The 52,500-nt window shown below is 42.7% G+C and overlaps 1 protein-coding gene across 1 annotated transcript; it reads right to left on the reverse strand.

Moving 5' to 3' along the window:
* Positions 1-4,565: 4,565 nt before the first annotated feature.
* On the reverse strand, positions 4,566-40,508 carry frmd6 (FERM domain containing 6). The gene is made up of 14 exons (XM_083792291.1): positions 40,251-40,508; positions 26,351-26,662; positions 25,818-25,908; positions 23,478-23,557; positions 19,861-19,937; positions 19,316-19,502; positions 17,822-17,977; positions 17,443-17,508; positions 16,579-16,647; positions 11,759-11,933; positions 11,117-11,425; positions 10,840-10,977; positions 9,497-9,588; positions 4,566-9,226 (listed from the first exon to the last, which is right to left on the reverse strand). Exons 2-14 carry the CDS (start codon positions 26,447-26,449, stop codon positions 8,933-8,935), a joined length of 1,833 nt encoding a protein of 610 aa, XP_083648417.1. The 5' UTR covers positions 26,450-26,662; positions 40,251-40,508; the 3' UTR covers positions 4,566-8,932.
* Between the last annotated feature and the right edge of the window lie 11,992 nt (positions 40,509-52,500).

Genomic DNA, 52,500 nt, shown 5'->3' on the forward strand with positions numbered 1-52,500 from the left:
TATTGACAGAATTGATAAACGTTACATGACATTTTGGCTTCAAGATATTGACATATTTCATGGTTTGGACAAACTCTTGTCCATGTCCACAGATACAGCCCTGTTCCATGCATGCACACACACACACACACACACACACACGTAATTTGCGTGCGTGCGTGTGCATGCGACCGTGCGTGTGTCAAATGAATAGTGTTACTCATCTTCAGACTCACCGTTACATTTTCTGTGAATCATATTTTCCTCAGCTGCATTCATGCGGATGCTTCTTAAGCTTGAAGTTCCAGAGCGTACCACACACACACACACACAGACAAAATTATGACAGAGAATGCAAAAGAGTGTGAACAGAGAGAGGAGTGAGAGAGCTAATTTAGTGTGTGTATATAAAAGTCATCAGGGAGAGAAAACAGTTAGGATGGGTGAGAAAAACGGCGTGAACAAGAGGAGGAGAGAGTGGGTGGATTCGTACCCCCTCACCCTCAGAGTTAAATGAATGGATTTGTGAAGGGTTAAGAATTGGTGAGTCACAGTTCCAACAGAAGCAAACACAGCAAGGTTCCCGCAGCAGGACGCCACAGCTATTTCCTGGGTCTCACTAGCTCACTTATGGCTAACTTGGCTCGACTCTGCTCGCCAGGCGTGGGACAATGAGATGGATCAGAGAGATTTATTTTATTTAAATTGTAATCTGATTACTAGGTTTTATTATGGGCTCAGGAGATCATCTCTGAACCAGTGGACCTTCTTGTTGTGTCATTAAGGCTGTTTTAGTTAATAGGCTGGTTTACTGAGTGCTCTGTGTGTGTGTGTGTGTGTGTGTGTGTGTGTGTGTGTGTGTGTGTGTGTGTGTGTGTGTGTGTGTGTGTGTGTGTGTGTGTGTGTGTGTGTGTGTGTGTGTGTGTGTGTGTGTGTGTGTGTAATCTCTAACATACGGCTTTAGCCATGCTGTCTATAATATGTGCCGTTTCACCAGCTCCAGAAATATATAAATGTTATTTCCAAATATGTTTTTAACCCTGAAATTAATATTTTGCAAAACATTTATTTTGGCAAAGATATAGTGAAATATAGTTTTCTACATTTGTGAGTGACATTAGTACTTACTACTATTTGGTGTGTGTGTGTGTGTGTGTGTGTGTGTGTGTGTGTGTGTGTGTGTGTGTGTGTGTGTGTGTGTGTGTGTGTGTGCCTGCCTGGTATGAGGGATGGCAGAGAAAGATGTTGAGGGGGAGTGACCTACAGTATGGATTTCAGTTTTCTGAGATGTGACCATCTGGCCTGCTGCTGGCCTATGCCCCAATGTCCCATGGGATTACTAGGAGGTCACTGCTGTAAACGCTGTCAGCTAATACCCCTGCATGCACACACACACACACACACACACACACACACACACACACACACACACACACACACATTATCATCATCATCACTTCTCTCTTTGCGTGCCCACAAGACAATTGTCTCAAATGATGGACCACACAACCACATGCTGTACAATACAGCAGCATTTGGCCATAGATGGAGAGATAAGATAAGATGTGCAGATGGAGGGAATTGCACCCTGAGCTGGGACAGTGAATGGAACGAGGAAGTGGAGCATGTACATATACAGTATACATATACTATAGTGTGTGTGTGCTGTGTGATATACATATATACTGTGTGATTTATATATACTGTATCATCTTTGCTATTTTCAGTATTCTTTATATTAATAACAACTACTTAAGCCGTAAGTGGTTCATATTTCCAGTGAGCAGCAATAGATGACAGTTTGTTAGAACACACACACACACACACACACACACACACACACACACACACACACACACACACACACACACACACACAATGTGGACTCAAGTCAGCCTACACCTTATTCAACAAGACAAAAGAAAGGAGAGAGAGAGAGAGAGAGAGAGACGAGGAGAAATGTAGAGTGAGAGAGAATGGATTTCCCCTCTGTGTTGCCATGGCGACAGTAGTGGGTGATGGTGGATGACTGATTTCCTGTACAGCTGTGTAGCTTGGAGGGAAAACAGAGGGAGAGAGGGGGAGAGAGAGAGCAGTGGGACAGAGGGAGGGCGAGAGAGTTGGAGAGAGACAGAGAGAGAGAGAGGAAGAGAGGTAGAGGCATGATATAATGAAGAGAGAGATGGAGGTTTGAAGGGAGAGAGAGAGAAAGAGAGAGAGATATGCTGTATCTATGTCAGAGAATGGGGCGGGGCTTCTACTGTATGTTTGCTGTGTGATTACACATCAGTCCAAAAGCTAATTGTTCACCAGTATTGAGCTGCGACTGGAGATTATCAACACATCATTGATTGTTGACTCTTCATTGACGCAGATGTTCTGTTCTCTGCTCGGATCAATATTGACGTTTAATTTCAGAGAAATGGGAGCAAAGACACCAGTTGCATTGTTGTATTATATGATATATCTATGAACAAATGTAACAGAAAGATATTAATAGAACAGTAATATATCGCTGTGCTCAAAAGCACTTGTTCTGGAATGATTACACAATACAGACTATTGCATATACAGTAGGTTTACATGCTGCTTCCTGGACCACTGTTTCACAAACCTTTTTTTCGTTCCCTACATTTAAAAAAATCAGACCAGTCTGAAGCGAGTGGTGCAACAGCACCCCCTATTGGTACTATAAACATATTTAATTAGGGACATAGGTTAGGACATAGGATGGCACATAGGGACATTGTTGTTCTTTGGAGTGGTTGCTACACCACTCAAAAAAATATATAGGCCTATATCAGATCTGTAATTTTGCTATATGTATTGTTTTTGTTTTGTTTTTAATTAAAGTTCCTTGCAGGTCTATTAGTTTTTTCCCAGAGTAGAATGACCTGTAAAGTGCTTTACAGAGTCGAACGTAATCGACGCAGAAAGCGCTAAGCAACGGAGGGTGAGAGAAATGTGGATTGGAGTTTCCTCATGCAATGATCCCACCACCTTCTCAACACAGGAACAGGCCAGCTTCAAGGACTCCCAGGTGCTAGTCAGCACTCACCAGGCTGAGGAAAGCTTCAACCGAGCAAAACTTGCCAGATTGCCCACACCAAAGGTCAGGCTACATGCAGTCAACGCAGGTCCTGGGGCGCAGTCAGTCAAGCCCCGATGATGCCAGGGTCATGGCCAACATCTTACACGTGGCCAAGTCATACTCCGCCAAAATCTTTGGGTGGATGCGGGCTTGACCTCCATATATGAAGCGGCCTGGTTAGGGCCTGTTGAGAACTTTAGTTTTCGCCGGCTGCCGGGCGTGGCTGCACTAATAACTTTGGGGCAGGCCTGTCTAGAGTTTGAATGGACAGGTATCAATCAAAAGGGAGACATCGAAGAGGAAGAACGGGTGGGTAGGGGTCAACATATGGAATGTCAGAACAGGTCAGCTCCATATATGGAGATCTAAGGGTTTGAGGTCAGATGTAGAGTTGCTGGCCGGCTTCATATATGTAGATCTAGGTGATGATCCAGTCTTCTCCATGTATGGCTATCCAGTGTTTGATGAGGTCAGTGTCGTGATCTTCATATATGGAGACGGCCCTATATGGAGTGTGTCATGAGGTGTGACGGACTGGCGGCCATATATGGATTGTGTCACGAGGTGTGACGGACAGACGGACGGACTGACTGACAGGTTTTGTAGGTTTTCATAGCAATCAAATGTGATTCTTGGTCAGACGTTTCTAGTTTAGAACTCAAGCGTAATGGGGATGTGGGGGGGGGAAATATATGTAAATTGTTTTGAAAATACTTATTTGTACTTTAAAGAAAATCAATAAACATATGTTTAAAAAAAATAAAAAAGAACTCAAGCGTAAGTTATACTTGGTTGCATATTGTACAAGCTCAGTTTCGATTAAATCGAGTATGTCAACCACTCTCCCTGCTCTTAACCTGAACGCCAAGATCAAATACAATTCACACGTGTTTTCACACATGTAATGGTGATATAATATCATATGATCACAATAACAAAAAACGAAATAATTAGGATTATGATGATATGACCATTTTAGAAGAAGTCTAGCTTGAGGAACCGAATATTAATTCATCTAAATGGACGCGGACGCCATGTTCTTTTGGGTTTTCAATGGTTTTCTCGGGCTTGATAGTCAGTGTAAATAGCTAGTTTTAAGTGAAGGTGACGGCTCAGATGAGCCCTGCCAGCCAGGCTCTGCTGGGGAGAAGTGAAACAGGAGCCCATTCCATTGTGAGACAACACTGCCCCGACATGGCCAACTCATTCTAGTGCGTGAAAATAAAATAATGCTGTGCTGTTGGATGTTACTCCAGAGGGCAGCACATTCACATTATCAACATTCAAGTGTCCTTATAGGTGTATGATGCATTTTAATGATGCCATTACTTTAGAGGCATTATGTGTTTTGCTTTTGTTGTCGTCATGATGCTACTTTATTTAACCCACTAATTCTCTCTTTAAAAAAACCTGTACTAATCTTATTAATGAATGATTGAATGAACTTGCCACAATATGACATGCCACCAGACAAGTACAGTTCAACTTTGGCAAATAAATGTACCTTTTTATTGATTATTTGAGGGCATTAGTACCAAGAAGGCACGGACCAGACTTCATAATTACAAATCATAAATTTTCACTACAGGGTTTGACAAATAAAAATCATTCACTTTTTTTTCCTGAAGGGAGATCCTTTCACAGAAAGGATTATGGACACATAGTGCAGACATACAAACTCTTACATAGTGTAAATATGCATTGAGTATGTTAAGGACAGGAAAGTGGGTTGTGGCTGTATGGCTCTGTACCTTGACACTCACTCACTGCTTTAATACAGAAAAGACAGGATTTTAGAAAACACCCATTAGAGTATAAACAATTACACATAAGTGGAAAAAACAGTGAGTGGAACAACCTGAAATATAGAAATATAGAATGCTGTAGTTTTGTATCAAATCCATAAGTGTACGAATCTTTACACACTTACACCTTTTTAAGAATGCTTTATTGTCTCTGAGCCAGTTGTCTTTCTCTCGTTTTACCAGTCTCGAGGTATTAATATGGCATACTTTAAACATTTTAAGAAACCTTGTGTTAAGCAAACACGACTAACGGATAGATATTCATCTGTGCGCAGAAGGGGGACATGTCATAACTATTGATAGGCATCAACGCACACACTCACTCACACACACACACACACACACACACACACACACATACACACATACACACAAGTATGGAATAATAAGGTTCCTTCTGCTCTCAGAGCAGTTTTGAGACAGTACTTGCAACCCATAGCTGATAACAATTACAAGTCTAGATGAATTTCTTTGATATAACCTTTAAACAATAATTTAAAAACGTTTACCCACATGTAAACATTGAAAAGAGAAAATGTTAAACGAAATGTTGTATTCCCCCAGTCATGAGTTGATGTGTATATGGTACACTCCTTTCCAGATTTTTTAAACCAGAATGTACAATATCGTAATGTCTTCAGTGACATTTGGAGTAACAAGCTTACCGCAGAAATAGACCTGCTATTGTAAATATGTGCAGTTAGAGTGCACTACGTATGGCAATTGATATGAATCAAATATATTTAAAAAACATTGCTGTAGTATGACATGTTGCGATAGTCACAAGGACTGAAACGAATGTGTTGTACAAAGTTTTCATTGAAACACATATGTTACTTTCCCCTCCTTTCTAGAGCAGTGGTTCTCAAAGTGGGTGCCCTGACGCAAGTCCACAGAATACTTATATAATATTTGGAATTTATCAATATGACAGAGACAGACCACCAAATCTTCTCGCCAAAAATAGCGTTGTGTCGTGTGTGAGCTTGTAGATCAACTATTTTTGGTGAATGTTCCGCCCAGAATAGGGATGCTGTGGTTAAATGACCAGTATGAAGTTATTTTCAATCTGTTGTAATGGAAACTGCTATTATATTTTCCTTGTGACACATACTGTATCTTAGGGTGAAAGATTAACATACTTGCATACCATAATATGAAAGAAAGTGCCATCTATAATGTAACGATGTAATTCAGGGGTGCCTTGGATGAAAAGGTATTTACAGGGGTGACCTGAGACAAGAAAAAATGAGAAACACTGCTCTAGAGCAATATGACTCCATATGAGTGCCTGTTAAAATGATCTGCATCCTTTCAAAAAGTAATAATGTCCAAAACCGTTACTTCTCAGGAAATGGGAAAAATAACCTGTGATCCAATGGACCCAATGTAGTTATTATTTAGTCACAAGCTCTTGTTAATACTTTTCATTGGTTCAATATTTAAAAACCCAAAGACACACTTAACCACTTTCACTCAAAATTATTTTTCGAAAATAGAGAAAGTAGCCAATCTATATGAGGATTGGTTATTTTCTCTATTAAAATGGAAAATACACCAGCTTAGAGCCACCAGGGACTATATGGGGTTTAAATGGTTAAACTAAGATCTCTTTACAAGTTGATTGGTTTGTTCGGCTTCAGCTGCTGTAGTCTGTTGGATGCATGTGAGTGTTTTTGATAGACAAGGGATGGGGAGCCAGGGGAAGGTGCTTCAGAGGAGGTGGAGAGGTGTGAGTGTTTCAAAACACTACAGCTTGTTATGGCAATTCCTCTTCTTTATCGATTCCGGCAGAGCATCGCACAAATGCAGTTTTAAATCTCAGCTCTGTGTGATTTATGAGCAGAAATACCATGTGAAATTAAATTATCTGTTGTCAACGACACCCTTTTATTCCCAGTTACACCGTAAGTGGTGTAATTAAGCTCTGAGTGATTTATGGAGCAAAAACATAGTTGTGAAATATAATAAGCTGTTATTTGTTGTTAATTACAACAATATTTCATGTTCACTTATCACTTGTAACTGCTATTAGATAGTGATAAGTCTTTCTTGTTGTGTATAATGGGCTGCGATATTACAGGTGTGAATCTGCATCACAGGGTTATTATAATACTGTCGCATACATCGCTTATAATACTGTAAGACGTCCACTCCACACAGAATAACTTTTCAACATACACAGAGAGTCTGACGATCCATACAAAAACACATGTAAAAGATCTCAGCAAGGTAAAATGATTTAAATGAAAACTAAAAATGCAACACGTTCCAGTTTAAAAAGAATAGACAAAAAGAAAATTAGACTAACAAAAAGACAATTCTGCTGTAACAGTAACCAAGAGACAAGTGAGTGAAATGATAATAGTCATGCAGAACGAAGTCAACATGTAAGTTTTGTTTTTTTGGCCGACGGCCAACATGGCTCCATTTTGTGTGTGGATTACAGGGGAGCCTTCCTCAACTCGGCACAAGTAAGAACATGTAGGATTACTCACTCAGCCTCATTCTTACTAGGAAATTCAGTCTAGTCTGTGATGATCATGGGACCTTTTCATACTAAAGTTGTCAAGTAGCTAACATTGTTATGAAGACAACCCCCCACCAATGTTAAAGCAGGTTAGTCTGCTGAATATTATTTATGTACACCGTTTGAAATTGTGTCAGTGGTGAAAAGAAGACATCAAAGGGGGAAAATGAATTTACAAGAACTTGGGACTATAAAATTCTCCATGACTATGGTTAGGATGTGTGATTGTCAAGGCAAGGGTCAAGGGTTTGTGGTTTTTTCGGCATCCTGCATAGTGTAGTGAAGGCACATTGTGTGTGTGTGTGTGTGTGTGTGTGTGACGTGTGTGTGTGTGTGTGTGTGTGTGTGTGCACGTGCATTTGTTCACACTTGTGAACATTATTAAGAGACTGTGAGGGATAAATTGGCACACTGCACTTCCTGGTGAGGTAAAATTAAGTGTTAGAAGACACGTTGCTTAGGAGAAAAGAGAAAATAGACAGAGGGAGACACTGGTGCACAAATGGTTGACCACTTTCACCCTGGCTTCCCCATTTTGGGGCTTTTCATTATAGACAAAAGTTGTTCAAAGATGTTTGAAAATAGTGACGCAGAGTTGTATATAGGCTTAAGTGGTTAAAGGGTATCAACCCAAATATTCATAGTTTAAGACAGCAAAACGTTTAAAAAACAATGTCATATTGTCCTACTTAATCTTAACTCATTTCATTGGCCCGTTGAACATAATTAAAATTAGTTGAACACAAAAGGGGTTTGCCATTTCTGTTTTTACCGTCAGCTTTTCTTTGGTTCATAGCTCGTAATTCCATTTTTCTCCTTTTTGTGGGAGATCCGCAATTCTGGGATACTCTTGATATGAAACATTGATATGCTGTTTGTGTCTGTGTCCTTGCATGCCCAAGCCTGTGTGCAACTGTGCATGTCCACACACAGTCCAGTTTCATATAGGTTAGTCAATGTAGGCAGGCACACGCAAAATGTAGATCTTCAACAAGGTTGGAAATGACGTGTTTGTCAAAACATAGTCCAAATTTGTTCTGAGAGAAAATGAAGCTTCGTTCCCTTACGTTTCCTTTCACACTCCATTCCCAACCAGAGTGTCAAAATGGAGCAGCATGAATTAACTTGTAAAAACGCAGGTTCTCTTGAACCAATTAGTTCCATTATTGAAGTTCCCAAGATTCCTTCATCATGGGCTCTTATTGTCTGTTAATTTAATGTGTGTGTGTGTGTGTGTGTGTGTGTGTGTGTGTGTGTGTGTGTGTGTGTGTGTGTGTGTGTGTGTGTGTGTGTGTGTGTGTGTGTGTGTGTGTGTGTGTGTAGTGGTAAGAGGGATGAAGAAGGTCCGGGTTAAGACAATTCAGGGCCAGTTCACTCATTGAGTGCTGTTAATGGCCACATATGGAGACCGCCATCTATCATCATACCTCCAACGCTCCCCTCGCACCAGGAGTCTCCAGGTCTGACTAACATGGAAGAATAGGGTCACACTGAGGCCACCTATGTCCACTTCTCCCTTGCCCATCATCACACCACAAACTCTGGGACCTCATCGCTGGTCAGGTCCAGGGAGAAGTATTTGCTGGTCCTCTTGATGGGGAAGGGGTGCTGCTCCCCGCGGATCCCAGCACACTGCTCTGCCAGACCCTGCTGCTGGCCACAGCCGTTGCTCAGCTCCTCGCCGCAGCCGAACGTGTAGCTGTGGGCGGTGTCTTGGCATAGCTCCGCCCACTGCAAGCAGCTCTTCTGGTAGAGCCGGATGTCGTCCAGAGATTGGCTGTGTCGGTCCGTTGACGACTGAGGCTTCCTGCATGCAGATGTCTGTGGGAGATAGTCAACAAATATTTAGAAAAGGCAAACGAATAAGGCATATTATTATATTTGCTCATTTATTTCTTGTGTTCTCCATAGAGAATATGTTATTTCAGTTGAGTGCCTTGTCGCACATCACTTGTCACAGAAGCATGAATGAAGCTTTGTGACATCATGAAGCCATTGCATGGTGGGTAGGACTCAGTGTGTGGACTGTGAGTATGTGTTTTAAGTTTCCCTGCAGTGTGGTGGTGTTGTGTAACAATGCCGTCGGCCTACCTGAGGAAGAGACTCGATGCTCTGACCTCTCATCTTGACCACAGTCTCTGAGGAGCTGGAAGTGGAGGAGCTAACGTCCTTTACAATGAGTCCTGAGAAACACAGAGGATTAAGGCTTAGCTACAGCAGTGGATCCCCATCTGAAAATATTTTATGCCATGGGCCCCCATACAAGATTTGTGTACATTTCTTTGAAACTTGTTTGGCTATTTTCAAATAGCTGATCTATATAGGATTAAAGAAAGTGAGAGTTAGGTTAACCTCTTAAACGCCACGGGGGTCCGGGAGGGAAAATCTAAAATATCGGAGTTGGAACCTGAGACCTTGACCAGCCCCATTTACCCACCGGCGGGGGATTGGGGCTCAGGAGGTTACAGAGTTTGATGCTAAATTAACCTGATGCTGGGAAACCTGTGGAACGCCCTCAAGGAAGGGTCCCTGGGGGCCCACAGACCCCACCAACAGCTTCAGACGCTTGTCAGGAAAATATCAGCACAGAAACAGAATAAGGGGACGATGTGGAATGTGCACACGAGTGTACTATGTGCACCTCACCCCCTAGCACCCTTTATTTTCTATCGGTTGTATCATGCTAATTAAGTTATCCAGATGTATGCTGGTACTGGTAGCATGTTCACATATGATATGTTATTTTGAAACATGCATGCTATCTGCTTGTTCACAGATGCCATGTTTGTTACATTTAGATAAGTACTTTATTTATACAGATGCTAAGTTTAATGTCTACAGTACCTGGCCTGCTTAGTTACTTTGTAGCACTTTGTCTTCATACTGTTTCATGCAATTTGTAAGTCAATCTGAATGAGAGCAGCTGCGATATGCCTAAATTGTGATTGTGCCGATTCCTTTCATGGATTACACAAGAGTGCTAGACTGCCAGCATTTTAGAACAACACAAATAAAGCCTCAAACATATTTCCAATATGGTCTGTTAATGGACCTAGCTAGGAGGCGGTATGTGTTGCTTGTTACTTGACTTCTCAACGTGTCTCCCCACGGTACTGTGAAGTGCTTCTGATAAAAGCATTGAAGAAACAGAGTTATGTTCCTTTGTGACCCTGACAAAATGATTAACCCATTTTGGGCGGGAACCCCTTTAGGTGTTAGCATTATGTTATGCTTTAGCAGATCTCATACAAGCTCATAGCGCGCCACCGAGTGGCGCGCTACGAGTTTGTAGGTCTGCTATTTTTGAAAAATCGAAGAACGACTGACATAGAAACATAGCTTTTTCAGAAAACTGTCAGGAAGTAGAAGACATTTTTAGAATCTGATCTCAGGTCAAAATGATTAATCAAATAAGACAGCAAGCGAGGCACTACCTGAGTATCCATTAGTCTGGTCAGGAGACATGGTCAGCATGTCCTCAGTGATATGGATACACAGGTCCTGGTTGAGCTCCAGGGCCATCTCATGAAGCTCCTCGTAATCCTTGGGGTCGTCCACCAACATTTCAATCTCTGTAATGAACAAGTGGTGGCTGATTTAGACCTGTTCAAACATTATGAATAATGTATAATTATTTAATAACCAGTAGCTACTCTACTGGTAAAGGGTACTACCACTGGTATAGTCTTTATCTGCACGTTGCCGTCTTACCATCGTCATCTAGAATACGCTCTTTGCCGCTGCTCTCGATCCCAGAGGTGTGTGAACTTCCGTGGCTGGTTGTGCTGGAGCTGCAGGTGCGCAGGGGCCTGTGGGGCGGTTGGCCAGGGGCCCTAAAACTGTCCGTCTCGATGCCCGAGGTGTGGGAGCTGCCGTGGCTGGTGGTGGAGTGGCGAGATAGGCGTTTGTGGTGAGACATGCTCCCAGCGCTGCTGCCACTGGCCCGCGAGCGCTTGTCTAGATGCTCCATGTCCATGTCCAGAGCATCACTGATGTACGACTCCCTGTACTGCTTTTTCTCTGTGGGGTTACACAGGTGGACAAATAATTCAATGTAACTGAAAGCACAGGATCTGGATTCTCTATTCCAAATCATTAGAATTAGTCAAAGGCCATTTCTTTGACATTCGAAGATTCTGTCTGGTGTTGACGCTTTGAATTTCTTAAGTCATATTTTTGATGTCATCAGTTAGAATATAAAAACATATGTATAATGATAATAATAATAATAATACTCTCCCAATCTAATCTAATTTGATTCAAATAGTGATTGATCTTAATAAGTAAGTTAGTCTTTTAATTAAACATTATCATTCTCTAATATCTGATGATGTGAAATGCATGAGAACATACCCTCATTCTCCTCCAGTCGACGGACCTGTTTCAGGACCGGCTGCAGGTTCATGTAGAGGCGATGGCTGTTGCTAAGCAGCTGCAGGAGGTGGCGTGAGCGCATGGGGCAACCTGTGTAGTAGATCAGTTTACGGGCGGACGGGAGCCCGTCAGGGAGGATTTCAAACTTCTTTCCCTGAGAATATGAAGGAGAAGAAATGGGGGGGGGGGGGAAATGAATTGTCACAAAAAGAAAACAAAGCGTTCAAACAAGTTCTCTCATTGTTTCACAACAGTTCATAATGTAAGCTTATGAAAATGGAATGTGAATTTACAGTCTTGATTAAGTGCCTGGAAAGCCTAGAGGCAAACCACAGAGGCGTGATGAGGTCTCATCTTGAAAATCTATTTTGCAGCTAGCCGCTCTTACATGGAAATAGTGAGACAACAACCGGTTCAACATATCTGTTCAACATTTCTGCATGGAGGGAATGAACATTACTTTTTGATGATTTTCCAAAGCCCCATTCCCCCCACCTACACACACACACACACACACACACACACACACACACACTAGTAAAACGGTGGGCTTGTGTTTTTCTCTTGCAAGCCTTTGGAAGAGGCTTGACCCAATAACAGCTGTCTTCTGTGTCAGCAGCGCTGTTTTCAAGACAGCCCTATAAACAGGGGTTTGGATTTTCACATTCAATGGGTGGATTTAAGGTTCTTTGAAAAATGCACTGAACTCCACATTCCTGACTATAAAATGCCGCTTTCTACTTATTTATTTGAAACTTGAATGCAAGACTCCCCCAGTGTAGGGTTACTCATGCAAATAAACTGGTGAATTGACTCAAATCAGATTCCTACAATAAGGAAATGATTTAATAATAAATAATAAATTGGCAGTTGAATGACAATGACTTGTACGGATCCAAAGGATCCTCTACAAAACAAATTTGGAGCAGTGGTTGACCCAAAATATAGGTTGTTATTTGTAGCTGGAATGTCGCTGGTTCAAATCCTTGAGCTGGCTGGGAAAAATAAAACGATCAATATTCTCGCTTATCTCGTAACTATTTATCCCATGACCGGTGTCTCCTAAGGGTCCCATCTTTTTTACTTTCTTCTTTTTTCCCTCCTATAAACAGCTATAGTATAGATTGTTTGAACACAAACATTAAATGCCATTGACAATGAATGGAGAATTTACGTCATATGGGGCTCGCGAGACTTTGCAAGCCCCATGCAAGTGGATGGAGCTTGCGAAGTCTCGCGATAGACGAGAGTTCACGCTTTACGGCTGAAACACGGCAACGGCGTTACTATGAAGTAAAGTGTGACGCTTAACATAATGTTGACATTATGGAGAGAATATATACAGAACTAAACAACTGCAACTAAAGGTGAGAAAGCCTTCTAGCACGAAATTCTCCTTTAAACTGGGCCACTCCCGGGTGTGAATGTGTCTTAACTTTATACTGTAAATGCAAGGCGGAAAATAGAATTTCCAGGCAGCCTGGATAAAAATAGGTTTAAGTTCTGAACTATATACTAATAAGTCTCAACCATTCTCACTTTGACAAAACACAAAGTCCTTGGTCATAGCATGAGCAACTCCAACGGAGACGGACTTAGAACTGACAGGTCACCAATTGGCTGTGTCCCAAGTCCAGACCAAACACGTACACCGAAGTGGAGTACAGGCCGGTGTCGGATATCGGTCGGTGTTGGTTATTAAAGGGCGTTTGGCCACTCCTCAGAAAAGCTTCTCATTTTGTGCGGTACACATACTGTACACACAGTAAACTCAGTGTTATTTTAACTCTGGGAGTGTACAAATGTAACCAAATGGACTCTTACGGGTCTGTAACTCGGAGAACATACAAATGTAGCACTTATATTTGCTAATGTAAATGTTACATTTGTACATTATATTTCATTACAATTTCCTTACTACATTCTCTGAGGTAAATGAAGGCTCAGGATTTGACTGTGTGTAGTCAAACCATCTGACCTCTATGAGGAGGACAGCTGTGAGTCACGTCCTTCTCCAAGATGTCCCTAATGTGGCCCACACACATCGAAAGAAAACCCCTGCTCTGCCCAGGGCCCCTTTCCTTCTCGCGTTCCTCAATCAGACGCACATATCTGAAATTGTTCAATTTACACCCTCAAGAGTTAATCACTTGAACCCTAGCGTCCCTATTCTGGGGGAATATATGGCAAAGATCTACAAGCGTACGTGCTATACTGAAAGCAGGTGATGTCGTTTGGCTGTGGAACCGCCTCTTATGACTCTCTATTGTGCATTGTGAAAATGTGAACTTGTAGATTGGCTATTTTTGGTCTTCAGTACAAGACCAAGTATAGAGCCCCGGGGGAATCCCGTCAATGAAGTATATATGGTTTTAAGTTGTTACATGAACACTCCGGATTTAGCTGTGCATCAACCAGAGCAGCTACACATAAACACACTGGACGCCCATGAAGAGCAAGGGCTCAGTTCTGCCAGTGGCGTGAGCACAGAATCCCCCTCCCACTAAACCATCACAACATCTGGTGTTTATTGACACGCGCACAGGTCCCTCCACCCTCCTCCTTTGCTGCTCTGCTGGCTCGCTCACTTGGCCGTGGTTGCAGCAGCAGTGGATGATGACGTGCCCACGGGTGGAGCAAGGGCAGAAAGAAAGCCTGTTATTCAGGAGGGGAAGGGAGGGATGGAGCCATAAGAGGCCCTCTTCTCCACAGGGGAAAACCCACAGACACGCCATCTCCTACTTTCAGTCCACAGACACGCCATCTCCTACTTTCAGTCCACAGACACGCCATCTCCTACATGCAGTCCACAGACACACCATATCCTACATGCAGTCCACAGACACACCATCTCCTACATTCAGTCCACAGACACACCATCTCCTACATTCAGTCCACAGACACACCATCATCCGCTTGTATATTGTATGTTATATAATATACTTTTTATTTTATTTTTTCCAACTTACTGATGGTGTTTCCTTTACTGTGATGTCTCTCCATCTACTGCAATCTGTGACTTCTGTGTTTAACTGTTGTACTGTGTTTGGCACCTGAATTACCCCAGCGGGATAATATATATATATATCTTATCTTATCTTTCACTCCACAGACACAGCATCATCCACTTCCACTCCTCAGCCATGGCATGCCATCATAGCCTTTCACGCCACAACAACAACAACAGGTGAGTTCCCCCAATGCAGAAAAAGACAGAATGATGCTTAATTTATACTCAAAATGAACAGCTAACAATGCGCACAGGAAGACACACTCATGAAGACAATGAAGCTCTTATGTCCTCAAATGGTCGACCTTTTGGGAAAGTCACCAAAGATTGAAATGACTAGATTTCCCCCTGTGCAACAGCAGCCATAACACAAAGCTAATCCTAAATGTCATCCTCTGGGGAATGTGATTAATTGTCGAGTGGCAGGGAACGTTAAGTCGTCAAGAGAGAAACAGATATACAGTAGTGGTAAGCCTCTCTGCCTTTCCATGATAACAGACCCTATGGAGGTAAATTAACCCACTGCTCCGTTCAGCTTAACGACAAGGCTGACTCAGAAGAGAGATGAGAAGACTTATCAGGCCACAGGGATGATGTTTGGTGTAATAGAGATATTAGGACACACAAGCCCCTTTCTCATTTATACACTGGAAAATGTCCGGGGAATCAGGTCCAGTGTTGGCCTTTCACACATATAATGTGGGGACTGTCCATAATTCAGACATCCCATTATTCCAACTACGTGGCTTTGCTTGAGCCGGTTAGGGAAGGTTAGGGTTAATAATGTGACGAGTCGGACTAATGCAGCATCACTCCCAATCTTCCGCCGTAGCCTGAAAACCCACCTTTTCAGACTCCATCATGGCCCATAGCACTTACCCTAACCCCTTAGATAGCATGTCTGTTGACTTAGATAGCATTTGACACAGACTTATAGCATGTTATGTAGACAGCACTATAATTGTATTGTATATAGTCATAGCACGCCATAGTACATATGTATAGCATAGTAGTAAATATGTATAGTTTATATGTATAGTGTATGTATAGTTTCATTATATAGATATTCCACTGTTACTTTCTTAGCTTATGCATGTTTCATGATAAATGCTTTTATGTGATGTATTCCCATGCTTTTGTTCTTGCTTAAATGTAAATCGCTCTGGATTAAGAGCGTCTGTTAAATGCCTAAATTGTAAATTGTAAATTGTAATGCGCCGTCGGACTAATGACACAGCACCATAGAATCTAACAGGAGAATGCCCGTTTCAGCCGTTCACACATGAAAATAAATAGTCTGTTTGATGAGGTCAGGGTCGGCCGGGCGTGGTCTGGGTAGTAGACGCACTTATTAGTTTATCCCACTTAAATATAACACAGGAACAGCCTGAGGGAGATGCGAGGACCAAATACATTATTTTTCTTATTTCCTTCCACGAAATATGAGAGAGAGCATGTCATGATGATGCTATTGACTGCACTGAAGTATATTTGTCCGTGCGTGCGTGTGTGCGTCCATCATGTACATAACTACATACGCATGTATGCAAGCATGCAAGGAAAAGTCTCTAAATCCCTGATTAGTTCCAGAAGACTCTTGGAGAGCTAATATAAAATGTCAGTAAGGAGTAAAGATTTCCACAAGCCAACATAACCGCTAGGCTTTGACAAACTCCACCATGAGCTGGGTCATGCTTTGGATTTTGTCATTGCTAGTGGAGTGAAATAAAATATGAAAATGTAATTTTAAGTTTTAACGAATGATAAGCTAAATAAGGTTTAGACTCACCACAAATACCAATTTGCCCACGTTGGTCCAAGGGAAGTCATACAAGAGCTGTCTCACAGAGCCTACATTCTGAAACAAAGAACATGCGTCAAGCCTATGGTCAGAGGACAGTTCAGTGACGGCTTGTCAACCAACGTCTTTCAGTAAAAGCCCATTAATTTTGCCTTTGCCAACTGAAAGGCTAAAAGCTGTTATTTTTCCTTTGTGGATTCATGTCGTCCCACTACTTTATCATTACTTCGGGATGATCAAGATTAACCACAGAAGCCCTATATACTTTGTCTTAGTGAAAATAGGCAATCTACAACCCATTGCATCACATTGCATTGCGACCTTGTACTACAGATCTGCTAATATGGCTATTTTTGATAATGTTGAAGATTTTTGCCTATAACAACATGCCTGAAATAGGGACACCAGGTTGAAAGCATAACGATTGGTTGGGGGGAAAAATCACATCCGTGTGAAGTGATTGACGCTCTTGTCGCCATACATCATCCAATCAAAAATGAATATACTTCTTCATGAATTAATTTGTCAACTTATGTTATTATCTTTTAACCATGATACAATGTTGAAAAAAACTCATCTTTTCACCATGATCATGTTTTGATTTATGTGAAGTGAAGGCGGGGTTTCTGAAATGTCCACAGCCCTTCTCTGAGACACAGACCGAAAAGTAGACAGAAATGGTACCTTTTTATAATGAGCATTAGTGAGGACCAGAAGATAGGTTGAGAATGGTTGAAGTTCTTTCGTTCTTTAATGGCCATATCCATCATGGTTGTGAAATACGCTAAAACATATACAATCAACCAAATAAAAGTATGAATTCACAATCAAAAAAAGAGAGAGAGATTGTACCTGGAAGATTTGAATCCCTCGTAAAGTCAGCCCCAATGTAAGAGATGCCTCCAATTCCTTTTTGTCCTGTTAAAAAGATTGAGATGATGCTGATGAGAAAGGAAGGATAACACTGTAATAATGCAGTAAATCAGATTCCTATTTTGTTTCCTTCCTCCTATCTTGTATGTAACCAACACACACGTTGGGGAGGGGGGGTGCAGTAACAGAATGAGTGACTGAGCACTGATATAATTATCTCCACATATAACTTAATATCCCTGTATATAAATCAATCTTCTTGTTCCCGCTGTCGTGGAATAAACTCCCATCAAGAGTGGCCTCACTCTTGTTTATTTACACAAAAGATAGTCCTATATCCTGTCTTACAATCGCTCACCTTATACAGTCTGTAGTAGTGAACAGTAACATCATCAAGCTGTGCACACTCCTTAATGTACTTGAGATGAGCCTCGGACGCTGTCAGGGCAAACTGGTCTTTGTGCATGTTTGGGATGTGCCTCAGGATGTATTCACGCCCACGCTTAGCTATCACCTGTAGGTTAAATCAGATCACAGTTGATTAGTTAGATTGACAGTAGCAATACAGCAGGGCAGTAATCACAGTTGGAAAACAAAATCTTATTATACAAGCCCCATACTAGAATATAAACACATAAGCTAGCTATGCATTAAGAAGAGCAAATAAAGTACAATAAGCAAATGTGTATAAGTAGAGAGGGAGGAGAAACACAAGGGGTCGGTTGCATTGAAAAGGTTGGGATTCTCTTGACAGTAATTGAGTTCACCCTGCTCACTGCATGGCTTATACAGTGGAGCTGGACCTCAGGCTCCTTACAACCCAGGCAGCTCGGTGTCAGATTAGCAGTGCACTATGCCAATGAGGTTAATGAAGCACCTTGCTCCAGGGCTAACAGATGTGAACTGTGTGAGCCTCAACCTGGCCTGAGACTGAGATCTGAGCAAAGAGCCAGAGGGAAACCGGAAGCGCACTTTCTAAGCTTTGCATGTGGCTTTGTGAGACTTGAGTAAAAGCTTTGTAAAGTACCTAAATCTTTTGGGAGATTTACTGTAGGACGGTGTCCCCTGATCATGCTCAAACAACAATTTCCTGTGCCTGTGCCTGTGCCTCCTGTTTCAAAGCAACGATAAGAGGACAGCAGGCTAATCGCAGGAAGTGAGGGGCAATCAGAGGGGTGGGGCTTTAAGGAGTGGTGGAGGGTGGGTGGAAGGGATGAGGTGATTGGAGTGGCGGTAAACAGGCGTCACGAGAATGGCCAATAGCCATGTTTCTCAAAATTAAAAAATAAAAAGATTACAAGTGTGCCACTTCAAGGGACAAAAATAAACTTGTGGTGTCCCAGTTCTCATTATCTCACATGCTCAGATGAGAGGGCCTGTCATAAAGTGTTTGGCCAGCATGATTAATTGAAGGTGGCTACAGACCTACATACATACATACTGTACAGACAGTAGGCTAGTGCCCGAACACTGCCTGTCTGACTGCCTGCTGAGATCTGTACCAGCCACATTTTTCAGGATTTCTATTGTAGCACGGTTGACACCTAAAAGACACCTCAGAGGGGTGATGCATCAACATTAGCCCACAGAGGACAGTGACATTTAGGAGCGACATCCTTGAAGTAGACAGTAGCCAGTGTCTGGCTAAAGGTCCTTTTGATGGACACGTTGGCCATTTTAAAACAGTGAACATCTAGTTATGGGATGGTGCCAGTAACCCTAAAAAGAAATATGGAACAAGTCTCGTATTTGCATGGCATCTTCTAAAGGACACTGCTTGGCAGCAACTTTAAATCACTGCTTCTACTCGATCGATAACAGGCCACATCAGGGCCACATTAGACATACTCACCCAAGAGGGGAAGTAGGCCTCAGGTTCAAAGTACTTCCCAAAGTGCTTGTTACGCTTGAAGTTTCCCAGGTCAGCCTGCAGGGCGAAGGCAGCTAGCAGGAAGTAGGCTTCTTCCCTCTGGATGCACTGCGACAGGAGTAACTGTTTCCTCAAGTGCCAGTAGTAGTAATACCTGGCTGACCGGTCACTGTAGGTGACATAAAGAAATCACAATGGTTGAATGGGTGAATACTTAACTCTCAGATTGTACATTTTGTGCGCTCTAAGGGTTACTCCCCAATAAGGGTGCATTTGGTTTCATTTGCACACTTTCTGGTTTTAGTTAAATGAACGCTATGGATTTGTACTAGATCATTTCCCTGGTGAATGCAATTCCATTCTTTTGAATATACTGTAGACAAATACCAGAACCCAGCTAAATAGCTCTAAGTCTAGAGCTAAGTCTTAAGACAGAATAGATATAGAATAGTCATAGATACAATAAATGTCTTACTTATAAGAATTAAATATGATTTCACTCTGGGTGGCCATGGAGACGTACTCACCTTATCAATCTCCCATTCTCCACATAATACTGAGCCCTGAAGTGTATGATCATTGGTGGCCCAAATTGGTCAATGCCCTGAGAATGACACAAAGGAAAAAATGACAGTTATTATCAAGGCAGTGAGGTAAAATTAGCATTTTTCAATGCTTACACACAATTACTCATCTATATAGAATATATAGAAAATGTAACATAGCGCCACTTCTCTAATCTCTATTGAAGTCAATGGACGTGGTCGCCATGTTATTTTCTGTCGCCCTACTACTTTGAATGGTGTGCTCGTTCTCAATTTATATACCGTAGTGTAACACGCACGCACGCACGCATGCACGCACGCACACACACACACACAGTCACAGGCACCCCCCCCCCCCACACACACACACACACACACACACACACACACATACACACACAGTGTCAGCTGAGCTGACAGCCCGTCACGCATGCATACACACGGACCCGTCGCTACCACAACCATGGGAAGTTGATGTTTAAGCTGTTTGAGCTGTGTGCTAATAACACAACCCCAGGATTAGAAAAGAACACACAAACACACGCACGCACGCACACACGGACCCGTCGCTGCCACAACCATGGGAAGTTGATGTTTAAAGGGATTGTGACATTAAAGTTTTTGTAATTTTTCTTATTTATTTTAGGTTTTCGGAGCTCAATTGCACCCAAAAAAACGTAACTTTTAACATTCAGTAGATTTTGTTTGTGTTCTGGCGTTTTCTGGCTCAAACAAGTGTCATGTAAAAGCCAGCAAATCTCATATATGACAATGGGATTTGCCAGCAGATGTCACTGTTTTGCCTGTTTTCATTGCAGCTCAAAAGGCTTCACAGACACAGAGATAATCCCAGACCACAGAAAATCCACAGAATTGTCAAAGTTCAGGTATTGTGGGTGTAATTGAGGTCATAAAACCTAAAAGAAAAACGAATAATAAAAATAAATGAAAATTATTAAATTAATGTCATGAAACCTTTAAGCTATTTGAGCGATGTATGATGATTGATTTGAGCTCACTCTTTTTGAGCACTAACAGAGAGACTTTGCGTATGCTACATGCCTCCCTGTCACTTGTGGAGCAATAGAAATCTCCTGTTGACCCTTTTTATTATTGTTTGGACCCAATGTTTTATACATTTGTGGCAATAAAGTAACTAATTAACTAACTGTGCTAATAACAGAACCTTAATCTGCATGCTTGTGCTATGAAGATGATCCAAAGCGCCCTCCCGCTCATAAAACGCAGTGTGTGTTACTGGCCGCAATTGAAAGTCCTTTATAAGTTTGCAGCTTTGTCTCTGTCAGTGCCCGTGTGCAGTGTGTCTCTGTAAGTTGGCCGTGCTCAGTTTGATTCACGCACCCCATAGCTTGTGGGGCTGTAACCATGGCAAAGATAGGTCCCATAGCCGTCCCATAGCCCAGGCCGTACTACGGGATATGAAACTGATATAAAAATGCTAATAAACAGCCACTGAGGAAAAGGCAGGATAGACAGGTTGTGAGGACAGGTTTTGTGAACATGTTGTGAGGACGGGTTTTGTGGACAGAGCTTTAGATGAATGAATGGGAACCACATAATAAAAAAGACAACAAACCAGAACATTCCAACAGTCAAAATAATATATAGTATTTCCTGCTCTTTGTTGTTATGGTTTTACAGCAGTGGGGTAGAGTGGCCGGTAGATTCCGTGCTCCCCCAAAGATAGTGTCCTTGAGCTGAACCCCTAATTGCTCCCAATGTGCAGGCTTTTTTTTTAACAATATATTTATTGACATTCTTTTTCAATTACCGTATATTACCAAATAGTAGCCCGGGCTGTTAATATGCTACACCACTTTGCATTAAAACAATTGGTTGTGCATAGGAGGCACTTGTGAAACTATAGCCTAGATTTATTTTATGGATGTGGAGGAGTCAGGACTGGTGTTGCGCTGTTGTGAAATGATCGAGAGGCGTTCAGAGATTTGCAAACTCAACACGGTGAACACGCATATAATAATATAAACTAGATAAAGTGCCAATCGGCACAGGTCTCCACCAGGATTCTTCCTCAGCCTAGTGGGAATATGCATGCACAGTTTCATTGCAATCGGACGCTGCGTTGAGGAGTTGTGGCCATTTGCTACTCCTGAAAACTGTAGGAGCCAATCGTGGCCAATCAGGATGGAATATGAGAAATCAAACAAACCTGTCTTGATCACATGACTATGGAGATCATGTGTAGCGATTTGCGTGAAATTTGGATAAAATCTGAAGGAGTAATAATAGAAAATGTGTTTTACATATGTCGGCCTCCTGGTGGCGCTATAAAGAGCAGATGTGAAAAATTCCAGACCAAGGTTTTTCCTTGGCCTCTAGGGAGTTGGCATACAAAGTTATCCACAGATCCGTGCAGTTAGAGGTAAAAACACTTTTTGGCCAGTTATAGCGCCACCTTGAGGCTGAGTTGAAATTGTTCATGTGGCATTTTGTCCTCAGCCTAGTGGGAATGTGGGTGCACAATTTCACGGAAATCACGCGATGTGTTCATGATTTGCAGTATTTTGTTTGAAACTGAGCACTCCTGTGAACTTTGGAAGCCAATCTTAACCAATCAGGATGGAGTGTGAGAAATCTGAAAGACCGGTTTCGTTGAATGGCTGTAGAGAGACTGTGTACCAATTTGCGTGATGTTTGGACAAAATCTGTAGGTGTACTGTGCAAAAACTTGTTTTGCACAAAGCGGCCTCCTGGTGGCGCTATAACAGGCCGTTCTGGAAAGTTTGGGGCAGAGGTTCATCGTTGGCATCCAGGGAGTGTGTGTGCAAAATTTGGCATCGACCGGGTTAACGGTGGCCGAGATTACGGACGGACGGACGGACGGACGGACGGACGGACACACACACGGACGGACGGACGGAGTGCAAAACATACTCTCCCCCTAGGCCTTCGGCCTGGTGGAGACAATGAGGGCTGAGGCTGATTAAGTTTGCAAATAACGGCCCATGGGCGCTTATATGGAGGAGGGCGGTTATTTGATGGAGGCGGTTATTTCGCAAAATGGTGTCGGAACCTGGGCCATTTGGTGCTGGACGGTTATTTGAGCATGGGCTGTTAATTGGTAATATACGGTATATAAAACATTACAGTTATAGCTCTCTTGTTAATAAAATGTCCCGAAAAAACACAACAGATACACAAATACAATACAAATACAATAATACAAAAATTATACAATCATAACAAACACAACTCAACAATCAAAAACAACCTGATGTGCAGGTTGGTGCCTTGCATGGTTTCCTCCGCCATCTGTGTATGAATGGGTGAATGTAATGCATCTATGTAAAGTGCCTTGGATAAAGGCGCTATATAAATGCACCATTTACCTGCTATCCCCATTCATAACAACAATTCTGGTATACTATAACAATTGTGCAGCTGTCACTTTTATTTTCTCCCCAAAAAACTGGATATCTCATTTTGAAACCAAAACTCTTGTGATTGTACCTTCTGATGTACATATATTTACATGGCGTTTATTTTGCTCTTACATAAATATGAAGCCCAAATATGAGTAAGTAAATGGCTGCCGTCTGTGTAGCTTGATGTCTTACCTTGCTGGCTTCTCGTTTCCATTCTTTGGGACAGTACTTTGACAACTTCTGCCCCAGCTCCATATAAATGTGCTCATTATCTGAAGAGGAGAGAGAACCCAGGTTAGAAGCTATAAGCCTGATTTATACTTTGTCGTATGCTGGTGTCACTCGCAAAAAATAGCAAATCTACAAGCTCGCCAAGCATCGTGAAGCAATACCCATCCACAGAGTGTTTACTGTTTATGAAACGTTTGTATGAGTGTTGTGTTTGTGTCTTTTAGGCTGTTATTGTTGGTGGCTTGTGCGTAAGCAAAAGTATGCTGTGTGTGTGTGTGTGTGTGTGTGTGTGTGTGTGTGTGTGTGTGTGTGTGTGTGTGTGTGTGTGTGTGTGTGTTGTGTTGTGTGTGTGTGTGTGTGTGTGAACTATGAACTATTAATACTGTGTAGTGTATGCACTCAGTGAGCTGTATAGCAGTGGTCGGACTGGATAGTGAGCAGCAACTAAATAGTAACTGGAAATAACTTGTAACCTGGATAAGGAACCAGAGTCAAATATCACAAAGTAGTCTGAAATAATTCATACCTTTTTCTACCAGATTAATAGAATCTACCACACCAGGGCCACATTACACAGTATGTCAATTAATTAACATGCTTTTACATATAAACGGACATATTTTGTTTAACCACATGAACCGAGCATCCCTTTTCTGGGCAGGGGCGAACATTCAGCGGAAACAGACCATGTGCATTGTTAGCCGATCTGCGTTGTTAGCTTGTACAGTAGATTGGCTATTTTTTTGCAGAAGATATTTAGTGTAGCGCAAAAGGAGGGTACCTAGTATAGAGCCCTGGGGGACTCCGGTCAACTAAATACAGGGTTTAGTGGTTAATTGTCTTAACATTCTAATACTAAGTGCAATGCTCTATGTGGTAAACTCTCCTTATCTGGTACTACAAAGCAATTATCTAGCAAACAATGAATTATTCACAACTACGGTTTGGATGAGGTGGGCCGTGGCTGCATTGGTCAGTGAGGGACAGTCAGCAAGGCAGAGGGGGTAGGTGGACACTGTAGTGTTTGCCTAGGGGATTTCACGCTGTTCAGACAAGCAGTTCAGGAATGTCCCACAATCAGACCCATTGGCTCCTGCTCAATTGACCTGCTGGGCTGTCATTGGCTCATCTGGAGGCCAGCTGTCTGAAAAACACTGCCCTTTGCGGTTTGCTTCCCTTTTCGCAGTTGCTTACAATTGTCACCCACTGTCTGCTACACGCCAGTGGACTGACGGGGTGACTCATTCCATGCATATGACCCTCACCCAGCCCAAGTTGCCGTAAAACAACTTTAACCTTTCTGCACAATGGGAGCCAGTCAGGCTGAAGTGGGCCTGACTCACAGTAGTTAGCCCTTACATAGGTGAGAGATTCATAAACAAATAATTCTTGCTTCCCATGATTTTTTGGTAAACAATCACACTTCTGTGCATGACATGTTTTCTTTATAGGCTGCATTTGTGAGTAGCCCTAATATCTCCAGTGGCCAAAGTTTGAATGAGGAGTAGATTGATTTTCAACACAGGAAACCTGGTTTTGTATCTATTATTGAGGGCTCCTGCAATATTGGACGATTAGGTGGCGTGGTGTCAAAGGAGTGCAAATTGTAGCAGAGTGGCCCTACCTGATGCCCAGAAACCTAATATCTCCCTTGGCCTCTTTGGATGAGCAGCAGATGTGTGGTTTCCCATGTGGGAGACCCAGGTGCAAATTCACTTACACACATTGTGCAATCACTGGTAATAAATAATAGATCAAAAGTGGCTTTATCCTTTATTCAAAGGACCTGATCGGTCAGGAAGTCATACCTACTTACTACTCTGAAGTAACACCAGCAAAATAACTGTTACAGACATTGACTCTGACATTCTTCCAGAGAGTCAGAGAATGTATCGGAGTATGGCCACTGCCGGTTTATTATATTCCTCAGTAACAATATAGGGTGCAGTTATTGCACGGTTATTGTACTGATAACACTACTGACACTGTAACAATATTCTGACACTGAAACTGTCATTGGTGTATTTTGTGATGTCATAACAATATTGTGATTGTGTGTATTTGCCTAAGCACAGGGGTGTATACTTTTTTTCTGAATGCTGTAATGTGTAATGACACTGGGACTGTGTATTTTGTTCTGCCTACTGGTGCCTTTCTCAACCCTGTTGTTCAACCTCCTATAACCTCCTATAAGGGAACAAAACAAACTAAATGAACCACTACTTTTTAAAGACGGAATCACCACCAGCATTCATGCCAGGCAGGAGAGAGAGGAGAGAATCAGACGGGGACATTGCTTACTTTGAATGACGCTGAGTCCAAACAGGTGACAGTCTTTCAGTCTGAGAAGGTCACACACCTGTACCAAAAGCTCCTGACACAAGGTCTTCACCTGAGAGCAGGGAGATCAGAGCACATTGTTATTTATCTTTGTTAACCTGCTAAACTGCCACGAGACACACACAAGATTACAGTAGATTTGCCTTTTATTTTAATGGTACGAGATACCAGGGTTGTGGCTCTTTCGGAGCGGGAACTCTGGGGGGTGGGAGGGGTAAAATACTCAATTTATTTGACTCATATGTGACTTGAAAATATTAACCCATTTTGGGCGGGAACCCCTTTTGGTGTTAGCATTATGTCATGCTTTAGCTATTGAAAAATAGCAAATCTACAAGCTCATACGAGCTTGTAGGTCTGCTATTTAAGAAAAATTGCTTTTTCAGAAAACTGTCAGGATGTAAAAGACATTTTTAGAATCTGATCTCAGGTCAGAATGGGTTAATAAAGAAACTTTGATTTAAAAAAAAGATTATACCGTAGATTTCACTTACATTGACAATGACGTTGAGTGTGTCATCGTTGGGTAGAAAGACACAGACACAGCGGCGGTCCTGCATGGCTTTGTTGTTGTTGAAGGTCAGCTTGTTCATCTTCTTGTGGGACTGTGACAGAACAGGCCCTGCCTGCTATCGGGCCCCTTCAGGCGACCCACCTGCACCACCACCACCAGAACCACCGATACCAATAGTGGCTGTAGCCTTGCTTCAGCTGTAGCCGAGCACTGGCAATGGAGAACCCAAAGGCTCAGCAGGCCAAACAGCGCTCAAAGGACAGGTCATGGGTACCAGAGATACAGACAGCCGCTGTGGAGACACACAGGATTTCATGTTAGTCTTGATTGAATACTTTGTAAAGTAATGATGATGAAGTTCTTGTATAAGGAAGCTGGCGGTATCTATAATTAGTTTATGATGTGTTGGACCGATATCGGAATAGCATGAGAGGAGCAACCACATGATGTCACACTGTACTATAACGTGTGCAGAAGAGTCTGTCCATGAACACCTTTGCTGTGTTTGTGTGTGTGTGTGTGTGTGTGTGTGTGTGTGGGTGTGGGTGTGCCCTGGGATTTTTAGGCTGTGCCCTGGCAGTTAAAAAGGTTGGGAAACACTGAGATAGAGAAAGGGAAAGTAGGAGATTAACACACAAAACCCAGAGTGTTCACTTTCATCCTGAGTGTAAAAATTTAGGGTACCCTTTTATGCACCCAGAGTTAAATTGACACTGGATTTTACTGTGCAAGGAAAGAGACCAAATGCGACAGGAATACTCCTGTGCGCGTTGCTTCGGTGTCCATGCCTATCTGACATCACGACAGAGGAATGTTCTACGACTCCCAGGCAACATCTGAACATCTGTCTGTGAACTGAGGGAATGCCCTGATGGTGCTCAGAGATGAAAGTGGAGAGGGAGAGACAGAGAAGGAATGAAAGAGGAGTGTGTGACGGGCCAGTGACTCACGCCTTAAAATCGACTTGATTCCCCAATTTGACCTCTGAACTTCACCACGGGTGACAAAACAACAAAAGTGTGTGACATACCAGCTCAATCTCTCTCTCTTTCTCTTCCTCTCCTCCCCTCCTCTCCTCCCCCTCTTACACATGAAAACCCAAAGTATAGAGAAACACAGAGACACAGAAGAAGCACATATAAACACATACATAAAAAGTTGGAACCGAACAACACAAACAGATGCCATTAGCTGTGTTAGTGTGAGTCATGGCGATAACCACAGGAGACCTGCCTGGGGGACACTTACTCCAGGTGTGAATTGTCTCAGCTCAGACAAAGAAATGCTGAGGAACAATCAAATGTTCATGATCACTTCTTCCTGTTATAGGCAGCTTACGGTAAAGCTACATTGTCATTCAGAACAGATTGCTAGCACTATTGCTGTCACATTACACGCACCTCCATGTGAAAAGCATGTGAAAGATATAGCCAGGATGGAATTAAACATTTACATAAATGTTCTCCTTAGAGGTAATGGGAAGCTGTAAATGCATTGGTGATTTCATGACTCCGAAAATACAGAAAGAATACAGAGTAAGATCCGTAATGTCAACAGTCAGGATTTAACATTATGTAGCTCCTAAAGTCCCAAAACGTTAGTGACTGATATGTGTACACATGTAGTCAACTTTGACTCTTGCTGCAATGCAGGCAGGCATTATAGACAGTTAGACACACATCCAACACATAGGCTAACTGGTCTGTTGCTGCAAAGTCATAAAATACAATTGGACTAAGTGGGCTATACATTAAATAGGCATACTGTGCACATAGCCTGATGCATTGGTCTTCATTAGAGGTGGTCATTGAACGTTCACAGTGATGGGTAAAAGACACACTCAGCACAGCTGCATTGATGAGCCAGGACAGTACACTGTGCTGCTGCTGACCTTCAGGAAGCTGAGCTCTACTTAATTGTACAAATGCGTGCATCAAAACCTCACACACAAAATAGAACACTATCTATGACTATGGTCACACAAAAGTGCAAACGTATGCACAAAACAATTTGACATGCACACACCATAGCCTATTATTTCATGTACACACACACACACACACACACACACACACACACACACAATTCAATTCAAAGGGCTTTATTGGCATGAGAAAAGCATACCAAAAACATTGCCAAAGCAAAATACACACAATGATTAGTCTTTAGGGTGGTTGTGTTTCATTTGATATCCTCCCCCCCCCTACACACACACACACACACACACACATCCTGTGCATGTTATTGCACTCTTGCCGTCACCATATGTCAACCGCATCTCCAGAACAGCTGAGCTATGAGATGCACCAGGGCTTAATTAGAAGTCAGATCCAACTAGGCCTAATTGAATCACTTCCCTGCCCCAGCTCTTATCTCTCTCTCTCAAACACAGACTCATTCTGATCTACTGCGAACACCAGACCTGCACTTGCAACTGGACCTAGACAAGTCTGTAAATACAATATACAAGAAATCATCAATACTAGGAGCAATACAATTATGACTTTATATGTCTTGATGAATTGAACATAGGACCACAATGGAAACAACAAGCCCTCAGGGCTTTTTGTGTTATCCTTTTAGCATTATTGTATATGACTGTACCTTTGTACTTTTGCAAACTGTTAAAGTTTCAATCAATCAATCTTATCAATGTAGGGTAACGTAGCCTTAGTAACAATCACATGAAAATATTTGAAAGTCAAATTGTTAGACTTAATCATACTGCTACAGTAAACACAGTTTGCTCCTGTAAAATTCATGAGTGGAGAATTGACTGTGCTCACCTGGCCTTTACACCATCTAGAGTCGACTCTTGTTTCAACTGACAGAAATTACATTGCAGTTAGATATATGACTCCCTTTGGAAGGATCACATATCACTTTCACCTCATGATTTGAGTGTGTGTTTAGGTATAGTGAGGACAACGTGCAGACCAACGTGCAGGTCTTGTTGTAACACAGTTAAGTTAATGGCCCTTCGTTGTGGTTTCTCTGCTGAAGTCATATCCTGTTACTCTGTCAGGTAGAAACAAAATACCTGGCTTTCACAGTAATACTACCATTCCGTTGTTTATAAGAGCAGTCGAGGCTAAACTATGTAAAACGAATGCATAGATGCTTGGCTGTCTAGTCATTACTAATGATTTTAAAAGCCCATTGTGTAGTCTATCCATGAGCCATCACGGCACTGGGGAATGTCCATGAACTCCCATAGATTAACGGGAACCCGACACAAACATATTACAAATGCAAGTATGTGCGCGCGCACACATAGTCGCACACACACACACACACACACACACACACACACACACACACACACACACACACACACGCACACACACACACACTGGAGTAGAGGGAGAGAGGGTTGGATAATGAAATTACTGCTGCCTTCTTCGATCCCCCTTTCATTGCCTTGAGAGGGGTGATGCAACACTAGCGTGTGTGCATAGCAATGCAGCACATTATAGCCAGTCAGCTCTGTACTGCTTTCTGATGCTCTGTAGCCTGTAAGAACAGCAGAACTATATGGCATTGTCTCTCGATGTGGCAAAATCTCAACACGTAAAACACAGAAACAGCCTCTAACCTTCTCTATAATCTAGACCAGAGGTTCCACCACTGGTACTAGTAGAGTACTAGTAGAGCCCCCCACTGGTACTAGTAGAGCACTAGTAGAGCCCCCATCTGGTGGTACACAGAGGAGTCACCCAAAAAAAGGAGAAAAAAGACAAAAGTGGAATGAAATATTTATATTACTAGTACAGGTAGTTCTGACCAATCAATTGGTTGAAATAGGCTATCCAGCCATGCTGAAATGAGCATGACAGCACACCTAGCCATTAATAGAACATTTGAGAAGGGATTAATTAATTAGAAATATCAGTTGTGCCGATTAGCGATTAGACAGAGTTTTGTCAGAGCAGCAGCATTATTGGCTTAGGAATGGAACAAAAAGGGCAGGTATACGCTCCTGTATTTTAACATCAGTTATTATGGTGGTACTTGGAGAGCCAAATATTTTCTGAGGTGGTACTTCAGTATAAAAAGCTTGGGAACCAATGCTCTAGCTAGCCTCTGTCATGTGTAATGTCACTCGCTCTCTCTTTCGTTTTATATCAGAGGGGTGCAAATTCAGCGAGGAGACTTCCACAACAGCCCCCACCCTCCCTCACTCCTTTGACATCACCGGGGTGGAGTGCCTTTAAAACCTATAACGGTTCCAGAAAGTTGATGGCCGAGCCAAGGAAAATGCTCTGTGCTTGTATAGGGAGGAGGGGATAGTGTCCCCAGAGAAGAAAGAAGAGGTAGAAGAAACAAGAAAGAAAGAAAAACAAGAGGAGGAGGAAGCTGAAAGAGTGACTGACAGCCTTGACTCTCCCTGTACCAACATAAGAATAGCTTCAGGTAAAGTACATAAATGTCAGGTTTACAGATAGACGTAAGAGGGTACGTGAGAAGGATATGGAAAGAGAGAGAGAGAGAGAGAGAGAGAGAGAGAGAGAGAGAGAGGGAGACGAAGAGAGTGAACGCTCAAAGCACGAGCATGAAAAAAACTGCTGCAGTCAGGAGAATTCCACACGAACATCTGCTTCTCATTCCAACAATGGAGGCCTTTGATTCCTGACTTGCATATAGTGAGCAGGAGCACCGCTGCCGTCTCCGTGTCCCCTGAGTTTGCCAGTGCACTACATCCCCTCGCAGCATCACAAGACCCAGAAATAGAACGCATAAATGGTAATCCCAGCGATAGGTAGAGACCTGGGTCAAACCGTAGTAGGAAATAGTATAGTTGTGATTGGAGTACTACTACTTGGAGTGCCAGATGTTTGGGGTTTACAGCATCAGGACCATCTAGATATACTGACAACGCCTGTAGCCTCCAAGAGATGAAGTTAACACAATTAAAACCTACTGCTTTGAAACTAATCGCTACCAAAAAAGCTCGAGTCAATTACAATTGTGTCGTATCATGATTATGAGCTCGTGCATCTGCTATCTTCACTATTGTGAAACCTTTTGCCTATGCCCAAATTCCCCAAACAGGGACCCCAGAATGAAAGTGGTTACATATTTGACTGAAAAATGTATAACACTTGTATGGATTGAAACCTCAGTTTTGAGGATAAATGAATGACTAGCTTTAGGTGCTCAGTGTCATTTTGTAAAATATTGACATACTAAGAGATAAAAGATGACTGAGAGCAAATGGCGCACGGTGACATCGACAAACGTAAATTTATCTCCACAATCACCTAGGGATGCATGTGGCATGGGGTGTAGACGCAGACAAAAAAATGCCCTTGTTGAAATATTTAAAGGGTTTCCTCCTTCAAAGGGCAGAGCATTTATAACTAGAGCTGACAGCAAAACCTGACTGGGAAGGTCACTTCTTTTTACCCTTGTTCTCTCTTCTCTGGCAAGAGATCTGTTTATTCAGCTGATGAGAAATGTTGCTGAGTATAAAGTTAGCTCTAAATCATGCTGGTCACTGGATGGCATTGGCCGGCACAGTGAGGCTTGCTAAAGCAGGAGTCTTCTTTTCTCCTGTTTAGCCTATCTATGGTTATTGATTACAGATGGAAAAGAGGTTAAAGGGCCCAACCTGAAGCTGGAAACTAAAGTCAGCATAAAGCACCTCCACAACAACCAGTGAATGTAAAGTGATCTTAAGCAAAGCACTGATTGTGGACTCCCTGTTTAGGATGCTCTAATTGTGTGTTTGCTAACAATGCCAGAAATAGTTTTCCATGGGGTGGAGCAGTGAGGGGTCTACACATCCTAACAGATAATTTTAGACTGCCAGTGAGCGACATCTATCTACAGTGACATCTATTTAGTATTTATGTTAGCCTGTCATGTCAGGAAATGCCTGTCAAAAACATACAGGGAAGGGAAGGGTTGACAAATTCCTGTACATTCATTGTTCTTGGGAATGAGAATCAATTTCGATGTTAGCAATGCCAAGTTCTACATTGATTTAACTGCCTCCACTGTTAACAACAGAGACTAAGAGATTGATATATTATTACATTACATTCAGGCAGACTGGTAGCAACCTGTGTGTGTGTGTGTGTGTGTGTGTGTGTGTGTGTGTGTGTGTGTGTGTGTGTGTGTGTGTGTGTGTGTGTGTGTGTGTGTGTGTGTGTGTGTGTGTGTGTGTGTGTGTGTGTGTGTGTGTGTGTGTGTGTGTGTGTGTGTGTGTGTGTGTGTGTGTGTGGGTGGGTGTGTGTGTGTGTGTGTGTGTGTGTGTGTGCGCGATCCTTAATTGATCAGATATCTGTCTGACTTGACTGCTAGAATTTCTCTTCTACTTCCAAGGAGGGTAGACAATTCCAAATAGCTACAGTATGATTTATCAACATACCAAGTTAACGAGGAAACATTTGTATTAGTTAATTTTATATAGTTAATAATCGTAATAGGTACAAATCTCTATACTGAATTTAAAAAAAATCGGATGAGAGACTGACAATTAATTACATGAATTTTACTTAATCTCTCCACACGATCGGAGGAGCAAATTTATACCCCTTGATCAAAATGTCATGCTCGTAACACCCAAAGGTCAGACCTGTACACAGCGCATAGCTGCAATGCTCAGACCAGCCTGGTCACCAGAGCAACAATTTATCACTGCATGTTTCTGCAAATTATCCCCAAAAACGTTTCTAGATGCAGACCATGGCGACTCAGTCCTAGAGTCTAAGAAAGTATTATTTATTTATTTATTTATTATATCGGTCGGTATGCAATTTGAATGGCCCTGACTTAGTAGCAGCAGTCTCACAGAGGCTCACAGGCTCCAGAGGTTTTTCATATACTGTAGGTGCGCCATCATATAATTTACGTGCATCCACCCATACTCACACATGGACAGGTAAATCTAAGGTGCACTGATGCAACCAATGAATTAGAGATGCTCCGATAATCGGCCAGCGATCAGTAATCGGCCATATTGGTCGAAATTCACTCTGATCGGTAATCGGCATTTACCCTATCTGTGATCTGCAATTTACCATATCTGGAGAAACTGATGAGTATAATATCATTTATCATCTTTGTGACAAGCCTAAACATTCTCCCCTTCCTCCCCACACACAGGAACAGTTTTAACATATAATCATTTTGGAAATATTAAAATTTGCAACATTTGACAAGATCATTATCGGTATTGGACAAATCGGTATCGACCGATCATGAGAAAAACAATCGGTATCGGTCCCAAAAAACCTGATCGGAGCATCTCTACAATGAATAGTAGTAGTTGCACTGCAGCACTGCACTGGCCCGTTTCTTGGGTGCATGCAGCATGTGCGTGGGTTCCCTCTGAAGCCCTGTCTCACCCAGGGAACCTCACAGGTCTCATGGGTTACCTCTGAAGCCCTGTCTCACCCAGGGAACCTCACAGGGCTCATGGGTTACCTCTGAAGCCCTGTCTCACCCAGGGAACCTCACAGGGCTCATGGGTTACCTCTGAAGCCCTGTCTCACCCAGGGAACCTCACAGGGCTCATGGGTTACCTCTGAAGCCCTGTCTCACCCAGGGAACCTCATAGGGCTCATGGGTTACCTCTGAAGCCCTGTCTCACTCAGGGAACCTCACAGGGCTCATGGGTTACCTCTGAAGCCCTGTCTCACCCAGGGAACCTCATAGGGCTCATGGGTTCCCTCTGAAGCCCTGTCTCACCCAGGGAACCTCATAGGGCCCATGGGTTACCTCTGAAGCCCTGTCTCACCCAGGGAACCTCATAGGGCTCATGGGTTACCTCTGAAGCCCTGTCTCACCCAGGGAACCTCATAGGGCTCATGGGTTACCTCTGAAGCCCTGTCTCACCCAGGGAACCTCACAGGGCTCATGGGTTACCTCTGAAGCCCTGTCTCACTCAGGGAACCTCACAGGGCTCATGGGTTACCTCTGAAGCCCTGTCTCACTCAGGGAACCTCACAGGGCTCATGGGTTACCTCTGAAGCCCTGTCTCACTCAGGGAACCTCATAGGGCTCATGGGTTACCTCTGAAGCCCTGTCTCACCCAGGGAACCTCATAGGGCCCATGGGTTACCTCTGAAGCCCTGTCTCACCCAGGGAACCTCACAGGGCTCATGGGTTACCTCTGAAGCCCTGTCTCACTCAGGGAACCTCACAGGGCTCATGGGTTCCCTCTGAAGCCCTGTCTCACCCAGGGAACCTCACAGGGCTCATGGGTTACCTCTGAAGCCCTGTCTCACCCAGGGAACCTCACAGGGCTCAAGCCCAATGCCTGCGTTGCTAGATGCAACGTATCAGTGGTTTACAGAAATGTACAATGAATGTTAAGTTAAGTGTCTTCTTCAATGAGGTTTTGTTGACATTTTCTTTTTGCTTGCTTACCTCGCTATGATTACGATAAAGTCGCTCGATAATCCCTCGCATTCATATTTTAAACGAGAGGCATGGTGAAGTCGGAAATGAAGAGCTTAGTATATCCATCTGGTCAAAACCACGGAGAGCTCCCTAGATTAGGAGATACGAGCCTTTCTTTATGAGCGGTAAACAGGGAAGTGAACGGCAGCGCAAATGGACAACATTTGCATTCTGCCAGCAGGGAAAGTCTGGGAACTCTCAGGCAGAGATGATGTACTCCGGTCCAATTCTGTGGCTGTATGAGGCTGCTAGAGGCGGGATCAACGCGAGACTTATGACATATTGAAGCGCTGCCACAGCGCAAATGTAAACACAACCTAACAAGACTACAACTCGAAATTATTATGGAGATATCAAAGGTTTGTCCCGCTGCTTCTGGGTTCATCGTTTCGGCTTGAGAGATCCCAGGTGCAGGCAGGAGGAGGGAACTGGTACGTGAACTCAATACTGCCGCAATCTGGCGAAGACAAGTTAGTGTACACGTCCTCGCAACCCATCGGTTGGATTAGCTAGGACGGCTCCACACATCCTACAGTCTCTAAATGGGTTCATGTGGAGGGTATTGCAAAGACAGGTGGGCCAGGGCAGAAAGAATGAAGGGATTGATCGAACGAGGGATTGTTATATACCTAAATTAATTTCTCAAGACAGATTGAGTTCCCAGATTGGTCCTAAACCTACTGCTATGTCCTCTTTTTTTTTTTTTTTTTAAGATATTTTTTTGCGGCTTACGCCTTTATTGATTTTTTAAGGGATAGAAAGTAGGCTGACAGGAAACGGGAGAGAGATGGGGGGATGACATGCGGTAAAGGCCGTGTCGGGTCCGGGAGTCGAACCCGCGGCACACCGCGACTGGATCACCAGTCCGGTGCCCAGACCGTTACGCTACGGCCTGGGCCCTGCTATGTCCTCTTTGTTGAAATATTATTGGCTAAAGTTGATAGAAAGCCAATAGGTATGGACGCTGTCTACTGACTGCATGCTGCATAGTTTCCCGTTTCTTCTCAGACCAGCTGGGAGCTGGGAGGGAGGGGATAGTAGTGAATGAATAAGACTCCACACTCGCTGAACTACTATTAATTGCCATTTGTTCCACTGAAGCTGCTCAGTGGCCAACAGTTGTAGGCTGTTTGTGTGATGAGTGCAATGGTGAAAAACGGCAAATGTGTTTAGCAAATGCCCTGAATAAATTATATGATAGCAAATAAGACACATTCAATTAGTTTTCCTAAAAATCATAGGCAATGTTTTTGTGGAAAATGTATGTTTCTCATCTTGAACAACAGAAAAAGAAACAGAGATCGGTTGTACAGGTTTTTTTGACGTACACTGAAGTAGCTTAAACTTAAGCTCAGTAACATTTATGGAAACTGATTTCAACATCCATAACATCTGGCCTCCATGTGGATAAAATACACACACACACACACACACACACACACAATAACTCACTCAGCATGTAGTCTATGCATACTCACTCACTTGCACATCATATGTGCAATATTTTATATTCACACTCACACATGCAGACATTCATTCATACAATACATTCACTCACTCATGTCTGTCTCTCACACACACACACGCACGCACACACATGCACGCACACACGCAGACACACACACAGTCACACACACACACACACACACACACACACACACACACACACACACAATCGCTGTCACATGCACACAAACACACATACACACACACACCTCAAACTGCCAGAGCAGCCAGACATGTTTAAACAGAGTCAGCAGTCGCTCTTCAAGCTCCCCACCCTGCAGGCTTATGGCACCCAGCATTCAGGCCTGGGACATGCATGAGTAACCCGCAAAACTAGCAGTGCAACGCACTGTAGAAAAGCCAACCTAGCCATTACGCACACTCAGAATAGAGTGAGTGGCCTTAAAGGAGAAGGTTAAAGAAACAGCTGCAACACCCAATCCAAAACACTGTTGGTTTTCTTGTGTCACGAGACAACGTTTTTGTTTTTTGTTTGGAATGATTGCGCAGGTGAACTGACTGGTGTGGAATAGATTCTATGGTGTGTGATTGATAAACTGACTGTGAACAGCAATTAAAAGAGGGCTGTCTGACTTTAATGTTACATTTAAATGTTAAATTACAAGATCTGCCAAATCCTGTTTCTCAACCATTTTGATTGTAATATGCATGGGATATCTTTGAATCTCTATGGATGTGACACAGGAACATAAACACTTATGTACCACGTCTGGGTTCACAATTATAATCCATTATAATATTATGTCTATTGTAATATTATGTAGCAGCGAGATAAATATATTGGGTGCACTTCTTCAATCTCTGAATGCACTCAATCTTCACCAAAGAGGCCAAGTGGTGAGCAGAGTGAAAGAAGCAAAGGACAATCCTAGGAAGAGAGAGAGACAAATGCAGGAAGCACTGACCCCATTTTCTCCCCTTCCCTCCTCATGGTGTACTTGAGAAATGGATATGAAAAGACACTAAGACATACTTTAGTAGCGTGGGCTGAAGAAGAATGCCACCGTCTGGGCAAAAACTTCGTAACTCGAGCTTTGGTGACTTTCGGGTTTTTCCTTTAGTTGAAGTTTTGCATAATCATTTGAAGTTTTGAGCAAGTCTTATGAGCTACGTACAGGCGCCGGCACCGATGATACTCAATTTAAACCGCATTCTGGACCTTTCAAAAGCATGTTTGGTTATTCATCCAAACAAGAGCTGTTTGTAATTTGTTGTTCTCAATTCAAGAATTTCTAAAGATATAAAGTGTTCATGCGACAGAACTGATATGGGCCGGACCATAGAGGCCTGACAGGAGAGAAGTGGCAAGCCCTGGGCACCTGTATAACTTACATGGAGAAGGATGTTTGACTGTATTCACACCCACATAGTCAAAATGAAGATAACCCCATGCAACAGCGGGGGTGAGAGATAGGGTTTCTCCGCGTCTATGGCGATAACAGTAATCTCATCCGTTCTCATGGTGCGTGCAGTGACAGTCCCATACTGCTGTCTTCATATAATTGTACTTGAGACTGTAAATGCGCCTCTTCTCTGACACTTTATCCTTTAGGATAGGGCTGCTGGTAGATTCACTAATAAATTGTTAGTTTTATGGGGAACATTTATAAACGAGCCTCAACTAAGGTAAATTCACTCTAATTGTATTAGAAACTAAAATGTTTTTGGCTTTCCTCACAGAGCATGTGTTGCTAGTCTGCAGTTATGGAAACTGCGTATAGGTTTTCACTGGAGTTAATACAAATGTGAGCCTCTGTTATTGAAACATAAGTAAAATGTGCCCAGGCCCCTTTGTGGGACTATCACAACGGTGGAAGAGAAATAGAGAAAGAGATCAAAGATGTAGAAATGAATGAGATGTAGAAGCAGAGAATCAAAGTCAGACAGACAACCAGAGAGAGAGCAAGAGAGATGGAGAGAGAGGCAAAGCGTTTCCAGTGCCCTCTATATGAATAAAATTGTGTTTTTTAACATCTCAGCCAGGTAGGCTACTGTGTCTACCCAAAGCTGGCTTTTGTATTCGCTGCAGAGCTTTACCGCTGGAGAAAAGCACCCCTGGGGCTATGGTCTTTGTGTTGGGCTTGTGCTGGTGAGGTTTTAGATCGAGGAAACGATCACTTAATGTGTGTGGTATTGAATCCACTGTAAGATAAGCTACTGAACTGCCAACAGTCTGTAGGTAGACAGACAGTGCCACATGACGTGGTTTCAAATCAAAACACAGAAAGTGGACGATGGCGGGAAGTTCCATAAACACAGGAAAAACAATTCAGTTTGTTGTGTTTATTGGTGCCTATTGTGTGGCTCAAAGAGGAGTTCAAGGATGTGTGTAGCTGTGCACATGCGTTCACACACACCATCTTTGTCCACATTTCCACTTTGAAGGACTCTCTAATACAGAATGGTTCCTAACTTCCTACCCCCGTCATCAACACACACGCACTGACCACTGACCACCTTTGTCCACATTTCCTCTTTGTTTCCTTCTCAAGCAGAGGTCTTCCTGTCCAGACAACACCTGCACCATCTATGCAAGTCTCTCCCGCTCTCTGTCCATTTTTAACTCTAACCTTGTTTTGTTTCTCTCTATCTCTCTTCCCTGTTTGATTCTCTCTGCTTCTCCATTCTAACTTTCAGCTCCCCTTCTCATTCTCCTGTTTCTTTTCACGGGAGACTGCAGGCTCTGTTACACCTATCATTGAAGACTGTCACCAGCACAAAAACATGGCTTGTCTTACTTCCGTTTTCCGCCACAGCTGGAGTAGAGGCATGTGTGTAAGTTGAAGAAGAGGCCACACAGGGTACTTGATTAGCTTGCCATGTGTACAAGCTTAAGCCTCAAGTGTTGGAGACCTTAGTTTGCATGAGACTCCCTACACTCCCTACACTGAAGTCAAGACATCAAGTCAGTCTTTGAAGATGATTCATTCACAGACGCATGCTCACAGTGTACAATAACCACAATACTTTGTGGTGTTGCATTATGCTTTATGTCCGTCCAGACTCCATACAGCCTACATAACAAGCTTCATAATGCCTCTTTGAGGTAATGAAACCTTCCAAAATCTAGATGAAACACATGCATTTCCAGTCAACCAAAGGAGCATTCCCAATGTCTTTGTCAATGATTGCTGTCCAGTCTAATATTAAACAGAGGGGGAAATGGTTGACATTCCTAAGCCCTGAAATAGCTTCGCATTTTGTTCAAACTGACAGCAAAGTGTAGGAAAAGTAGCAAATTACGAACCTGTATGGATTGTAGGACATGGTGGAAGGAAGGAACACATAAGTTATTCCACCCGAGCTCTGACTATCATAAGGCATTACACATTCCAAAGGATGCCAACAGTGACATTGTCGGCGCAGAGGCGTGGGACGCTGCGTTAGAACTTCGTCTCCACAGCACAATTTGTATTATGACTTATGATGATGAACTGCGTAATTACACAGCTGCAATATATACCGGTATGAGAATTTAGGTTTTTCACTGTACTGTCTTGCTGGCATACTTGGTATTGGTAATATAGTAGGATAGACCGAAGCTCTGGCATTTAAAGGGATTTACTATACTAGTAGGCAGGCTACATCCGTCCAGTTCGACCAAGCCTTTACTAAATCTAATTTATTATAACGCTACAAATCAACGTCTGAACGCAGAACAAAACAACAAAAACAAAAAACATCGCGTGGCGACAACAACATTCCAACATTCTTTAAAAATAAATAAATAAAAGAAAGTCACCGAGCAACACTGTTGGTAAACCAAGAGACACTACCAACTAAAGTGATCGGACTTTACACAACTTTAGAAGACATAAACAACAAGTGACTTTGTTCAGTCAACAATTACTGGAATTTACGTTGTTTCACGGGGGAGCCCCGTGCTAAAGTAAAGATAAAAGATGTGGTGGTGTTTCCAGTCAAATTCATAAAATACAACTCACCTTTCATGAGAAAACAAAAAATATTCCCTTTTAAAGCGTGTAAATCCAAATGCCTTTATTCCTACGCTTTAAGAAAAGATATCCAACTAAGAATAGACTTCGGTTAAGTTTAGTTTAGGAAAACGACCGCGGGATTGGGGACAGCCTCCTTCGACGAGCGCCACATTCTATTGGAACAGTAACAAGTAGATAGGAATACATGTGCAATTGGTGGAAGTCCCACGAGAGGAATGAGGGGTGGGACGATTTAATTTAGCCACGCGTTTCTACACAAATAACGACATTTCTGCGTGCAGAAAATAATCTATCACCAGTACAACATGTCATATTGAAGATGACTTTCACACAGTGTAATCCCCCCCTCTCGAAACGTAGCACGATTGCATTGCACGTAATAATATCCACCCCCGTTGGATGAAGAATTGGTAGCGCCCACGACTGCCTCTCATTCCATTCCTCGGTCGGCACCATAGACGGCACTGACTCAACTGTAGAAGAGCAGCATAATTTTGGAAGCCTGGTGGGGACTCATAGTATCGAAGTCAAGTGCCCCGCGCGTATATAATTATACATTATGTATTATGCAGTTCTTTTCGGTATCCGGAGAACTTGTATTCTTATTTATTTATTTTGTGTTCACCTCAGATTGTTCAAATTAGCCCAAATCGTCGTTGTATTAGAATAGATTATAGATAGGACCAACCCACTATTAGACGTTTCATTTAGATTCAATCAAGCATATGCCTGTTAATTAACCAACACTTGCTATGCTATGCATGCCATGTCTATAATGCATTATACAGTGTGTACTTTGTATGAATGTTGTTTTATGTTGTGATGTTTTATGTGGACCCCAGGAAGACTAGTGACTGCAGCAGAAGCTAATGGCTATCTGAAAAAAACTAAAAAGGCATTATAATCTGCTTATAATACTTTATAACAATAATAATAATAATTCATAAAGCATTTTATAATGACTTATAAGGTCACGTATCATGCTACTTCATGGACACTATAGACATTTGTTTTTGCTATCGATTCCTTAGTGCAGTCTGCAGTGGTTCCCAATCGTGTGACCCACTATTTGGGAAAACGTGTTTTTGATTGATTGAAATATTTATTAACAGTTTGTAGAATTTACAGTACATTTTAAGCACAAACTCAATACAAAGACTGTTAACTGTGAGTGGACGACCCAATTAAGCATTACACTTGTTTACAACAGGGTCCACATTGTTCAATTCATCAAAACATTTAGAGACATACAAATAGACACTTCTATGTAGCTAAAGAACAGAACAGGAATTCATCATATAGGAAGCAAAAAGGGAAAAGATATATATACAGTGAGGGGAAATGGGGTGGGGGGGGGGGGTGTAAGCCTATTATAAATGCCATAGTTATTTGTAAATTGTTATACACTACAATAATGTATAATCACTGTTATAATGCATTATAGTGTGATTATAAGTCAAAGGATGGCCTAAAGGAAAATTCTGTGTGAGTGACCAGTAGTTATAAAGAATTATGACCGTATAGTCATTATAAGACATAATGTGTTATGTTTGCATTATGATGCATACTTAAGAGTGTGTATAAAGGTAATACATAAGACTTATTAGGTCAGTCAAGGTAATACTTGATGACCTACCGGTAATAAGTCATTATAAAATACTTTATAATGTGTTATGATTATTGTTATAAAGCATTATGAGTATGTTAGAACTATAATTATACAGTGTTATGAGTATATTATATTGCATTTTAAGCATGCTTATGAAGCACTATAGATGTATAGAAAGTATTACCCACCTTTTCATATGTTGAGAAAATTGTTAAAGCAAAGCACTCCATATTGCAGGCAAATATAATTGAATAAGTTTGTTATTCCTTTATGAAGTCACCATTGGAATAAAAAGTAGGGAGACGATCAAAGAGTTCTGACCTGCCCTTTGCTGACATCATGACCTGTAATTAGGGCTAGAGGGGCCCAGACTGGGCTCAGACAGCCTGTCAGAGAGAGAGAGAGAGAGAGAGGAGGAGGAGAGGGAGAGATGGAGTACCAACATGAAAAGGGCTCGGAAGTGTGCCTGGTCAGGCCAGGCTAAAACCCCCTTTGGCTTGGCTTCCACCGCTTTGATGTGACATAAGAAGGGGAACTGAGAACAACAAAGCTGTGCAAACCATTAACTTCAGAAAGAACAGCAGACCACAAATCTCCTCTGGGTGAGACACTAATCTACTCAAGTTATACTCTGATGCCCAGAGTTGAGAATAGAGTATTGATATTATTATATTAAGGTTGATTAAACGCACAGTGCACAAGGCCAACCAAACTCGCAAATTCGACATTTTACAATTCATTAGTGGTCCAAATGACCTTTTCTCCACTCTCCTTTTGTGTACTCCATACCACCTGTTCCATGCTGGTTGCTTATACTCACATTGAGACATTTCCATCTCAAAGACACAAAACACCTTTCCTGAACATTACACAGAAATGCTGTATATGTGATGCTAATGTGACACACATGTCAGATGATGTCACATTTGCCTCCATCACCACAACCATGTTCTTTTCACACCGGGCCAAATGCCACCACACATCTTCCCTCTGCCCTTTGTGGGTTTTTTTCTCCACCTTCCTTGATTTGATTAGCCCTCTCAAGTCAAGTCAGGCTGTGCAGCAGGCGAGCTGTGGGGTTGGGCTTTTTGTTGTGGCAGCATCAGACTAATTGAAATAAGCCACCCTGTGTTTCTGTCTCCCGAGGGGAGGATGACTAGGGTTCAGTCATTATGAGAGAGTCCTTGCCAAGAGCCAGTCCCCTTGATTGTGACACACACTGTTATTATCACCTCCATGCGGTCATGTCTATTCTGTTTAGTCAGAAATTGAACTTTTATGTAACCATAAAACCATTTTTTGGCTTACGCCTTTTATTGATTTTTGAAGGGACAGACAGTAGGCTGACAGGAAACGGGAGAGAGATGGGGGGATGACATGCAGTAAAGGCCGTGTCGGGTCCGGGAGTCGAACCCGCGGCACACTGCGACTGGATTACCAGTCCGGTGCCCAGACCGTTACGCTACGGCCTGGGCCGACAGAACATGTTTTTAGCATGACATTTTAGTGCTATAGTGCACCTTTCTCCTATAGCTTTGGTCTCCTATTTCTTATTGATCATATTCACACGCTGGCCATTTGTGTCATACTCGAGGTGGGGTGGGGTATGATGCAAGAGCAAAATGGCCACTGTGTGGTAATTGCAATTCTTTCTAAAACAAGGCCTTTTACATGATTATGGCTAGAAAAGTGTGCTCCTCTGAGCACAGGTCGGGTTGCCTACCCAGGGCCTGCAGTGCAAACTTTGGAAGGCAGTCATAGCCAATGGAATGGAATCTGAAACTTCTGATTGATACATCTTGATCACATGAACCCAAAGTAGTAGCAAAAAGTATGTTTTAAAGAAAACAGGAAATGGTGGAAAATGTAGCCTGGCACAAAGGAGTTATAGGTTAAAACATGAAGTGGGCAGTTATATCGCACCAATATGAGGCCAATTTGAAACATGTGGCGTGGGAGTTCTTCCTTACGCCGGGGCTCCACTGCAGTCATCGGGCGTCCGTCAGCATCACATTGTCAACGCAGGGAATGTTCCCATTTTAATCAATGAAGGGTGCTTCACTGCCGACGTTACCCCTACGCGCTGCATTTTGACCGCGTCGCCCATTCTCCCCGGTTCATTTTTTGACGCCGTTCAAACGCAATGCAACCCACTCAGAGGAGCTCAGTGCTTATACTGGGAGTGTGTGTGCAAAGTTTTATGCAGATCGGTCCAATGGTGCTGGAGATTAGCTGTTCACAGACAGACAGACAGACAGACAGACAGACAGACAGACAGACAGACAGACAGACAGACAGAGACACACACACACACACACACACACACACACACACACACACACACACACATACACAGATGGACAGGAGTGAAAATATAGTCCCCAGCCTTCAGCTGGGGGAATAACATCTACAGTACAATATTAAATAAAGAAAGCACATTTGGGGAATAAAGACACACAGTGAAAGTCTGTTAAAAGGGAACACTTTCAGAGTTAAATTAATACTCAGGATTTTGCTGTGTGGCCCCAGGCCATACCATTGTAATTGAACTCTACAATACCACAATTGGTGAGAGAATTTGATCTTGTTGGCCGTTTTAACATTTTGCCCTTTGCCTTCGGAAGAATGCTATTAAAATGTTTCAGTTCAAATCTGACTGCAAGCATCTGCTTTTTAAACTCCTTGGAGATGACTTTGAAATCTAAGAAGTCATGCATAAAAATAAAGCCCAGCAGATGTTCTCTAATCATAGTCTTTTAGGTGCTGCTATTATGTAAGCATCCATACCAAGGTTACAGAAAAACTTTGAGAATGTTCTTACAGTAAGTGCCAGGTCACTCATTGTTCTCTGGATCACTTGCTCCATGTGATATTACTGGCCAACATGTTATTTTTTGTTTCACAACATTACGTTAATTCACAAGGCTTTTTCTGTTTTGGTTGGGGTTCGTTTGTAGATCCAAATGCTAAGAAACTGAGCAGATGGCCAGTCATCTGGGAGAGATACCTTGTAATTCCCTAAGGTTTTCCCCACTTAGTACAGGGAGATTGTGAGGGCTTTGGTTAGAAAGAATACCTTCTTGTTTTGGTGAGAGAAAGGGCTATTGATCCCATGTACTCTACAGTGAAAGCTCTCAGGCAGATTTATAGCCTGCCCTACAAAGGCTTCTAACAATATAACTTATCAAATTAAATCAAATGCAAAGTAGAATTCAGTACCAGGGGGTCACAACTTCACAAGTAGCTAGAATTAAGTTTTTGATGTTTGACTGTTGAGAGCCACTATATATTAATATTAGTATAGTAATAAGCAGCAGTAGTAGTAGTAGTAGTAGTAGTAGTACTATTATACTGAGTAGTTGTATCGAGGCAGTGCTGATGTGCTGCATTAGAACTAAAGTGCGCAAATTAGTTGGCTGCACTTTTCACATTGAACTTCTTCCCGAGATGTAAGGATGGTTGTAATTCTGCCCAGAGGGGCCCCTTGTGAGCTGTAAAGTTAGTAGAGAGGTGCAGTGATCCCTGCATGTGGAGGGATGGAGGAGTGCATTGATTTAAATTATAGTGCCAATGCCCTCTGCATCTGCTGTCTGAGAGACCATACTGCTATCATTATGTTCTTAGTGGCAATGGTAATGGCTTTATAATGCTAAGCAGAAATGATGGAGCTGAGCTCTCAGAGATTAAGCTGACTGTTTATATCGTCTTTATATTATGCATGCGTTCCTAAATTACAAAACTGTCATGACGCCGTTATTTATGAGAAGTGCCAAGTACTTATTTTAGAATAATTTACCCCTCCTGCTGAATGCTGAACATTCAAACTGAGAGGTGTTTGTTCTCATCACTACTAAAGCGCAATTCACAGACACCAGCAAAAACACACCTTTATTTCATTGTTTTGTCAAGACAATTGTTCCTGTATAGCTGAGACAAAAGGGCCAGCCATTGGCCCCCGAGACCTTCAAGTCACATTCACATCTGCATAGTCACCAGCTTCTTTTACAATGCACTGAGCACAGCAGAGAGAGAGAGAGAGATTACAAGAGGGAATGATATTGAGAGAAAAGAGAGTGAGTGAAAGAGAGAGGCACCAGATGGTACAGTGAAAAGAATGCACAATGGTAACTGTGAACTGGTGTGCATGTAAGACTGCAACTGACTAAAAAAGTTTGTATTTAGTTTTTATCCTTTTCAAGTGTTGAGCCGTAGATAATAAATATGCAAAATAGATATGCAGCAGTTTGAAAGTCATTGGCAAATGTGTGTTTTGGTAAATAGAGGGAGATTTCTGTGCACGTGGTTAATGTTGCAACATGAGGTCATGCTGGTGGCTGCATGTCAATAAAGGGTCAGATCTAAGCACCACCTGTCATACCTGGCCCTATGCCCATTCCCTGGGTCTCTCAGCCACCTGGCACCCAGTCAACTACTCAATGTGCTCAGTGGAAACCAGTTGTGTTCATTTAGAATTATATATTCTTCTGTCAAGCACCATCTTCTTTTGCATGAAATAGACCTTCAGTCCTCGCTTAGACATAATGGTTGGATATTCATCTGGCTGAACAGTGAGTTTCATTGTACATACATGTTGCTCTCTCTTATTTGTGGTCTAAATTATTCATTGCACGTATTAAATGCATACTATTCCAGTTTTTATGTCCGCTAACTGCGCTTGGCCCATGCCTGCCCTGTCTGTCCATTAAAAAGAGCAGGTCAGTTCTATATTGATCATGGAGATAAAAAGCTAATGGGTCATTCGATTAACATGGGTAAACGATTACTGATCACCATTATCACCTTTATTGCATTGTGACATCATAGTATAGAACTGAAGATCACGGTTAGCAGCAAGCAGGATGATATGGCTGTCGGTCCTTGGTGGAAAATTCAGACTCCTTGTCCTGGCTGACGTTAATAATGGCTCTGCCAAAGTCTCATCTTATCTGCCAAGATATACCCTCTTCTTTATTGTTCGGCTCAGAGTAATTTTCTTTCATGTCAGAAAGATTTGTTGTGATAATATGTATCAAACAGAGCATCAAATAACACTTCAGTGGTACAGGTGGCACCTCGCCACTGAGACTGCTATAGATTCTGCAGCTTGTGTGTTATTGCTATCTCTCTCTACGTCGTCCTCAGACGAGCCCTCCATCTGCGTTTCCAGTCATCTCGGTTCTCCATACATCTGGCCAGCTCCTTTGTGCTTTCCGCACCAGTATCTTTCTTTAGTACGTCCACATAGGTAGGTGTGGGACGTCCTCTCGATCGATGCTTGTGTGTTGGTTCCCACAGTACAAGCTTTTTGGCCGGGAGTTCTTAGTGTCTGTAGCAGTGGCCAGCTAGTCTCATCCTCCTTTCTGCTCTCTTCTCTGTTACACTTGGTAATGCCAAGTGAAAGCTGAAAACCTGCAAAACCTGTCAGTCCGTCACGCCACCATATGGCCGTCAGCATATATATATGGCCATCTCCATATATGAAGGTCACGATACTGACCTAATCAAACCCTGGATAGCCATACATGGAGAAGACTGGATCGTCACCTAGATCTGCATATATGGAGCTGGCCAGCAACTCCACAAACCTCAAACCCATAGATCTCCATATATGGAGCTGAACTGTTCTGACATTCCATATGTTGATCCTTCCCCACTCGTCCTTTCTCTTCAATGTCTCCCTTTTGACTGATACCTGTCCATTCAAACTCAAAACTGTGCATTCCCAAACTCTAGACATGCCCGCCCCAAAGTTATTAGTGCAGCTGTGCCCGGCAGCTGGCGAATACTAGAGTTCTCAAAAAGTCCGAAAATTAAGGCCCGGCCCTACCTGGGCCCTCATCAAACCCTGTACACTCAAGAAAGACACTGCCCCCGCTGCCACCCTTAGATTTCCATATATGGAGCTGTGTGTGTGTGTGTGTGTGTGTGTGTGTGTGTGTGTGTGTGTGTGTGTGTGTGTGTGTGTGTGTGTGTGTGTGTGTGTGTGTGTGTGTGTGTGTGTGTGTGTGTGTGTGTGTGTGTGTGTGTGTGTATCCTGAGCATGACGTTGTACCACCGTTAATGTAGTGGGTCTGGGTGCAAATTTAAGATGCATTTGCAATCTCTGGACTGTGTGCTTCAACACGATCGCAAGCTTGCATACAACAAGGCACTGCTCACCGATGGCGTATACTGACAGCCGGTGCTGCCTGGTGGCCATTCCCATAAGCAGCTACTGGGAAGAGAGGCGTTGGACCTGGCCCTCTACCGGTGTGTCCGTCTGCTGTGACATGACATGCTTGTTGTATCGTGACTGAGGACATACGCCTTGATTTTGTTGATGTAACTTTGCTGCACCTGAACTATTTATATGCAATTTCCTCTGTGTGGACATGAATAAATTGTTCAAATGTCTGTGTCTGTCTGTGTGTGTCTGTGTGTGTGTGTGTGTGTGTGTGTGTGTGTGTGTGTGTGTGTGTGTGTGTGTGTGTGTGTGTGTGTGTGTGTGTGTGTGTTCACATTCCACACATGCGCACAAGTGGGCCTGTCAAAAAACAACAAAACAATGGTGACCTCAAAAAGCATGGACGCATACACGCACGCGCGCACACACACACACACACACACACACACACACACACACACACACACACACTCACACACTCACACACTCACACACTCACACACTCACACACTCACACACACACACACACACACACACACACACACACAGTCAAGTCAGTCAAGGTCAAAGTTTATCTGCAAAATAAATCACTGAACAAACAGTGATTTTGATACTTTGTATCAGTCAAGTAAGGAACTACTACTGTACGTACACAGTATTTTCCGGAGGACAACTTGCTAGATTTCTTTTTCATCGTGAGCATGTGTTGCCCAGGGTACGGGTGATTAGCTTCACTCTGAATGCCTAAAGTTTATTATCACTTCCTATTTGGCAGATTGAGGAGCACATCCGAAGTCCATTAGTGTGAATTAAGTGTGTTTGCCTTTCGGATGAGGTCTCAGTTGGCAGAGCTCCGTCAGTGGATCAGTGTCCGTCCTACTACAGGTCACTGGTTGTCCCGACCCAGACTCATAAATCACCAGGTCTAACCTTGTTTGTCCAACACTTTTCATTGGGTTTAGTGACAGTCTACAATAGCTGGGATTAGAATATGACTGGAAGGTTTTTCATTCCGGAGGGCTGTCTGAAAGACATCAATCAATACGGTATCTCAATGTACTTGTAGTTGACCAGATCAAACACATAATTGCAACATCCCTGCTCAATTCCCCCCAAAAGCCAATTTGTTCTCTAAAATATAACTATTATCTTAAAAGATTTAACTAATGAAAAACAATGCTGTTGTCAGCAGACAAATAATTAATTGTCATGTAAGTATCACTAATAAGTACTACATTAGATTGGGTCTTCTTGACCTCTGCACCCCTGATTTAGAGAATACAAACTCTTGTTAATAATAATTAATTGCATTTTTATAGCGCTTTTCCAAGTGCTCAAAGCGCTTTACGGCGAACAGTCGACGCCAGCGCCCTCACTTCCCACATTTACACACCAATGGTGGCAATTAAGCTCACTCCGACCAACACATTGGAGGCAATGTAGGGTTCAGTGTCTTGCCCAAAGACACTTCGACAAGTGGACAGGAGGAACCAGGATAGTAGGATAACTCATAATGTGCTTTCACTTTAGCTTTCACTAATAGTAGGATAACTCATGTGCTTTCACTTAACACCAGCAGCAGTCATTTCCCATTTCATACCAGAGTGTATGTGTCAAATGGTGGGCGCCTTGCACCCTTGCTATGGAATGACACACCACAGTTGTGTGTTTGCTGTATATCAGGAGGTTTAGTGTTGATTGTGATCGCTGATCCTTCCCAGTCATGGAGGTCACAGCGCCTGGAGGCTGTGGAAAGTGGAAAGGCCGTAGTCCTCAGGGCAACAACAACCCCCCCCCCCCCCCCCCAGTCCTCTCTCTCTCTACAGTTCCTCTCTACTTCCAGTGTGTGGAATGTGCATGTTTGTTTGCTCTCCATTCCTTTGTTAAGTCTATCAGTATGTGTCCATGGGCCACACTACACAGAGCCATCCACCACCATAGCTGTCGTTTTTACTTTCTCCCAAAGCATGAATTTGCAAGCATGCATATCAATTGCTGTGAATGGCATGCAGTACAAACACAGGTAGGTCTTCACGGCCGTGTAATTTGTTGGATTTGTTAGACTGCAGCCCCCCCCCCCCCCCCCCCCCCTCTACAATAAAAACATTCTCTGAATGCGTGGGGCTGGGGGAAGGGGACAGGACTCAGGAGGGCACGCAGGCCAAGGGGGCTTCAGAGTGCAAGGAGAATGAAATCCTGATGGACAGTAGCAGGTTTCACTGAATCAGAGAAATGGTGCAGGGCTTTTGTCATGTGAGTGAAAATTAGCATCTGTAAAATGTAACTGGTTTCTTTAATGGATCGCGCTCCCTACATTTGAACTTTTACACCTCAGGCCAGGACGCCACAATTAATACAAATGGTAAATGGTGCATAAATGAATACACATGTGTGTGCGTGTGCGTGTGCGTGCGTGAGTGCGAGAGAGAGGGAAGTGTGTGAGAGAGTGTGAGTTAGTGTGCAAGAGAGTGTGTGTGTGTGAGACCTGCAGCCAATGTAGTAGAAAGTACCATGTCCCTGTGACTTATTGTGGGCTTGAATCTGACTCAACACATTTGTTTCATTTGACAGCTCTCTCTCTCTCATGCTGGTACTCTCCCATATAAATGTTAAAAAAAACCCATTGCAGCAGAGCAAATCATGCCTCGGGAGCAGTTGGTTCAATGTCTTGTTCAAGGACACTTTGACACTTACCCAGTCCCAGGGTGAGCTGCGGCTCTACATCCTGAGCCATACTTTCTATCTCATACTTCTGCTCTAGTTGAGCGATATTTCATAAATCAGCCAATCTCATAAAACACTTGTCTATAAACTGCCAAACATTAAATTGTAATCACAAGTCTGTTTACACATCCCAATAATCACAGGGTCATGACTGTGTTACAACAATCTCTATCAGGCCACACCACCTCTATCTAAACCTTGTCTGTACAAACCAAACTGGAGTCAAAAGTCTTGGAGTCCTTGAGCTTATTTTAAACTCAAATATAATAACATGATCATTCTGCACTACATGACAAAACAGGATTAAACAGAGGACACGCCATGCTGATAAAACCAGACTGTGGGGGTTTGGAGAGACTGATGTTATGTGCAGGGAAAGGAAAAGAGATGAAGGGGTGAAAGTAAATATTTGCCTTCACCAGAGAGGTGTTTGGGTTTCGGCGCTTCGTTTCAAAGTCCAGAAACCAAAAACTAGCCTGAAAACCTTGACACCCACCGTCTTGTCAATTTCCCAAACTGCATCCGACAGTTGACATGGGGAATATTGTATCAATGACTGGAAACTGGGACATTCCGGCACTCTCCAGGTGCTGTTTGGATTCTGAATTCCTATGAGCACATGTCATTCGAGTTGCTCCCGAGGTTGAGGTAGTCCTGTATTAGTTTTTCTGTGTTGCCAGGCTTGCCACTGTTGTTACCACTCCATATGTTGAGGCAAGTTCCTTGTATAAATGCCCTAATATGATGAACGCCCTAATGTATTTATTATAAAGGTTTCACTGCTCCAAATGCCAAGGCAATTTCCTTTTATGAACATCATACTTGGAAATCATGTGTTTCTGGTAATGATTATTTGTGTATTTTATCACTGTACAGTATTACTGTACAGTATATCATAGTGCTTATTGTGCAGGGCATACTGTATACATAAATCAGGAGTCTAATGTCCTATTATGCGCTCATCCTGTGGACACTGAGGCAAATTAATAGAAACCGAGGTTAAGATTCAAGATTCAACTTTATTATGGGGAAATACATAAAAAAGCAAGCAAAACAATCAAACCACAAAGTCACAGTCCGCAAAAGTCAATGATGCATAAAAAAAGAAAACCTCAACAAAACATAATGACTTATGTTCATCATGCATGTCCAGTTGACATTATTTACACAGTGGCCAGTTTGCGAATAAATCATACTTGGAAGTGAGAAACTGGCGTAGCGTATGCAATATCATTGCACTGTGGCTGGATGAACCTCTCATCCAATTTACTGCCGCTGCTGGTCACCACTAAGCTTTAGTTTTTGTACCTTAAAAGATCCCACGTTAAACTTTCTCTCCACAGGTGCTGTTTTGCTACTAAGTTCCTACATGGGTGTGTCATTTATTCGGCCAGGATAACATGAAGATAAATATGGTGTGTGTGTGTGTGTGTGTGTGTGTGTGTGTGTGTGTGTGTGTGTGTGTGTGTGTGTGTGTGTGTGTGTGTGTGTGTGTGTGTGTGTGTGTGTGTGTGTGTGTGTGTGTGTGTGTGTGTGTGTGTGTGTGTGTGTGTGTGTGTGTGTGTGTGTGTGTGTGTGCGCATGTGCTGGGGCTTAAGTCCTGTTGATACACTGTCAAGGCTGGGAAAGCTTCCCTCCAGAGATAGAGGCGACCCCACTGCTGTCCTCCCATAGATTGTGTTGTGGCTCCACAGGCAGTGATAATGCTGCCGCCTGGGATTGGAAGAGGAGGGAGGTGG

The sequence above is a fragment of the Protomyctophum parallelum genome (genome assembly GCF_964188405.1).
Source record: "Protomyctophum parallelum genome assembly, chromosome: 20".
In the NCBI taxonomy this organism is placed as follows: Eukaryota; Metazoa; Chordata; class Actinopteri; order Myctophiformes; family Myctophidae; genus Protomyctophum; species Protomyctophum parallelum.

Excerpts from the sequence above, each read along its gene's own strand:
- frmd6 (XM_083792291.1), bottom strand. The coding sequence starts at position 26,449 with ATGAACAAGCTGACCTTCAACAACAACAAAGCCATGCAGGACCGCCGC. Across the intron at positions 19,503-19,860 it reads GAGAATGGGAGATTGATAAG|TGACCGGTCAGCCAGGTATT; the intron begins GTGAGTACGTCT and ends TGTCACCTACAG. Across the intron at positions 11,934-16,578 it reads TGGGCAAATTGGTATTTGTG|GGAAAGAAGTTTGAAATCCT; the intron begins GTGAGTCTAAAC and ends TCATATTCTCAG.